The sequence below is a fragment of the Malurus melanocephalus genome, unplaced genomic scaffold, assembly GCF_030028575.1.
Source record: "Malurus melanocephalus ecotype Western Australia unplaced genomic scaffold, MMel_1.1 scaffold_73, whole genome shotgun sequence".
Taxonomy (NCBI): Eukaryota; Metazoa; Chordata; class Aves; order Passeriformes; family Maluridae; genus Malurus; species Malurus melanocephalus.
In genome coordinates, this window is record NW_026623305.1 from 1108833 (window position 1) to 1180921 (window position 72089).

Here is a 72089-nt window from a genome sequence, read left to right on the forward strand (position 1 = left end):
TTCACTGAGAAGCTTCTGAAAGTCACTTCTACTCTGCACAYACACAAACCTAATAAGCACCAAAAGAAACTCAAGGAAATAAAGAAAAAACACCCTAAAAAGCCTTTAAATTCTTACAGTTTTGAGCACAGTTCTTCTCAAAAAATCTCATATATTCAGGATCAGTTTATAACACTGTTATWTATGACAAACATCCTGCTTAAATAAGCTGGACAGGCTCTTAAGCAAATGGACTGACAAAGACACATCACAGTTATGACATTATTTGCTTAGCAAGGTTATGTGATTATTTTGCAATGATGGAAGTTTCATTAGGAAACACTTCCAYTGCACTGCCAGACAACAAGATGTGTAACATCCTGTGGGAAAGAAGCTCTGATCTGTGCACTTGGGATCACATCAAAAAGAAAGTTACATGTTCTATGAGCCAYTGGTCCTCTGGTGTCTTGCTTCTCTTATTCTGAAGCCACACAGCAAAGTTCTGCCTWTTGAGCAATGTTATTACCTGTGCAATAAAATGTCCTGAATTGTGTTTATTTAATGATGTTTAAACAAAAACCCAAACAAACAGTGAGTTCACTTTTTATTTCAAGTGAAATCATTCCACATATCTAGTCAGGAACAAAATTACTCAAGCAGGTAAAACCGTCCCAGTAGTCTATCAGGTCTTCATTTCCAGCTGAAGATACCAGAAAAGACCATATGTTTTTCCACATAATAAATTATTTTTTGGTTTAAAATAATCTTATTTCCCCTTCCTTACCCCTCCCCAAATTTATGCTACAAGCCCATTTACTCAGATTAAAACTGAAGAGGCTGTGGTTTCAAGACCCACTTCCTACTATGGCAATTTCAAGTTAAGGATTTCACACTTTCCCCTGTTCTTGGGTCATTTAAGTCCAAGTCAATTCTGCTCACAGGATGTCTCCAGAAAGTTCTGCTGGCTTCTTGTTTCACYAAAGCAGCACTGTCCCCGAAGTCAGCATAATGCAGTCAAAGAACATTTAGGAGCTAAAAGTGCTTCACAGAAAAGAGGAAAGCAAAGTTCAAAAAGGCACAAAGAACTCACTGGTAAGGTGAAGAGGTGAAAAGCTCAACAATAAGAAGCTCCCTCCTTGAAGCATCCAAGGGAAGAGGTATTAGGAAGAAGAAAACTTGCTCACTGTGACTAAAAGAGACTTCTGTTTTGACAGGGAGWGCATCCTATCTCCAAGGAAGCTTTGAAGATCTGCACTTCACAGAGCTTCATCTCTCACAATGAGACTCCTGGAAAAACAAACCCAGGCTCCCCAAAGCACTTACAGGTGTGCAGAGCCATTCCTAATTTAACGATACACTTGCTTTAAGCTTCTGTGTTTAGTTTATAGGCTTTGTTTATCAGAGATCGCTTTGATGAGCCTTCCGCAGGCACTGAACTGGTCTTCCTGAATTGCATCAGCCTCCTGAGTCAGGGATAAGTGTGACTTCCACTAATTGATTACAAAGAAGGGATCCGAGAATTGCAAACCTGGCTTGAACTGCTTTTCTTCTAATGAGAACACCGTGGCTGTGCAACAGTTAGAATGAAACTCGGGAGTGGACGGGACTAAACACAGAACAAAACTTTCAAACAAGTGAGTTTTCTGTCTGAGTAAGATAGTACTGTATGGAAAATCAGGCTATGAAAAGCCAGTGCCCATGAAGAAGACAGATGAGTCCTGCAACTTTATTCGAATTGAGAGAGTCCAGAGGGGAACAGGCCCGAGGGTTTTTCTCTCGGAGTTTCGGGGGCCACAGCCCCTCTTTACCCAAACTCCTGGCCGCACGTTGCCCTCTTCCTTTCCCCATGGGCTGAGGTACTGGGAAGGTACAGCCTTCCCGAACCGCCTACAACACATCCCATCCTAAAGCCGTCATTTCACCCCAAAGTCAGAAGCTCAGGCTTGTGCGGACCCACGCGTTTGTGTCGGGAGGGAGTCTGTCTGGGCTCTGGAACAAACCTGGGCTTGCACTTAGGAGAGACATTAGCACCCATTTCAAAGACGTTCACATCCACACCCTCACCCATGGAATTGTTCGTGAAGACATTAGCACACATCTTCCTTATCCTTATTAAACAGAACAGAGGAAGGATTGGACACTGAAATCTGGAGGGACAACAAGGGCTGGACAGTACCGCTGTTCTGCAAGAACTCAGTTTACGTAGCTTCCTCACCAGCATTTCTTTGTTACCCAACATGACAGAAGTAYTTCTTACTCGTTACTTAATCCTCCCAACACCTCAGTTACGAAGGTAAAAATCAGTTTCCTTTTGCACTCACAAAACTAAATCAATAAACCAAATSATTTATTCACATTTATAGAATTCTTTGAAAAAGGCAAAACCAAAGAGCTTGCTCATGCCTCATTGTTAGCTCTTATTTAAAAAAAAACACAGCAGGCAGAAAGCTCGATCTTTCACATCCGTGTGTCACGTTCAGGCCCTCCTCCTTATCTTTTACCTCAGATGACAACTCTTGAGRATTACCCACATGACTGGGAGACTGGTGACGAGCCAACAAATTACCAGGCCACTTCACACAGCCTAACAGGGAAGAAACCCAGGCAAATTGCCTCCTGGCAGATTTAGGAAAGAAAATTTCAGCTTACCTTTCCCTGATCCCTCTGAGGTGGCACCAGCGTGTGGCTGAGGGAGGGAGACAGACGCTCTCCAGCAGCAGGCKGCGTTCCCACAGTCACGGCACGCTGGGAGGCGGCTGGAAACAACCGAGAACACGCTAGTGATCAAGGCGGGCTTCGACAGCGAGCCACATCGCTGCCACAACTAGCCACACCGCTGGTCACAACGAGCCACACCGCTGTAACAACGGCCCACATCGCTGTCACAAGGGGCCACACCACGGTCACAACGAGCCACACCGCTGTAACAACGAGCCACAACGAGCCACACCGCTGTAACAACGAGCCACAGCGGGCCACATCGCTGTCACAAGGAGCCACAACGAGCCACAGCGCTGCCACGAGCCGCACCGATTGCAGGCGGCTGAGGAAAGCCGGACCTTGTGCCTCTCAGGACGGCAGTGACCGCTGAGGAGGAGGAGGAGGAGGACCAAAAGCCGCCCCAGCGCACAGGCCCGGGAGGAAGGGTGACCACACCCTCCTGTCTGAAACCACAGGTGTTTAGAGGCTGTTGGAAGACACCAGTTTTTCTGTCAAGTTAGTCATTTAAAGACAAATGATGACTTATTAGCCCTTCATGGGCTCCAATCCATGTTTTTAACTCAGACTACAACCGCAGGAACTGGAATTCACCTTACTTCCGTCAGCCTTTTAAAAACAAAAGCYAGCAACCTGGCCTTGACTTCAGAAGATACAGCCTGAGGAAGGAAAAGTGACGAGTCTGCCTTGCACCCAGCTCAGCTGACTGCAGAATCAGATGTGGCAGAAATTTGGGGTTTGTTTTGCTCTCAAACTTCTGCCTTAATCAAATTTCCAAACAGTTTAAAGAAAAATGAACTGCTGTTTTAAATTCACAAGCTGAAGGTGAAAAAGYAAACTATCGTTAAAATTATCATTAAAATTATAATTTCTTCTTTCATTTCATCTTCAAAAAGGTGGAAAAACAGAGCCCTATCACTGCAATGATAAAACCAAGCAGGACAGTAGCCATATCCATAATAACCTGAGGAGAAAACCCTTGGCATTTCAGCTGTATTGTATTTTATTGACAGAAAATAATTCACAACAAAACTGGCATTTTATTCAATTCATAATTGGTTATTACAACAAAAAAGAAATGCAAACAAACGAGGAGGAGAGACAGGAGCTCTCATTCCCAGTCCAAGAGGTGGCCCCTGGGAGAAGCCCCATGAGCAGAGCCATGTGCAGCAGGAGGGACCTTCTCCCTGCTGGCATTCCAGGAGGGTTCAGTCGTGACATCCAACAGCCAAACGGTGTCAGACTGATTTTTGAAATTAAAAGAATAAAAGTATAAAAGAAAGGCACACTGTGACAGCCATACACAATATCCTGCAATGCCACAAGCCTTTGGACAGACAGGAACAGAGCTGTAAATCAGAACTTTTTCCTCTTCAAAAATTACCGGTAAAAATATCAAAGACATTATCTGGTGTTTCTAATTTTTTTATCAATTCAGTAGCAGCATTGCTGCTCTAATAGTTTTTACTTGCAACACCTTTTCCACTGCAAACACTGTAGGCAAGTTCTATTTTTCCTCTAAATAACCAGAACTTCAATTTCTATACACAGAAGTAGGGTCCAAGCCTGGTTGAAAAAGCAGAACCATTTCATCAAACCATGACACAGCGTAGCCCCACTTCCTGCTGTTCTGATTCAATACGATCTATCTGCCTACAGACACGGATTTCTCTGAAATGTATTTGACATCGACAGAAGGCAGATTGGTTTTCTTTTCCTGCTGTCCATCTCCAAATACCACTGTCAAGTATCCTAATACAGTGGAAACAGGAGTTTTGGGGATCCTTGCAGCGGGATACCACCAAGCAGAGCCTTTCTGTGCAGYGTTAGCGGGGTTTCCCAGCAGTTTCTTTTCCATGCCCCTTTGGTAACATAAAGTTCCAATTTTCAAGCCAATTCAGATCAGGAATCCGCAATGGCACAGAACCATTTACCAAAACCCAGYAAGCTTCACAAGGCACCAACTATTTGAGTTTTCCTCCATCCTTCCAAGAGGCCTTGCACCCAGCCTTACTCTGTCTTACAGCAGACATGCAGAGTTCTTGGGCTGTTTTCTGGACACCCAAGCCTAGCCACTGCAGACACATGTTAATATTCCATTATCCTGCTATTGCTATTCCAAATGAAGAAGCAATGCTTCCAACTTGAAAATATTTCAGTACAGAAGTCAGCATAACACCTGCTTTCTCAGGTAGTCATTGACTGGCTTCCACCTTTTCTCCTCTTATGTATAAATGATCCTTCAACATACATCTGGAAATCACAGATTGCTCATTTCATCTTTTTTTCAGACTAGTATCACGTTAAAGGTACAAAGACAAAATAGAAATTTTTCTACAGACTGGAAGTCACTGAATTTTTTTCCTTTTTTTTTTAATGGGCATCTGCTAAGTTCACAAACAACTTATTTACAGTATCTTTGAAGTCACATCTCAGKGAAAATACTGATAGGCAGATAAATACAAGGTGAACTGGACAAGGGTGAACACTGTTACTTTACAATATTTAGAGTTCACTGTCACCAATGAACTAGCTTCAAAGTCTGCAGGCTGAAAAAAACCAGAAAAAAAAAAAACCCAAAATCATCTGCACACAAAGATGGCTTGGAGGCCACATAGGAGTTAAACTACACTAGCAAAGGTGAATGAAGCTGCAGAAGCAGCGCCCCAGCATCTCCCCAGATTGATTCAATTAGCAGCTGACACGCTGTACTTAAGTTCTACGGAGCACTAGAGCCAGCTAATCATTGCACACACACGGGGAGGCTGCTCTGGCTGCTGCTCTCATCTGCCGGCAGTTCACAACTGAAACAGGCACAGCTGATGGGACCCATTTATTCACATTCTGCTCATTACCCAGCCCGAGTGAAACAGAGGGCACCACAACAGTTTCAGCTGAAAGTCAGCTGGTAGCAAGATGGACACAGTGCTCGGCTCTTAAATGTGCTGAAAGAATGGCTGCAGCACAAAAATATGTTTTTAAGCATGGCCTGCGTTTCCTTTTTTGCTTTCTGAATTTGTACTTTTACTGGGAAAAAAACTAAAACAACACTATGGAAGACATAGTATTTCAAATACTAAGTAAAGAGGTTAGTACCAAATACTAGGACAAAAAGAGTTCCACAACATGCACATCAACTCACAATCAAACTGAGCTTGAGCACAGCAATTTTTGCCAAAAACCCAGTGTGTAAATGCTCCTTGTGCTCCTTGACAATACTTCAAATGGTTTTTCCAATCCCTCTCATTTTCAGCCAATAGCACTAATAAATGCATTCAGTACAGAGTTTTTGAACAATGAAGGTGTGCCAGTAATAGAGCCAGAAAGGAACTCAAATAATAACCAGGAACTTCCACTTGAAAAACATTAAAAGCAAAATAAATTCCTGAGCATCTGAGTTTTACCAGCTGATCTAAGACTGATCCCATGTGCTCATTTCCAAACTTAGAGAAATGACAATCTGTTCTGTGGCAGACAGTGCAAAAGAATTCATAAAGGGGTAAGATATTACAGTACTGTATTTTTGAAGCATTTATGCTTTAATTTAAAAGGGCTTAGTTCATAACCATCTATTTATTTATTAAAGTTTGTTATTCGTAAGAATAAAAATCTATGCAATAATAGAGTTTGAGGTTTGGTTACAAATGCATTTTGTTGCAAAAGTATTTTCAAAGCACTTGCTGAACAGGCGTCTTTAATTTTACTTAAAAAAATAATAATTAACATAACCCCTATGCACATTACCATCGTTAACGAGTTGCTTCTCTGCCCATATGTTACGCTAACATGAGTGGAAACCCACCAGATCAGCACTGTCCCCACTACCATCCCCTTCCCTGAGGACCACTGTCAATTCCTACAATTTTGCAGAATTCATGTTTTWTGAACAAAATTTGCTCTCAGAGGTSTAACTGTGAAATACTCCTGCCAAAATTAAATGTACTCACTGGTGCCTTTTAAACCTTAACAGTAGCTTCCAGCACCTCCAAACTTGTGATTTCACTAATTRCCAGACTCTGCAAATTACCTGGAACAGTGCAAAGCACAATGGCCTTTCTATGCAAGGAACTTTAACATCAACACAGGCTAATATTTAGCAACCAAATCAACACAGTGAATATTTAATTCACTAAGCTAAAGAAGACTAGGCAAAGGGGTTCAATGGTGAGTTGTTTTTTTTTTTCAGAATATATGCACGCTTTCATTGCAACTAAACCCCATTTAAAAAAACAAAGAACAAAAAAACAAAGAACAAAAAAAGGCTCAAGACAAAGTGGGTAACTTGGAAATTTTAATACTGGTCTGATGCACATGGCTTTCTCTTTAAAGCACATGCTGCCTTCTTAGGTATTAATGGTTCTTTGGAAAATCCACATGACTGCTCATCAAGCGTAACAGGTGAGCTACTCCACATCAACTTGCCCCTTCCCACATGAAAAAACAGCAAAGCCTCTTGTCTGCTACTGCTTAGCATCAGCCTCTTTGGGAGGAGACTGCTCTGGTTGCAAAGGCCAAGATTTCCTAAGGCAGCACTTGGACAGGCACAGTTCCCTCTCAGCCTCCCCACATACCGCTCCTGCAGTTGTTCCCAGTGATCTGGAATGATTCAAGCATTCTTAAGCTACAAGTCCTTTCTYAAGTGTGTATTCTGACTTGACAGGGTCGAAGTGGTTTTATTTGTGCAGTAAGACCAGCAGAGCTAAGGGACTGGTAGGCCTCCAGCAAAAGGAGAGGTGAAGAACAGCTGTGCAATGGCCCCTTCATCTATACTGCACACAGAAGAGGACACTGCACCAACCAGAGCCTAACCCCAGACATCATAAACATCTCAAGGGGAAGAAACCCCTTCTTTGAGGGTCTACAGCCTTCCTGCAGGGAGAGCTGCTGCTGTGCCTGCCTGCCTTTTCCTGATAACAAAAATTTTTTTGAATGTGCATTGGTCCATGGAGTTGCTTCGCAGAAGCAGGAGGGACCAACAGGGACCTGACATGGCTTCAAATTCAATTATCACTTCAACAACATTTTACTTGAAAATCCATGATCTCAGTATTTTTCCAGTCCCCAAAAGAATTAAGACTCAGCAAATGCTATGCACAAAAGAATTTCCATCTGCATAGAACCAGAGCAAAGCAGGCGAGAGTCACAGAAGAATTCTTCCTTGTCGTGCCTCTTGCACTGATTTCCAGACAATCATCTGAGCCGTTCTTTTTAAATGTTATGCTGAAGTCTTGCTGTGGCTTCCAAGTGGTTTTATGTGTTGTGAACCCTTCCCTCAAATTCAGTGGAAGGTTGGCTGTATCCTGAAGAGTCTCCAGAAAACTGAAACAAAGGCTTTAGAGAAATAGTGCAAGGAAGCAAACTCCCTGCTCCACTAATTACACTTGACTTCATTCTAAAGCTATGGTGGTCCGCAGCCATTCTCAGTAACAATGGAAAACATTACAGAAACCYGGTAGGTCAATTTGAGATATCTGAGACAGCGTACCAAGAAAGCAAAAAAAAGACCCAAAAACCACTACAGCAGATAAAACAGTATCTAGTTTATTACATATAGAAAGAGATTTCCAGAATTTACAAACACCCACATTTTCATTCCAGGGAAAGAGTCAATTTAAAAAGTTCACCCTTTTTTGTTTCTGTTTTGCTTTGTGGTTTCCTGTTGGTTGGATTTTTTGTTTTTCTTCTTTACAATATATACAATGGAAGACTTTGATTTCCTTTTTCTGATTTTTTGTCAGTTCCTGTGCAATTGATGAATTCAAGTTGACACTTGTAAATACCCATGTACAGTAATATTTGTCTTCATTGTAGTTAATACAGACTATTATTTTACAAGGAGTACAAAATTATTTTTCTTTTGGAAAGAAGTCAACTCAACATCAGGGTTATCTTACAACTGATAGTATCAGTAAATATGACTGTACAATCAAGGCCCAGGGACCAATGACTTGTATTATATTATTTTCTGAATTACAATCTTAAAACAAGAATAGTACCCTACTCTATTCTTAGAAGCCTTGTTTTAAGCAGGTTCCCCACTCTGTTTACAACAGAATATAGTATACCTCAGTTCCACATCAAAAAAGATGTGCTGTAGGAAAAGTTACATTTTAATTAAAAAAGTACATGTATAAATCAAAACCTATGTTAAATATTTAATACTCTTCAACCAACATTAAGTTTTGTATGTAATAATTTACAATGATGATTTGTCATACAGGTTTTCAGCAGCAAATGAAGTTGTGTAAATGTGCTAGTAAAATACCCATTCTCACCATGATGTAGTGGTGGGCACATCAGTTCATGTGGCCAGCTAAGTCCTTATGGTAGAGGATGAAGTAAGAGAGACTTGTTGTCCAGGTGTCACAGTGCTTCTGCTTGGCACAACACAGGATGTGCAGCTCAGTCAACAACTCCTGAGGTTTGTGTAAAGTAAACAAACTGAACTGGATGCATCGTACCCATTTACAGAGGAAGAGGAGGAAGAGGTGAGGTCCTAGTTGTGATAGCACGAAACATTTATAGTCTTGATACCCATGAGTTTAAAAAGAAGGATTTGTTGAGGTTGTGTAGGTCATCATTCTGAAATTGAAAGAAAAGGAAAATTAGCATCATAGGCAGTTTAAAAACTTTTTTTCAATTATTTCCTTCCCCCTATTTTTTTTTTCTTTTTCTAAAACAGTTAGTTTCCAAACTGAAAGTGTTAGCACCTTGAAAAATTATGGCATGCACAGTTGAACTGTACTCAAGCATGTGAATCCCAAAAGCATTTAAAACAGATGTTGGCAATAAAATTCAAAGCAGTCAGAAACACATTTAAAACTTGCAAGAGATTCACCTAAGCAGAAACAATTTAAGTGTCCATACTGATTAACTCTGACAAGCTCCTGCGACAAGAGAAAGGAAAGCTCCGAACAGCAGCCTGCTGTTGGCATTTTCAACAACTTSAACAAAGATTCACTGGATGTCAGGCACTATAAGAGGCTTCCTGGCCACCTGCAAACACCACRGCTTGCATGGGAAAGATGACCAAGGAATGGAACATTCAGGTGCAGCATTACCATTCCCTATTGATACACAAGTTCTAAAATAAATCATATGCAGAAAATTCTGGTAAAGTTTGTAARTTTTTCTACATTCTGCTTCTCTCTGAGAGAGGGCTGGGTGAACAACAAGGATGGGCAACCTTGATAATGCACAGCAWAGGTTTAGTGGGGAATGAATGGCAGAGGTTGCCTCTGACCCTGTCCTCCCAGCTGTCCTCATGTGCTGGCTGCAGCCACGCTGATCCAGCTCACAGTGCATCAGTCTGTGTCAGCAAGTCCTCAGGACTCTGCCTTTGTGCTGCTTTTCCCCAGGCAGGCTGTCAGTGCCAGGCCCCGATCAGGAGCGAGGCAGTGCCCAACAGGATGCACTCGGGGCTGGATGGCCCTGTGTCCTGCTGGCAGTGCTGTGGCAGCTGGGGCATGGGGGGCTGAGGTCACATGCTGGGGTACCAGGGCTGCCTGTCACTGATCCTGGGCCACATGGCCACATACACAGCCCTGGCGGCCCCCACTGCCCACCACCCCTGGGCCTCCCACACCACAGCCCCAGTCTCCTCTCTGCACACTGGTGRCATACGGCCAGACCCACTGGGGACTAAACCATGCACCACTGGAGTGAATGCCATTTGTCTTTTAACTGGGGTTTGAGGACTATCAGCATTTACATTTCAGTAGTTTTGACTAAAATCTGCTGAAGCAAGACTTACATTTTACATAAAAGTCTGTCTATTTCTATGTTYAATATTACCTGTGCTCCTGGACAGATAGGTAAACTGTGCATTTTCCTCAGTACAAATAAAGGCTTCCCATAGACATGTTWAAGTAAAACTGAAAAGACCTCCTGTCCTATATTCTTTAACTGCACAAGAAACAAAATTTACTTTGTGTGGTCCTTCAAATGAAAGGAAAGCTTATCCCTTCAAATGATGTGTGGTATGCTGTGAAAACTCCCTGGAGAATTATCTCACAGATCTCTTATTTATTTTCAACTTTCTTCTGCGCTCACATTGCGATCTACTGGAATGTTCCTACCCAAATATCTATACACAGCTTCACATAGCTGTACAGCTTTCAACTATATTTGACCTAAAATTAGCCAGTAATGCCATACTTCATTATTAATAAAGACAAGCAACAAAGGAGAAATGGCTTCATTTAAGGAGCAAAATGCGCTTGATCTGTGTGCTGCATAACCGAGGTGGGTGTTCCACACCCAGCTCCCATCCAGCAGAGCCAGAGGAACAGCTGGGTTCCCCCAGCAGGGCCCAAAGGTCCAGCCTGCCCTGCACTGACAGGACAAGTGGAAGGACAGCAAGAAACAGCTTTTCTACATCTTTTACTTGATTCTGCTAAGGAATTTTATGTACATAAATAATACATGCTTTGCAGTRTCAGGGCCAAGTTCTACGCCTCTTCACCAGTATTCAGGTCATCTAAACTCAAATACATCATGYATTGAACAGAACGGCCTGTCCCATCCAATTCCTCACCAATTCCATCAATACAGCCAAGAAGTCATCGCAACCACTACGAGAGGGCATTCATTCCTGGATTCCAGAGTTAAAAGAGCAGAGGAAGAAAGAGAGTAACAAGTCTATTGGGAAAACAAAACACTTCCTAGAGAATTCACTAAGAAAATAAAACTGAAGAAACCCACTATTACAGAAACCCAAACACTTGTACAATAAAGTCCTGCACATGTGTGCAACAAGTGAAAAGTCACAGAAGCCTGAAATATCCAAGCTGGAGACAGGATGAAGAGCCAGAATCATGTAGGRCATGACCTGGTACAGGCTGAATTTTATACAAACGTCAGCTGCAGGTGTGACAGGACACAGGGGCATGGAGCAGTTTCAAGCTTGTACTTGAAACACTCCAGGATCTTCAGCAGAGCAACATGGAAATCTGTCTGCCATGCTTTCCTGAAAATGTACTGGTAGCTTTTGTTTGCTTTTAATTTTGTGAAGGAAAAAAACAACTAAGATCTTTGGTAAGGACCATATGAAAGTATTGATTACAACTATTTACTTTTATACTCAATTCCTCTGATCAATCTCTTTCAAAAAAACATGAATTGAGTAACCAAGAATGACAACCCACGCTACTGCTACAGTACAGTAATGGTGRTTCTGTCTGAATGCACAAGGATGTGTAGGAAAAAGACAATCTGAGAGACAAGCTGCTCCTCCAAGGTCACTGGAAATACACTCAACCTATAAATCTTGGAACCATTGCCTCATGCACARTCAAAAGCTCCATCCTCAGTTTTAGCATACCAATGCTCTTTGCTGGACTTCAAAATATTATTTCCCAAATTTTTGACATAACAATCTGAATCTCCTCTCTCCTCAGTGAACTAATACAGTGTGCTTTAAGGTGAAAGAACGTTATTTGGACGTGAAGTAATCAGCTGGATACCTCCAGCCATAAGCATTTCCTTAACAACACACAAAACAGTGCAGAAGACAAGTGTTTTAATAGAGAGTGYGAGGACAGCAGCGAGCTGAGGTAAGGATTATTAAAACTACTGACATCACAGTTGGCAACCAGGGAAAAGGGAAAACCTGTGTTTAATCTATTTCCTATTCACCACAAGTTTCAGCTGGAGTCCCCAATAATGCAGTTTGTGGTTGACTTTATGGAAAAAGTTAGTGATGCAAGAAAAATGTACTGAAACAAACAAGCATCTTTAAAAGTTACTACAAGGTACCTCTGACAAGTAGTCTCTGCTCAACATCTGTTACAACACACATGCAGATAACACTGATGCACATTCCAGCTGGCAAAGCTTCCTTCTCAAATCCTTAGTCCAGGATGGATACAGCACAGCTAGCTGCAGTTCCTATTACAGYTGAAATCCCATTCTTAAATCCAGTAACTAAAAATAAGTTGATATTTCATTTTATTTCCATTATTGGGGAGCTGGAGAAAGAGTRCTTAAATTTTGAACTAAGAACAGAGTGTCTAGACAACTTAATCTATCTTTTCTGAAGTTAAACAGAATTTTCACACATAACATAGATGTGTTGCTAAACTACACTTAAAGTGTAATCCTTATTCCTTCCTTACACTCCATTCTCTTTGAAAGTAACCAAGGAGGAAAAAATATAACAAAGCAAACAAAAGTGAAAACTCAAGCAATGTTCCAGCAAAAGGCTTTCCAGTAGCCAATTTAAACTTCCATTTGCAATAAAAACCAATAATGCATCTTGTCCCTAAAATACCAATAGAAATGCTCTTCTAAAGGATAATTTAATTTCAAAACAGTCCAGTAACACAAAGCGGCTGTTGAAGTTCCATGATCATTTCAGCAAATAAATGCAACTACTTTGTCAYTGATTAACACAGCARGGCAGAACACAGCTYYTAAACATCAGAYCTGYTCAGCACACTGTGACACCTTTCCASTGTCAGCTGGCATATGTTTGGGAAACAACTCCACAGGTGACAGAGCCAGGTCAATGAAAAGATGATTCCTGACTGAAGAAAATGCASATTCTTTCCAAATCTACCAAATGGGAATATTTTGCAACTCTGCCATCAACCTTGCTAATCCAAACACATTCTCCAGAAGTGTACCTATCCCACCCAACACCTCATTTGAAACCATGAACAAGGACTAGTTGAAGACTCCCTGTCATAGTTACTAGTTAYAAATAAAAGGTTTTAGAAGTAAATGCATTTATTATTTACTTTAGGATCATATAGAGCACCTTATTCTGTGTAGATTAAACAGCGACTTCCCACAYAATTAACCGATCTAGCTCATAAAACATAAAAAGCTCAGGAACAAAAGCTCAAAACAAAGGGAGAACCATTATGAACATACTCGAGGACTCATGCAGGATTCCACCAAAGTCTCCGTGCTGCCTCGGCACTCTTTGCCTGGACAGGTATAACGGGGTGTCTTTAGAAATCCGACACAAAGTAAACACATTAGAAGTCTTRAAAAACTCATTTACAGCTCGTCGTGGTGACATCTGCTTGAGTCATCACCTAATTATACCGAACCAGTGAACACCTCTCCACACAGCGATTGAATCCATCCCCGTTTCCCTGCTCACCACGCAGATGAGCACAAGCAGTGTCTGTTTACATTTTTCCTGGCATTACTAACGTACATTCACACACGGGAAGTATCTCATTCGGATAAATTAAAAACATCGACCGAAATTTAAGCKAGCTCAAGTAACTCCCTTTGAAAGAGATGCAAATAGGCTGCAGTGCTGCCCCACTCCCAGCGACGCTGGAAGAGGAAAGGAATGCAGGCAGGAACAATGGCTGCTCCAGTGTGTTAACTGCAGCCCTAGTCTAACAAAAGCAATTCCAAAGAGAACCAAACAAAGTCATTACAACTTTGCTATTTAACTTGACAGGCTGTAATCTACATTTAATAGATAAGCTTTTCTTTCTTGTACCCCCAAACACCTATTTCAGCTTTCCAATGMACGTCTTAAATGGGGGATTACTGAAGATTCGGTTTCACAAAGTCCTTTCCTATTAGGCAGAGTAACTGAATTTGGTGTTTCCACCCGTTTTTTTCTTAATAGAGGTCATTCACTGCTGGAGGAAGGAACCTATGGACCATTTACAGATGATATAGTCATTCTGCTATTGGTTCAGACAAAGTTCACGTATAGCACTGAAAAAAAAAAAAAAAAAAGCCATCCTCACTACAGCAGAAAATGTTCCTCTTTTCCCCAGAAAGGGAAGGTGGGAAAAAACAACTATGAGACTTTAAAAATAAGATTATGAGCAGAACCAGGTTTTTACATTTAAAAACCCATTTCCTGGGATGTAAGTACAGTGGGAAAGCACAAACTAAACCACAYGCATTCTTTGGATGAGCTTCTGCCCAGCAAAGAATTTGTATGTTTGATTTCAGCTCCACAGCATGTCAACCTGATTTAAACTCATTCAAGAGAAAACTAAACYCATCACTGAGGTCAGCAAGAAAGGCTGCTGCCACAGAAACGAAGCCAAGGACTGCTGCCCCGAGCACCTGGCATGGGAGAGAGTGAAGCTGCTGGAGGTCACATTTGCCTGGTTCCACCAATAAACAGGACATCAGCCAGCTTTCTACACTGCTATAAAACATACTGCAAAAAAGGAAACCACAAAGTTTCTACGTAGAAAAAAAAYTGGAGGGATCTCCTACTCTATTACACAAAATCAGTACCAGTTAGGGGTTTGAGCAAGACTGATGSCCTAAATACTGAATTTCTTATTAAATCTTTCATCTTTTCAATTTTGGAAAAAAAAAAAATTACAGGGTTTTGGGTTTTTTTGAAAATTAAAAGAAACAAGATACAACTAAGTTTAGAAAGAAAGAGCTTAAATTCAATAGCATGTTTTGTAAAGAAATTCTACAACTTTTCTTGCAGTGGTGTTAGAAAGTCAGTGGCACAGCTAAGCAAGACATAAAAACTGTCCAGCAATTACAAGTTACAAAAATCCAAGATGCAGCCTGTAGGTTTTTGGTTGGTGGGTTTCTATGAAATGGAAAATATGGGCACAAGTATTTTTCATTAAAAGRTGTGACACAATAAATGCAATTTTCATATTTGTGTCTTCCGGTTTCGTAAGAACTGAAGGTCTGGATCTTTGGCCTTCCTTTACTGATAGTCTGACTGAGTAATCAGCTAAAGGCTGAGTCCAGCTTACAAGGAAGAGAAACTCCCTTTGTTTCAGGACTGATAATAATGATGTTACTATGAAGCCAGGGATCTCATGAGATCAATACTCCAAGTTCAGCCCAAATCTTCTCATAATGCTCCTCTAATACTCTTGGCAGCACTGTTTGTGGTTGATATCCTTCAGACAAATTCACTGCTGGCCCAAGATCTTCTTCCCTCCCCAGACTGYAATAATGAAAGGGATATCAAACCCAAAACATGCACCACCTAGTTAATAGCTTCAGTCCTCACATGGCACCACAGCTTCTGTCTTTTAGATTCAAATAAACTTTTAAATTCAACAACTGGGATCATTCAATATTTTGGAATTTGTAGTGTTCCGTTCACAGAGTCTAACTCTGAAGATTTTGCAGCATTCACACCTCTCCTGATAACCCAATAACCCACACCCAATTCAAGAAAGCACTGGTGAAGTGCACTTTGTGTGGCTGTAGCCTTCAAAAGAAAACACTGCTCAGTTTCCACCTTTATCAAACATGTAACCAAATATCAACAATATTAATAAGGGAACCCAGAAACAACTTCATTACACAATTTCTTCTTCAAAGGAGCTTCCTTAGAACTTTTATTTTTTACATTAAATTACTTTAATGGCAGTTTCAAATTCAACAGAACTCACCAAAGCTCTGACTATAGAGGAGCAGATGATCCGGGTCTTCAGATGCACTCACACTCCCTCATCTTGTCAGCAATTTAAACACACACGATTAATTTTGACCAAAATTGAGTGCACTGAAGCTGTGCTCATATTATATCAATTAAATTACATCAGCAGTGGAGCTCAGCAACACGTAACACCCACTGCAGCTACCACATAATCAGAATATATCTCAGCTGCTGAATATCCTTTTCCTTCTGTGAAWCTGTATTTCACATGCCTTTCTAATACTCTGGTCTGGTTCCCCATTCCAGAAGCCAAACTTACCACTTTCTCCTGTRCTTTTCTGACCCCACTTTATAATGCTCATTTTCTGCCAGATTTGCTTTTCTCTGACAACATGTTAAAAACCCTACATAAATAGTCTAAACTGCCTTGAAACTGTTTTCGTGATAGATGCTAAATTGCGAGTTACAGCTTAAGTCACACCATTCAACTTTGCTGGAGCCATTTTCCTCCCAATGGACAAATAAGGGGAAAACACAGAACAGACAGAAGAAAAATGGCAYTTAGGAAGGGATACAGAAGCCCTGTGGGGGGATAACCTGGCCAGCTGACCTTCACTTTGAAATTTTGCCAGTGCAAATTAAGTAGCTAGTCTGCAGCATGTCTGGGCAGCAGCGTGGGAAGGAAGTTCTGCAGTGATTTTGGATGAAACACTTCCTCAATTCAAAACAACAGTGYATTAAATATCATGAAAAGGCTAATAAGAAGGTACTGGAAAACACATTGTGAAAAACATGCCAAGAAAACAAAGCAGGGAATGAAGTATCATAAAGTTGACAAAATTGTACCATGAAGTTTGGAAAGCCAAGGCAGAAGAAAAGCATCCACTATTTTAACACAATCTTCTACACCATAATATAAAAATGACCATAGAGCACAAACAGCTGAAAAYAAATTAGAGGTTGTGCTTTAATAAAAGGAAAGGAGAAGGCCTTTGGTAAAAAGCAAAAAGCAACAGCCAAGTTTGTTACATCTCGAAGGTAGACCAGAAAACAATAGTTTAACCACAGATTTAGCTTTTCCCCGAGATACCACCATCCGTCTGATATTAAATGAATTACATTAACTGCTTTGACACATTGTCTTCTGCTTTGTAGACCAAAACAGGAAATCCCACAAAGCTACTGACATACAACAATCATTTGTTTCAGTAAGAATGCATTTTTATGTACATCYACATACATTTACAACTTATTTCTAGTAATTTGCACTCATTTGACCTGACCTTTTTACCTCCCCTCTCTGCCACAAATGGCAAAACTTAGAATAAGTCACATGGCATCTTCCTCTTCCCAGCACTTCAAACCTGATGTTCAGACTCATTTGACACCTCAGCTGACAACTGAAATTCAAAGCACCAAAAAGCTGCTAACGGYAAAGTGCTGTGGTTGGGGTACACAACTTACAGCCACAGATGGATAAGCACACAAACACATGCAGAAACACCTGAAATCTGATTCTGCTCTTGGTTTGATTTGCTCTGCAGTTCTACTCAAGCTAMTTTGTCTTGGTCTCATGGAAAAGGTAAAACCCCATTTATTTTCTATCTATTTTCTAAATTTTATTAGGAGGAGGAAGTTGTGAAGTCTCAAACATGCTYAGTCACTATAACATCTAAGGAATCATTTTTCTGCCTTAATCTYCTGGTGTCTCAGTGCCTTGCCCAGGAGCTGAGAACTGCTACCTGACAGCAGAGTTCAGACTGTGCCAGGGGCAGACAGCAGGGTGGTAATGTCTTGACAGTGCCCACATGAAGACAGACGCAGGGCARCATCTGGACAAGGTGCTATAAATAAAACATCGGGCCAGCCACACACTGCTGAGAATAAAAAGATCTGAAAAAATGCCTCATTCCTGGATCACTCCTACAAACTGAAGAACGCGTTCTGTGTGGGAAACGTACATTTCGTGCTACATGGTCTGAAACCACAAGAACCCATATGCACAAGGGTGGGAGGCAAAAGTACCAATGCTTACAAAATAARTAACATTTGAGTGTGACTACATACAGGTAAGCATTATTCCACATTAAAACAGATTTTAAAAATTAAATAAACTCTATATGCAATAGAATTTTTAGCTGGGGGAAAAAAAAAAACCAACAAATTTCCAACACCAAAAAATAAGCCTTTACTGGTAAAAAAAACCATTCTCCTCCCACTGAATTAGCAATCAACATACCTCGGACTGCAATGGGATTAACCTCAATAACAATGCTGAGCACTTTAATGAGCTCTGAGATAGTCCCTGGCTAAACTATTCATTGCACCATTTAAACACTGAAAAACTTGTTTGTATATAGATTAGATTTTCAAAACAACTGTCATCCAATTTATTTCCAGAAACCATAGTAACAAGAAAATAGTAAATACAGGGTGATGAAAGGGCACAATCTCTTTCAAAACAATGAAGTTATCTCAAGTTTGAAGTACATGAACAGAGGAAGCAGCACCTGGCAGGCACTTGGGAAGGGGGGAGCCCTATTTGGATACAGCTGTGAATTAAATCCAAATTATAAAGACCAATTAGACAAATCAAGTCTTTTACTGCTGTCTCTTTTGAGTTCCATTCAGCAAAATTCTAAAAGCTTGAAAGACTGCCAATATTATAAAGTTACTAACAGCCTAAATGGACTAACCTTCACTTGTTCAGTTGCCATGATTTCAAATGGGAAACTTATCAACAATCACATTAGCTATTTAATTTCAACATCGATCWAGTATTATGAAACTGGTTAATTACACAAGCAGAAGTCAAAATAGGTGAAAGTTTTTCTCATCTCAGAATTTTTGGTCAGATAATAATCCTTACATTCTCTTGAAAAAACATGCCACATGAAATTCTTTCCATATAAAGTTGCTCACAAMAGTATCAGGAAGAATCTCACTAGATGGTAGACACAGTATTATGGTCACACATAAATCTTTCACAAGTTGTCAAATCCAGCATTAAGCAAAACCCTTTAGAAGCTATTAGTTAAGTCAACTGAAAATTAAAAGCATTTAGCAATATAGATCAAAGGCTTAGCATAGCCACAAAAGGATCTCTACACAATATCACATATTATTAAGATGTCCTGGGTAATTAGTGGACTGAAAACATCCACTAGACATTAACCTTGACAAAATATTAAAAAATCCAGCCTTATTATGCTGTTGTCACTGCACTTCATAGTTTCATGAAATGGAAAGCTCTCAGTTCTCAAAACCTACCCCCCAACCTTCACCCTGGCCCCCCAGTTCTCTTAACCATGAGGAAAATCTGTAACTAAGCCTGCAGATAGTCTCAGTGATTACAAAAGTACCCGATGATACATTTAAACCTCSCCCCAAAATGAAGAAGAGAGCAGACTGTTCAGCACCCATGCTCAACCCCTGCACCCATCCCCTCATCAGCCTACCACTGATGATCAGATACTGCAGRGAAACTGCAGAGGGGAAAGGGCCATTTAATAGATGAGAAAAATCTATAAGAAACACGGCTTCATTAGTTCCACTGCTCACAGATCAGCTGTTTGTATAAGCAGTTTTGCTTGGAGCAGTGTTTTGTCAGTATTATTACTGCTATGTTATGCAAAGAATGTATTAAATTCTTAAATATTACATGAGATTTAATGGATTGTGTATTGCATGTGGGAGGTCAAACAAGGAGGGTAATGTTCCATTCAGCCTTATAGAAGTAAAGTTTTCCTGAAGATATGTTTCATCATTTTAAATCACTTAAGGAACAAAACTTTGCAGTGTGTTACCATACAAAAATACGTATTTTGCACTTTAGAATTCTACCAGAAGTATATTGCCTGTCATGTTCTGTAACGTGCATTTTCTACTTATCACATGTAAAAAGGTATGGGTGTAACAGCACTTCCTGTAAGTGTGTATATATACAACAAGAAGCTGAAGTAAGCTATAGTAGCATGGAAAAAGTAGTTCAATTGCATTACTGGAAAAAAATAGCTCTCCAAAACCAGGACAGTTCCCTGCCTCAAAAGCAAAAACAAACACCCTCCCCCAAACCTCCATATTGTCAGACAAAATTTATGATTCCCAGTTCAGATTCTGAGGACTGTTAGAAATAAGAACTAGCAAGGAAGGAGAAGGGAAAAACAAACTAGTTATTTTTTATAGATAAATATATCTTCTGTTGGTAATGACTGTTTTTCTATTACATCTTCTTCAGTCTCAATAACTATGTATTCATCTCTCTCTAGTTACCAACTATGTATTAAGTTTAATGCAATCTTTCATTTTAATTAAGAATCATGACAATTAGAAGTCAGGAGTTTCTGTAGCATCCGTAGCATTCTTCTTYAACAGACACTATGATGAAACAGAAAACGTTCCTGTGTTTGTTTCTGTAAGTCAAAGTTCTGGTATTGCATCAAGATAAAACAGCCTTTCAAACTTTCMTTTTTGCCTGTGATTCTCTCCTAGCTTGAAGTCCTGGTTGCTAAGAGAGAAGCAGGACCGGGGTCTGTGGAAGCTCACACAGTGAGAGCCACAGCTTTTAGAAAGAATACCTGAAGGTGTACCAAGTTCTCCTGTAAATGCAACCTGGCATTTCTCAGTTACTCAAAGTATTGACATAACAAAGTGTGGCTTTCAGGCAAACACAGCCCCTGAAATGGAGCAATTGCTTTCTTCCAAAYTTCAAGGTCACTTCAAAATCTGCAAAACATCAGTGCTGTATTAAGTAGTGGTTGGAAGGGATGAAAAAGGRATGGTGCTCTAATGTCACTGAAGATGGTTAAATTCTTTCAGCTAAAGCTTTCCAGTGAATTTCAACTGGAGGGGAGTACTAACAAGCATGGGAAATTTCAGCCTTAAGCACTGAAAGTTGTCAAAAATATGAGCAAATTAGATGTTCTGCTATTTTACCGTGCAAAATATAGACAATACAGACATTCATATGACTTTTTAAGTGAAAAATCTTCTTGTAATACACATTTTCAAAAGAATAAGCAACTTAGCTAAAATACCCTGAACTTCCTTACAGGGCAAACGTAACAACTATTTTGAAGTTAACTTATCTTAGACCATCAGMTTTTTGCTAGTACAAKTTTTGCATTGTAATTGCAAATGCTYATCATTGTAAACACAGATTTTTAATAAAAAGACCCAAGAACCTCCCATCTTTCTCTACTTTTTTTGTCAGGTTTTTTTTCCACATGGGCTTAGGAATATATGCTTCCATCCTCTTATTTTAACCAAATTCTTCTGCATTCTTCTTTCAGTCAGAGCCATCTTACAACAACAAAAAGTATTAATATATTCAGATGTGCAAGATTCCAAAGTGGATTTTAAACTGGCCACTATAGTTACACAATGTATTTGAAATTCAGAAAATAATAACTCAACTCATTCAACAAAGCCATGCTTCATTGAAAATTAATGGAAATGTAAGAAAGGAAAACACGGGTCTGGAAATATCCCACAGCTGCAATTTAGATGCAGTGATTAAACCACGGAAGAGCRTAGATGTCTACTGATATTTTGCTTTACAACATTTAAAGAAGACTTTCTCTTCCGATTAAGGGTTTACAATGCAGATTCAGTTACAGGAAAACARTGCTGTAATCTTCATTTACAACAAATCCTAAATTTAGTAAGCAGAAGTCATTAGTAGTAACAAACAGATTTGAGCATAAAGAGAGGGAATATCTGAGCAATGGGAAAGGCAGTGCAGAACGCTGAGGCCTCCCGCTCCCACTCTTGGATACCAGCTGCTCCTCTGGACTTCCACAACTGTCTCAGTGCAAGCATTTCTATAAGCCACTRTCGCTTTTCTTTCTTTTATTTAGGAAACCAATGTGCAACTATAAACTGTCCTTATAAAATTATGATCTATATTCTGTAATACCTAAACAAGTGCCCATTACTTAGAAGCCACAGATGAGCATAATATTAGATTGCAACAGAAAACAGCTGCATTTTCCTTTTCCAGYTGTTTACATTGCCAAAGCATCCAGTCTAAGATATCCTCCATACATCTCATGTTGTGCCGTAATGAAGGACAAAACAAGAGTAGTTTTAAAACACTGCATTCCCTGTAATATTTTGCAAACTTAACTGCAGCCCAAGTACACAGAGTACTCCAAAGGGTGCAGCAACCACAGAGCTTCCATTGTCATATGGCAGGGGGAAAAAGGGACATTTCACTTTACTGCAGATCATCCCTTCCACCAACCTTGGTATTGCAGTCATTTAGATCTATGTTTTTATGTGACCTATTCCTTTTTTTTTTKCCTTCATTTACCACAAAACTGTTTTATCTCCCCCTGCCTCCACACACACACACAGGTACACATGCACACAGACTGATATATATAAGTATGCATGTATGTCCACCACACATTCAAGCACTCTTACTTTGTTGATATGGGATAGCATAAAGCAAAAAAATTATTTCAGCATTTCCTTCAGATGTCTACAGTACATACCATGGTCCGGCTCCAGGTAAAAATTATGTGCACAGGTTTACCAATTGTAAGAAAACAATGCACTCAAAATACGACCCAGATGCTTTCCAACCTCCCATCACTCTGTCCTGAAGCAGCTGGCAGGTTCAGCTTTTGAGAGGTCAAGCAGGAGCAGTGGAGTCACTTAGCAGTTACAGGACAGCCTTTGGGTGAGCAACAGTTTTTCAGTACTATGAGCTGAAAGTATTTTAAAATATTACCTTCTGCCTTCAGCTGCAACAAAGTAGTGTCCAAGCAACACTCTAACCTGCTTACAGCAGCCAAAAGAAACTAGGCTAGGCAAGAAGCTGAGAAGGGGAATAYGGCTTACAGAGAGGCTCAGGTGTCTTCTGAGAGTATACCTGGACTATTCTTCAGTGATTTTAATGTTTATCAGGAAAAAGCTTACAAGAGGCCCTGCTATACACAATACTGAAATCAAACTATGTAAACCACTCTCTGTACTTGGTGGTGGTTGTTTCTAAAAAGATTTAAAAGTGTTAGTATCCGTATATGCGCACATAAGGGCATATATGCCAACATAAAATACAAAAAATTAATCCTGTGTCTACACATCTAAAAAAACCCCAACACTTCAATCCCCACCATCTTATAGGCTGTAAAAACAACACGAAAATAGCAGTCATTTATAAATCAGTATACCACCTTTGGAAGAAGCAGATACTCAGGTTCAAGACACAGACAAGCAGCAAACCCCGGGCTACAATACCAAGTTAAAGGGGGTGAAAGTGTACATGTGCCTGGCACACATTCCAGCAGCTGGGAAACAGCCAGACTCTGCAACCACCACACAGCAGCTGCAGCACAGCCAATTCAGAAACCTTGCTGCACCTCCTGCATGATTTACTATGCACTAACAAGAATTCTATTTCTACACTACACTCGAACAACGATTGTATGAAGGGAGTGCAGCTAAGCCACACAGCTCTTTCATAGGAAGAATTATATCAATGCTAGAAACCCATAGCACTGGGGTTTCTAACATGGTGTAATGATGGTATGTGGGAGGGTTCTTTTAAAACTGAAAAGACCATGTTCATTCTGTCTCATGTACAGTGAGATATTAACAGTAACCACATGTAATAAAGAACAAGCAAGAGTATCATACATGTCACTAATATGATCATTATGCTGCATTTTTTTCAGTTACCACAAATATGCAAACATTTGCATGAAGTGCAATAAGAGCTCTGAGTAACACTAAGAAAAAATGTGAGTTCACATCACTGCAGAACGAAGAATCGAATAAGAACCACACCAGGTAAGCACCTAACACCCAAATACCTTAACTCTCTTGAGGAGCCCTTCTTCCCAGCATTCTCCTTCATCCATTAACTGTTCCACGATACACCTACACGCATGTGCCAAAATCCTTGTGTTAGTGTGCTTATAACCCGAATGCAACACTTCAGAGAGACAGCTATAATTACTTCAGATTTCAAAGCATATCTAACAGCCTGATGGCTCTTTCTGCATGTCCCTGCACATCAGCTGGCAACCATCATTCTAGATGTATCTATTTTTGTAATTTGAAAATGACTACAACTAACTTTGAGAGAATCAACTGAACTGCAAATTAATAAAAAATATTTATCTGGGGGAAAAAAAGACATAAGCTTCTGACTTACATTATATTTTGTTTCCACACCATTCACAGGATGTTTTAAAGGAATGCAACTTCACCTTTCTTTATCACCCAAAGGTCCTAGCAAGGCACTGAGAACAACTATCAATATAAAACATCACAGCCATACAGACKTATTTTCAATTTTCTCAAAAAAGTCCAAGTCAAGCAACTATGTCATTACMCTGTTTTCTTCTATAATTAGAAGCTACAATATATCAGCAGAAAGATGACCCCAAGTCAGGCTGCGACCACAGYGCAGGGATGGGTGTGCTCTGCAGCACAGCTCTGTGGGTCCCTCTCAGCAGAGYTCCCAGGAGAGCCAACACCTCCAGGTTTCACTGCCTGGCTGCGTGAAACTAAAGTTAGAGCCAAGCTGAGTTCCATCGGGGGTAGGCTAGGGTGTCAAGACAAGTGTGTGGCCAAGTGAGAAGATGCAGAGGGAGCCTCATACTATTCTTACTGAAGTAAAGAAATAAAGGAAGTAAATTTCAGAGTTACGCCAACGAATCTTACTCTGCAAAGCAGATTCTGAGATGGCAAAAAGACAGATGCATGCTTTTAAGTAACATGAAATGCAGGCGTATTCCMTGAGCAGTCAGCTACCCTTCTATAACCAGCCTCAAAGCCAATTATAGCAGACAGTTTGAGCTAAATATAAAACCCCACAAATCTCACAGTTTGAGATAACATCCAGGAAGGTGTTAAAGTTAACTTTGAAAATATTCAACAAGCCTTCAGCCTTCTCATAATGAACATGGCAACCACGTCCATCAAAGCACCCTGTGATCTGTGGGAATACAGAGGCTGAAGAGATTATGTGGATACTTCACATATTTCTCCAATAGTAACAGATGGAACTTTTCTGCCCACAGAATTTCAGGGATGAGAACTTGACTGTRCAAAATATCAATGCCCAGATTTTAGTTTGTAGCTTCAGTAATCTCCACATGTGATCAGGCTACAGTCACTCCCAACTTCAGCAACTGGATTAGTGAGGCTGTCATGGAAATACCACGCTTAACGTTCTGCAACAGGGAGAAGACAGGGATCCAACSTCCACGCAGACTTGTGGCCTTCAGAACTTCATCTTTTTATTAAAATGATTCCTCCATTCTCACCTCAAATGCACAGGTAGGCTGCTATCCCTGCTGTAGCCAGAACCCAAGACCTGGTTTATTTGATAGCTTAGGACATGGCTTCTCCCTTCTTAGGGAGGGTGCGCCTCCACTTAATACAACCAAACTGCATCTTTCCAGTTCACAGTAACACACTGCAGCCATCTCCTCTTTCTAGCTGATTTGGACTTGAATGTTTTCCACTGCTTCTTCTCCATCTCTAGCTGCCCAGGAAGCATTCCCTGCATGCCACGATAGTCAGCTACCTCATTATCAGAGAAGAGCATTTCAGACAGCCTTTGTCAACCTCTCAAAGCTAAAAAGCCAAGAAAAGCTTCAAATACAGCTGCCAATAGAAATACATATATATTAGAAAGTTGGATTGAATTTCAGTTTCTGTTCTACAAGTATAGTTGTGGAAAAGAAAACTTCCATGGAAACAGAGAAACTGAACAAAGTTGCTACAGTTTTCTAGGCTGTGAGCCGCAGCTCTCTTCCTTCAGTAGCCATCAGGCTGTAACATCCCCACTCATCCATCTGCAGAACAGCAGTATGGAAGCTTTAAGGAGCAAGGCCACTTGAATGGATATTGAGAGCACCAAATTCACCACTGCTAGTATGCAGCTCACAGCTTTACTCATCCACAGAGGGAACATCAGCTCTTGCATGTCTTCTTACACTGCATTTGTTAAACACTCTCTCAGCAGACTCAGATGCACTTGATGGAAAGATGTTGACACTTATCCTGAGCACCTGTATGCAAAACAGTGCATCAGGTGGGCCCTGCACACGTCCCTGTGCTAGAGGTGGCTCCACATGTCCCTCACAGTTTGGCCATCAGCACCAGGACCCCCTCCCTGCACAGACCAAGTTGCAGCAATACATTTCAACAAGTGCAGGATTACCGATGGAACAGCAAAGCAATCCAGGGAGCTTTACACTGTGGCTTTCCATAAAAAAACCAAACAGGTTTGAGGAAGACTTCATTATCTACCACTTCCTCCACTCTTTACAGCTGATGATTTGTAGGAAGCATCACTCTGCTCCTCGCCCATCATTAGAACACTGAGATGGTTAGAGGGTGGGAAGATCAATTTCTCCAGTTACTCAAGCAGGCACATCCTAGAATGGGATAGAAATAAAGRAGGTTTTCTCCATACGTTTGTTTTYCCCTGTTGCATGATGTGACTGGAACCAGCCCAACCAAAATCCTAATACKTCTAAACTCAGGTCTGCACTGTCAGAGCTCATTATGTGACCAGCCACTCTTTCTGTATTCTTCTGGTGGTTTTTTTTTCCACTCACCAAGAATGCCTTTTAGATCACCTCACCTAAATTGTTAATGCAAATTAGAAGATTATTTTGATGACTAAATACTGTGTTAACATTTAATATTTTCAGTGTATTGAGTAGAAACACTAGAYACTCTCAAAAATGAACAAAAAAAGGCACAGAACTGGTTCAAACAGTAAATACTAAAGACTGTTTGCAGAACAGTAAATATTGACACTTTTGGTGTATTTCATAACTTCATAAAAAAGTTTTCTTTTGACCAAAGAAGAAAAGCTGGGTAAGTTTTTGGTTGKTTGGTTCTGAACTTATTGAGGAAGCTTTACCTTACACACTTCTGTTCAGTATTTATAAAAAAAATAAAAATAAGTCCCCTTCCTCCCATAAACAGAGGTTCCTTTTATGTATTCTAAGAAGTGTATTGCTGAGATTTACAATCTTCCTTTCAAGGAAGGACTTACATGACTTAGGATTAATTTTCACTTGGAGCTATCAAATTCTACTGCAGTTGTGGAAAGAGAAAGTGGGGACAGGGAAGGAGGAAGGAAGAAAACAGGGCAGGGCTTCAAACGGCCCATACTCAGTCTTCTTCCAGGTAATCTATGCCCAGCAAAAGTCAGATTTATATATCCACATGAATAATAACTTCTGCTAGCATAGCTTTCATAGTGATGGATTCTACAGCAGCTTGACATTAGGCTGTGATGAAGCTCAAYAACGTCCAGATTTAGACATAACCTAGCTCTTTCCATTAATTAAGTTTTCCTGGCGGGATAAAAGACATTGTAGAACATTCCATTAAAAATGAGATCTTTTTGTCTGTTGTAAGACACTGAYGGTAAAACAAAATGTCACCACGTTTGAAAGGAATGCCCACACTATTTTTCAGCTTTGCAGTCTCTCCAGYGCTAAGATTATGCAAAAACCTTCAGATTATCTTTATTAATCTCTTTTAGATTATATCCACCCAAATGAAATCTAAAAATATGAATAGTAAACCTAGGCTCACTATCTGCCAGTTACTAGTGGTTACCACCAGACAAGGCACTCCTATATTGAAGTTAACTTTGTTAAGGAAGATTTTAAAACATCACTTGAAAATATTCTCTCTAGCAAAAAAATTACTCACATCCTTCAGATTCAATGACTTCTAGCTGTGGGTTTTACTCTCAYTCCTGAGCATTGGTAACTGTGAGATGAAGCAGGAGCTGAATAACTCCCAGTTCCCAGAGCACACTGGGACATAACCAAATACCAGGGAGTGTGTCCCACTGATGAAGTAATAAAAAATGTGTTTGGAGTCTTGTTGCATAAACACCAGTGTAGCTGCTTACCACTACAACTGAAAGCTAAATCTAAATAAAATCTTATCACTAGTATCTGAGCACTATCCCAAACCTCTCCTCGGAGTCTGAGAGGAAAATTATGAGTGTGACCCAGATGAATCACATTCCCAGATGGACTTTTTCCTGGCTAGAAAGAAGGAAACTTTTTCCAGCTTATTAAGAAGTAACAGCCATCCCGGCTTGGAGGACTGATGAATTTAACAATTAGATCCAAGAGTCTCCCTTGGAGGTGCAGCTTATTGAACATACGAAAAAAGAAAAGACAGGCTTCATGCTTTCCATCTAACCCTGCCATGCAGGGTGAATGACAAAAAGATCCCACTAAGCCTGAGAGCTCAGGAGTGTAAGAAATACTCAGCTGGGTCAGACTGATGGTTCATCTACTCCAGAATTCATCTCCAACAAGGCAGAAAAGGTGCTATTTAGAGAGAACCAATAGCCCATGTCCTGTGCTCTACTCCCCTCACACTCTCCCCACTGACCATGAACTCTCCTAAACCTCTTTTGAACCTGCCTAYGTGGCCTGTTTTCAAAACATCCTCTGGCAGCCAGTTGCATAAATTCACTACCTGCTATGTAAACAAACACTTTCTTCTTTCATCTGTCTTAAACTGATTCCCAACCAGTTTCACCAAGTGCCCTGTAACTCTGGTACTACAGGGTTTCTGTCAACAASAGCTTGGCGTTCACCTTCCCACCATCTCATGATTTTGTAAACCTTGAACCTGCTGCCCCTCTCAGGCGCCCACCTTCTAAATCAAACCTTTTAAATGATGCAACTCCACATGAGGCAGTGATACCACCCCCCTGGACTGAGGGGTGCCCTCCTGGGTACCTTCCCTAAACCAAAGGCACCAACTCTACCTTCTTCAGATGTGGGCCCAAAAACCAGACCCCATGCCCAAAATGTGGTGAGCACACCAGTGTTTTAAATACCAACAAAAGGTATTGTATTCAGTACTTCTTCCTGATGATGCAAGAAGCACACACTGCCCATGTTTTTCTGGCTCTTTTTAGCTGCTGCTGCTCCACATTGCAGACAATAATCCTGGAAAACCATCAGTAACAACCACAAAGCCTCTTTTCCAAGTTGCAACTGTCAGTTCWCAGTTCAGCATCACACAAGCATGGTTTAGAGTATTTTTTTCCTAACTGGAAAACAATTCTATGGCCTTCTGGAATTCCTCTGTACTTACACAGCACCTAGCTACCCAAAAGTAACAGTACTAGCATTTTTCAGAACTGAAATTACTTGGGGACTGGTGCAAGATAACRAATCGAGCTGTTGGTTTGAGTGATRTCTAGAAGCCACAGGGAAGGCAAGTGAGATCAATCAAGACCACCAGAGCTAGTTTTATCATTGTGGGAAAATTACSAGATACGGGAGATTTATCAAACAGGACAGAAATTTGGTGCAAAATAACAAAACTGAAAAAAATCCCCAAACCCACGCATCACACCTCCATGGCTGATGATGGCAAACAAAACCTGCAATGGATTGTCCATAGAAATGTAGAGTCTCCACGGATGTAGCTACTTGAACACTACTATAAAGGAAATTAGATAYTGTAACACCAACTCAGTGGTACTCTAGAATGACAGACACACATCAGGCTTTCTAATGTCATTTTTCATCTGTCAGTTATCAATCCTCACTTTTACCTTACAAYGAAAAATGACTGTCAAGGAGAATCTTCGAAACTACTTTTTAAAGAGTTAATGTAAAATCCAAGTAACACTGGGGGACAAAAAATCTAATTGAAAATCATACTGAAGATTGAAGCAAGATTCTTCTGCTAAAGAAGTCTGCATTTRGGCAAGCTGAATCACCACAACACCAACAGAAATTATATGAAAACCCAAATTAGAGGGCTACAACAGCTTATCACACAAGAAAATTAACCAGCAAYTGTAAACAAAAGCCTTAAGAATGTTTCTGATTAATGTAAGATTTTATGTAAGAAATTTAGTATTAATGTAAGAAATTTAATGTAAGAAATTAAGTATTTTGGCTCAGCWGCATCCTGAGCACTGTTAAACCACCACAGAAATCACCATTTATCATGTGTGGAATTGCCAAGGGCCATCCCCTAAAAATGTACAGAAACTTTATGTAGTAAAGGCAGCAGATCTAAAGTTAAAAAAAAAAAAWVCTAGGAATTTCCATTTCTGGATATGATTGAAGTTTACTCTGTGAAAGAAAAGACAAAAAAATCAAACTCACAGTATATTTATTCAAACTCAAAAGTTAATTTAAACTAACTATCAAGGCTCCATTCCTCTTTTTTGTCAGTCAAAGGAATTGGAGAACTCTGTTCTCTTGAGCATCAAATCATTCTAGACAAAAAAAAACCCCCAAATTTTAAATATTAGTTTTATCAGATTCTGTTGTCTAGTCAGTAACTTCACAAGGGAAGCTAATTTTTGTAGCTATACCTAGTAGACCTGGGACTCTGTTTCAGTTTTGTGGGCACAGACCACTTCCTAACAAATACAAATATCAAATTAATTTTGTATTTTTCATCTGCAAAGATGATTGCTTATACATTGCAAATAACAATTAGCATATCATACTTACTGAAAAAATGCTGTAACTCACTGCCTCAAAAGGAACCCCATTAACTTCCAGATTCCAGAGAGCAAATTAATCCAATAGATCTGAAATCTACTTGCTCTGTCTTCCCCTAATACGTGTGCTGGGATTTTCTGAATGTTTGCTGAGAGTACCTGTTTTCAGAAACCCCTATGCTCTAAGAATTGGTTCTATTTGGGATCTGGTGATGGATAGGCACTGACTTTCTTTTCCTGAAATTCTGATTGCTAAGATACGAGTAGCAGCCCAGAGCAAGTACATCCTGGTACCAGTGAGGTGTTTTTTTCTGCACCTGAAAGCACTGTGCTTCTATGAAGGGTGCTGAAGCCTTGTCTTCTTCTGCCATTTGTCCTCTGCAGCAGCTTCCAGCACCTTAACTATTTTTCCCAGGATGAAAACATTAGAAGCAGAAAACCTACAAAAGAAGAAACCCTACTTTTGCTTCTCAAATGAAAAAATACCTTGTAAGCCTCTGTGCAGTCTCTTAAGAAGAAGTGGGTTTTGTTTTGTTTTCTTCCAAAAAGTAGTAACAAAACATACCCAGTAAATGGCATGGCAAAGTCACCCTAAACACAGAGAGGCTTTTGCCCCTGATTCACAATGACCACAGAAGCCCCTCCTGCATTACAAGACTACCCAGCCCAGAGCTGGGAGCACATAGACAGCTACACAAACTCTTCCCAGCCAGGCACGTTCTTCTTTGCTGAATAAACTACTGGAATATTCTCTACCCATCTGTCACCAAATACCTGGATGTCAAAAAACACTCCCGGAGAAAGAAAACAAAATACAAAAATGTTCCACTCTTAAATGCAAGGAAAAGCACTGAGTGATTTTGCTATCAGGAATCTCTTTCCAATGCTTTCTGGTCTGAGAGCTAAAGTGGGAGCTGCATTTTGAAACCTGTATATACAAGATTCTCTTAGTGAGTTGCCAGTATACATCCATCGGCTATGCTTGCATAGGCTAACTCAGGTATCTGGTTCTGTATCCTGMACATCCTAAGTTTAACTTAGTAAAGCACAAAAACACTACTATCACATTCACCTTGGYATCTATATCCAGTCCTCCCCTAAATAGCAATCTGTCCCACATAAATCAGGGTCAATAAATAATGTAATTTATTATCTGTTTGAAATAGGGCAAGGCTATGGGTCAAACATTAAATCWCTCCTCTTTCCAATTCCCTCTCTATTCATTAGATAGAGTATTTTGATTTCTCTAAGCTGCATTTGCCTTTAAAAAAAGGACTTTTTAAACTCCCTCTAAACCCCAGGAAACTTAACAGAAGGAAACTGAGGTACTGATCAATGAAATTAAGATACTGCCTTGAAGCTGCACTTACAACTTTGATACTTCTTGTTTCACACCTCTAACCTCTAACCTAATGTGGGAAAGAAACATTCACAGTCATACAAAAGGCTCTAAAAGGTTGCCCCAGCAGTATTTGAGCTGAACGCCATCTTCCTGACCATCCTCAGAGGTCACTTTTCAGCAGTCAGACTAATTTCAAATCACAGACCAAACATCAGAATAGAGTATTTATTTACCTTCAGCTGAGTAGTAGTGCTTACCTGCTTTCACTTATATAAGTGCTCTATTCTTTCTGACCAATTATTACTGAGGTTCCCTGGATTGGGACTTTCATCTAATAAGATACCGAGTTATTAAGGAAGATGAAGCACATGATGATGACAGGTTAGCACACCTACAATGATTATCTGTTATCTTACATCTTCTTTGAATTGGTCATGCTTGACTACAAGGTAATGGACACAGTAGAGAKGAGTAAACTTAAAACAGTTTCATTCAAGAATTTTCAGCAAAACAAAACTCCACCACTCTGTCCACTCCTAATCCTTTAGGAGTATCTCCTAGGTAAATGATAATGGTTTGACTGGTAGATTAATTCMTTTCTGAAATTCTATGCTAATTCTGCTCAACTTCTTCCCCGAGGCAAAGATATGCAGCAAACTTCCCCTGGAAAACTACCCTGTCTCTTCTGCATGGYAGAGCACAGCTGTGGAATAAAAGGGTGTGCTCTCTTTGAAGTCTCATTATTAGCACTTGTATCTGTTAAATATAGCTCTCCCTCCTGCACAGCTCGAGTGATCACACTGTGTGTTTCGAAGCCTCTTGCTTGTCTGTACCAGTTGTCTGGCTGGTGCTCTCTCTCATGTGCCCCAAAGGAGGAACCTCCCAAGCTATCTGGTTTCATCATCCCTGAAATCACAGAAGATTTCAATTTAGATTACTGTAGTCAAAAAATTAAAGAATTAGAAGCTGTTTCTCTCCTCTAAAGTGCTCCAGTTCCAAGCTATTTTACAGGGAGTGACCATGATGGCCTCACCTCTGCTGCACTGAGCAGTGGCTGCACGTCCAGCTCACCCCAAGTACACAGAACCTTTCACACAAGCTGCCTAAGAACTATGGGCAGGGAAGAAAACAGATCATCTGTCATCTGTTTTGGAGCAAAGTACCACTCGATGTTAGAAAAGATCAAGTTATTAAATAAAACAAGATGTGCCTTTAAAGATCACCTAAAAACCAATCAGCAAGTGAAAATGGCAAGACAGATTACGGGGCAATGAAAGCAAGTACACAGGACTCAGTGTTGAAACCAGAGGAAAGGAAGCTGGTGTACATATCAAATTCATAGTCACAATCTTAATGATCCAGGCTTGAAAATCATTCTGCTGCACCTCTGGACAAGTTTTGGCAGAAACAGCCACCAGGATGAAGGAAGGGGAGAAAGCTTAACAACTCAAGTTTTGTGAACAAGGTGAAGATYAGTGATTTGGGGTTTATGAAGACTTTGAATCTCAGCATGTTACACATGCAGCCTGGGCCCCTAGGGTTGTGATAACCAGTGATAATGATTACTGGCATTGTTGCACTGAGACAGCATACACGAGCCCCAGTCACAGCTCAAGGCCTCACTTTCCTGGCTGCTGCACACACGGGAAAATGATGGTCTCTGCCCCAGCAAAGCTRCAGGGAAAGAAGAGATCAGTAGATATATCAGGGCACAGGGAAATAATACCAGTGCTTCTCAACATCTTGTGAGACTCATGTACAACTCACCAAAGGCCACAGACAGGCTATTTCCCATTAATTAATGAACATATGGTTGCAATTGCACAACTATTCAACATCCTTCCTACACCCACATCTGAGAACTTCCATCCAAAGAATGCTTACCTTTAGCAGACTAGTGCAGGACACACAACAATAAAAGAGAGACTGTTTGGAGTTGTGCTTGGGGGTTTTCATTCCTGTTCTTCATCTAAAGCTTTAGGAATAYATCTTCACTATTATGATGCATTGGATTATTATTTGGATGGTCAGAAGATGAGCCACAGGTTATAATGGTGTGGCTTCTATCAATTCCTTCATGGCCAGAGGCCTCAAGTTACAAGTTCTTTACTTCCAAACTCAGCCCACTGAGCCCACAGCAAAGGTCACCCATCAGGTATTCCACACATGAATATTTAGGTTTCTTCTTTTTAAGTAAAAATTTCATTAACTAATTTTGGTCTTTGGGTTCGGCTTTTAACTTGGCATTTCATAAAAAGACCCAGAAAGTTTTTCTTTGAAGTTCATTATTTCCCCCAGCCTCTATCTTTCTAGTCCTAAAATATGAGGAAAAAAACTTTATTTCTCCTTCTTTGAAAGAAWGCCTTCAGCTTTAATCATTTCATCCTTGTTGCAAATTAAGCCCACATCTGTTCCTAATCCTCAAATAAACAGTAAAATTGTAAAAATTTCAAATCAAAATGCTTGCAGATCTGAGGAACAAGACCTAGAATCTACTTTGTGGCACAAASTGCATCCCTTCTAGCATTTAACAGCTCACTCAGTAAATTACTCATCYATGCCCTGCACATCTAAGACATATGCTGGGTAAAATAAACTACCAACTCACCTGCAGTTGGYACTGACAGGCTTACAGGGTAAGCCTCAATCAGTCTGTTTTTCCCCCTGCCTAACTGCTACAGAGAGTTCACAGCGACACATTTCCCAAGGAGCAAGAGCTGTATGGTTTCATAAACACAGAGAGAGTAGACAGAAAGCCTTTCAGGAAAGCTATTCAAGAGTAAACAAACCAAAACAACAACAAATCCCTCACCTCTACATAATTCAGCACAATCACTCCCATTTCTATGAAGTACTGGAACTCCAGTTTTAAAAAAMCCAGAAAACTCTCCATAGATGAAGGACAGGAAAATTGCAGTAATTAACACTCCTAAGTAGAAATTCAGGTTTCTAACCAGAATTCTAACCAGTTCAGTGCCAGCTTGGTATCCCTGACTTACCAGGTATGAGACAACACCATGTAAGGAGATGCAGCCTTCTGGAACAGGGGCTGAAAGCCAAACAAGAAGCMCAGTAGCTTCTAAAAAACGCATTARACTAACCATAGAGGATGAGATTTGGCTGCTTAACATCAAATAGGTTTATACAAAAACAAAACAAAAGAACCTTTGTGCACAAGGCTCACTTCCAGCCATTAGACTTAGAAAGTTTTTATGATCCTAATGCAGGAAAAAAACAAGCCMCTCTGCTTCACACCATCATTACTGTCCTGGCCAATGAAATTAGTGCTCTGGAAAATGAATGAAAATGTTGCAATGAGATGATGATCACTGTTTCATGTCTACTTGAAGGCTGTACAAACTTGTCTAGCTGTTGCCTTAAGTGTTCCCACTGACTTTACACTGCCCAACCACACACAGCATCTCCTCCTTTGCTCAGGCACCAGGATCTGTAGCAATATGAAATGAATCTGAACACTGATTTCTGCCCTACCTAAGCCAGGTTACTTTCGGCCTGGATTAGATCCTGGGGGTTAGTTTCCTGGCTCAGCTGCAGAAATGCGTGCACTCAGGCAAAGTGAGTACAAAATGACAGTCTAAAAAGTAGCAGTGAAAGAGGGTGTCCAAACATGCCCAAAGCTTCCCTCGTGCAGCTACTCGTGTACAAGTCCCATTCACGCTCTGAACTGACAGAGCACAAACTCTCCCTTGTCCAGAGGTGTTCAGAGTCACGACTGTAACCACACCTGCCCCAATAACCCCTTCTTACTCCTAGGAGGAGAAGGCCCAAATCAGACAGCAACTTCAGCTCAGCAACCTGATTGCACACAGGAATGAACTGTCATTCACTGCAACCAAAGCCATAAGGGACTCACAGCAAGAGGGGGGGGAAATGTGCTTTAGTCAAATGGAACTTGAGCTGATGACTGAACCTTGAATAGCTGTGCATACCTGTGGTCCACATGAGCAAACAAAGTCACTGAACTTACCCTGGTTAAAATTATACCCAGTGGTAAAAAAAAAAACCAAAACCAAACCCCAAAACAATCCTGATCTGCTATGAAATGTCTCTGTGTCTTCCCCARGGTCTAAACGAATCTTTCACTCTATGCCATTGCTTTCATATGCCCAGATGAACCACTACTATGCATGGTATTGAAACACTTGTATTAAAATACTAACTTTGTTAGTTCACACTTTGTGTTTCTCTGTGCAAGTTTGTATGTAGGCCAGCCTTTAATAYTTTTTTCATGCTTAATCAAAGCCTTGTGTGTGAGGACACTGTCACACAATAACTTGGTACTATTTAGCCAAATCAGAACATCCTATGTTCAGCAAACAGAAGTATATGAAACAGATTTTACAGATTTATGACATACACGTCAGAAATATTTCACAAGTGATTTTCATTTCATATTTTTGATTATCCTTTTTCTCTGGAAAACAATGCTCTTGACCAAATTGGCTTCAATAGCCCAAAGTACACAATGCACTCTAATGCATACATACATTTCCGCAGGAAAGAAAGAATTAGAATGACTAAGAGTTGAACAGCATTCACTATCAGCTTTTACATACTGATAAAGAACCCTTGGAAAAGAGCATTTCCGAACACACAGCAGCACTACAGCACTGCAARCCCTACCCTGCCCCCTCTACTCTGAGGCAACTTCACTCCAGTGAAGTCAATGGATGTTCTGTTACCAGTTGTTAAATGATAAAATACCTCCCCAACAGGCACTGTTCTCTTCCATGATTTTTTTTAAACGCCCAAGACACACCTTAGTATTTGAAAAGAGGGGAAAGAATTAAAGTTCTCTCACTTCCTCACTTAGAAAATACTCACTGCTTGGATTAGCCACTAAATTAACTTCAGCTGTAGAGAAAATGACTCATTAAACAGAACAATCAAGAATTTCACTGAAGAGAAAGGGAGGAGGTAAGGAGGAACTTTAACCTTCCTCCTCTCCTGCCAAATAAATGACACAGTAGTTTGAAAAAATAAGCAGAATGCAGTAACACTTCTTAGTAAATCTGGCTTAAAACAGAAAGCTACAGAAAACTGAAGCAAAAGAAAAAACCAAAGCCAAGCTACAGATGACTGTAGTAGCTCTTGGAGCATTTTAATGCTCCAACTGTACCCAAATATATCTGGAAACATTGCACAGAGTAGCAGAAAGGCAGAGCTGTCTTTAAGAAGTTACTTCCTAAAGTAGATTATAATGTCAGAAGTTCAACCAATAGTTAAAAGAAAGTTTTGTTTTTACAATCACGCATCTGCCAGACAAGACATCCAGTTTTGTAATACACCACTGGAGACAAAAATGCAAGAGATTTTTTAGTAAAAGAACAAAAATTTTCTTCCACAGACTAATATGAATTGCTGTGAGACCAGAAGGAAATGTTTTAGGGAAACTGATGTTTCCTTCTATCACAGTCAGTTACTCACTGACTATCGGAGTCAGTTACTTATTCATTCSTCCTATAATCACTCAATTTGACTAAGAATTGGGGGCTTGAAGGTGGGAATTGGGGGCTTGAAGCCTTTCTCATATGACATCTCCAGTAACTGTACCAGAAGGTCTGGAAGACGGCTGTCTGAAGCCATTACACGTATTTTTCATTTTCACCTGAAAATATTTTCCACAAATACATGATCTTATCTAAATGAGAAATGTTAATTTGTYAGTGTGGATTTGGGGTTTGGCAGAAAAGTTTGTTTGAGAAGACAACTAACACAGACAGCTAAACTAGCATGAACACTTAAGCAGCAAGTGCAGGTTTGCCAGTGAAGGATGTCTTTTCTCAGGCACAGACTACTCTTTTTTCACCTGAACCAAAACAAGCCACAGTTGAGAAGTGGGTTTTTTTTCTAACAACATAAATACACTTATACTGCACTCCCACTTCAAAGTAGCACCTCCAGGGTGAGTGAAGAAGCAAATCTTCAACAAACCCTCAGATTCTAACCCAGCACACCTGCGAAGGCTCCCTGGGCTGGGGGACTGGTGCTGCAGCTGCTCAGGATCWCACCTCACTGAAGGCATAGTTTCACTATAGTTCAGGCAATCTCAGACACAGCTTTAGCAGCTGCCAAAGGAGAACCCAGGCAGAAGCAGCTGTAGTGTAGGCCAAGACAACTGTGGCAATTTCAAGGGCAGTGTAAGKCACTAATCACATAAGGTGTTCTACTTGAAGATCTGCTGCCTGAATGAATATAGCAGATGAGGTTTCACAGTTGGTTTTAASCAAACTAGGAACTAGCTGCTGTCTGGATTCCCTCCTAAAAACATTTCTGAATGCTCCCCAGGTGATGCCAAAAACAACTCTCCAGAAGAATGGACATGGTCAAAGAGACAGAAAAAACAGGGTGGCCTTCTATAACTTTAAGCTGATGGTAAACTTGTGCCCCACATTCTGTTTCTGAAGTGCAGTGATTGCCCATATTTATGGCAGCTCTCCCTGGCCTTAATTCTGTCATGTACCTACATGCACTGAGCCTAAAGAATCAGAACAGAGAAAGTCGCCACAACGGTAGAAGTTCCAAGTATAACCAAAGAATATGCAGATAAAGCCATGGAAACAGATTCCAGGCAGTGATTTGTATCACTCTTGACTTCATTACACCAAAACAAAACCTTTCAAAAATTTACAGTGAAGAATAGAAAATTCATAGGAAGAAGCTACTACAAGAGTGCATCAGTTAAAAACACAAACAGGTTGCAAACCCTACAAATAACAGGAGTCCTGTAATGCAAAAACTAYCATTACGCATTCTGTAGTTCTCTTTTTCCTCTGCATAACGCAATCCTGCTAATAGACGTTTGCTTTTACCTGTTCCTTCAACCCAAATACAAATGCTAAAATGTGACCCAAATCCATGATTAACATCACAGGAGTTAGATGATAAAGGAATAAAAGCTGATGAGCTACTCTAAGAAACACAGAAGTAAACAAGCTTGAATCAAGACAGATCAAACATCTCACCAATCTTCAGAAGAATTTTGGACAAGATGAAATAACCAAGGTAGAAGATAAATTAGAGATTGAATTACAGATCATCTTGTATCCCTTTAGAGCTAACTCATTACTATAGCTAATTAAAATTAATGGGGATTCCTTATTAATTCAAACAGAACACTGTAGTAACAGCTTCCAGAAAAAGAAAGGGAAAGTGTAAAGGGGCACATTCTAACCTGAGGCATGCTGCCCTAGTCCCACCAATCTCAAGTAGGTACGGTAATTTCTATCAGTTGGAGATTCTTCCCACTCCCCATCAAGGTGAAAAATAATTCATAGTCCATTCATGCAGAAGGATCATTCAAACTTTCCTCCAAAATATGGCTACACAAAACTTAGGAACACGTTACGTTAGAGATACTTTTCTCTCTAACAATTCTTGGCACATCAACASTTTCCACTGCTGCAATCCCACAATGTTATCAGCACAAGGCTTCATTYATACCTATGTTTAAAATTTTATAACAGCCTATCAAGCTAAGAGATTATGAATCATTCAAGCCATTAAAGCCCAATTACATCAGCTGAAATCTGAGCTTTCCAGCATGATTCCAATTTCTCTTTTTGCTCACTCAGCCCCTGTACCCCTTCCTACACAACTTTCCCTTCTCTAACCTTGTGAAACTTCTCTTACAAGAAGATCCAGGAGCTGGCCAATTTATACAGCCTGCCTATCGCTCTTATCCTTCAATACATTTAACCACCACTTTTCTGTACTTGTGGYTTTGCCCTCTCCTCTCCCCCACCCAACTTCCTATCATTTCATGTATTGTCTGCTCCTTCTCCTCTGGATCAGTTGACATCCTGTATCCAGGTCTTTTCTGTGCCTACATTTCTGCATGATTATATCAGCTCAAATACATTTAATTACCATGTACATACTGACACTTAGCTTCACGGTGGATTAATTCAAATTAAAGTGATTAAAATAATCAAATTTAGATTAGCAAATGAGGAAACTTTTTTTWATGTTCTTAATGGTCATTCTCAAACACCAATAACCACTAAGTCATGATGATCTGCAATATAACCTTTTAATTTAGCATTTAATATAGTCCCTAGTTAGACAATACTATTAAAATATATTTATGCAGATTCTTGACGTGAAATTAATGACCAACACAGGTCACTATTAAGTAGCTGGTTAAATTTTGTATCACGACTTTGCAAGCTCTGTTTGAATGAAAAGTAGGATGAAAACTAACAAAATCCCTGAACACATAAGGAAGTTACTTAACAAAATAAATGTTGCATTTAAAGACTTTTTTTTTAAGCCCCATCTCTATCAAGYGTAATTGAGTGAACTTGGCTACTATGAAATTCAAAATTTCTGATTTTGGTTTTTTATTTACTACAAATCTTCAGAAAGGAAAACTGTTTTTTTCTATCTTTTCCATTGATCTGATTCAGTTTTGAATAAACATTAGGCTACTCACACTAAAATGAAAATAAATTTCTCTGGGTACCAAKTGAAGCAGCTGCTGTTCTCAAAAATGAGGTTTTGGTACTTTGAACCCCACTCATGTTCACTAGAGCAATGGGTTTATTTCCTCTGAACATTTGGTTATGCTGATTGAAAGTTCTGTCTTAATTTAGGYAGTATTAATATATTACAGCATATTTAGTCCAGAGACTGTATTTTTGAGAAAGCAAGACAAAAATTATTTCAACATGAACCACCTCACTTTCTCAACCTCAGCTTGCCTTCTCCAGAGATGTACTACCACCACCTCAGGGTCAAAACAGAATTTAAAAGTAATGTAAATATTTGCTCTCTTCCTGGGAAAGCACTACATAGGGACRAGGGAAAAAGAGGGGATGTGCATATGGGGAATTGCATCAGTATAATTAGAGAGTTTTAGCAAGATGGTAAAGGTCTGTGTAGGGAATCCTTTTGCTCTAAAGGGTATTTCCTAATTAAAAATATGCACCCCATTTTCCAGAGCCTTCCTACTGAAGAAACATCTCACCACTGCTGCCCAATTAGATCAAATTGGGTGGCTGGCTCTTTTTRTTGTGTGCATGATAATACAAAGACTCTCCAAGTTCCTTCCTGCTCAACAAAGGCTTGTGTGAAACAGGCTTTGAAGACACAATAACATTCCTCTTGCGAGTTTCAAGCCCGGAGGCTAAAAGCACCAAGTAACTATTCATTCTTCCATCTTGGGACACATTCCTAACCTAGTTCAAAGGCCTGAAAAAACATGCCCTAGCTACATGCCTGCACACCTTCAGAAGGGCTTTTCCCTTCTATCAGAGCTTGCTAGAGAAAGAGGTTTCAGACAGAAAAGAATGAAATACATTTGAGAGTTTTGTTTCACTTTTGAGAACTCTTAAATTGTTTAAAGGATTTAAAGTTTATCTTGCATATGAATTGATCAGCTATGTTAATCCATTGAAGGTTCCTTGCTCTAGCAATTTTCAAGGTATTTCAGCAAAGTGCCCAAGCATCACTTACTTGGGCACCAGCAGTCCCCTGCAGCACATGCAGAAGGCTTCTGAGACCCAAGTTCATCTCTGAAATCTAAATGACTCCCCTGTCACTTGTTTCCTGCTTTCTAGGGGTTAAAATTCTCTCTTCTAACACAGCAATCTTCTCTCCAGAATGAGGGCCAGAATGCTGAAGATTAATTTAAAAGAGGCTCTTTTACTCTCTCAGTCAAGACACACAACTCTGGGCACAGCATTTACATGATTACTGGTGATGTACAGACATGCAGTATCTTGTGAGGAGGATGATGGGAGGGTTTGTTTTGGTTTGGTTTTAATTTTACAGCTCAGTGAAGTAAGGGCAGAAGGAACCCATACAATCAGACTGGCTTAGTCTCCTCCACTCCAGCTTCAAGTTCTTTATTCCTTCAGGGAACTGCCACTGAAGGAAAGCTCCTGTGCACAGACTAGTTAAGTATTTTACYGACTGGAAAATCCAGCTTAGGGAGTTCCTACCCCATAGTTATGTCTTAACAAATATGTGCACACCACTGAAAGCCAGACCGCTGAAACTACAYAGGAACCAAGGCTGCTAGGTAATTCACATTTTTTTCTATTCACATAGATTCTGTATTTCAAAGAAAGAATGAGCAATCCTTAGGTGCCCTAGTGGGTTAAAAACATCCAACCTACACAGGCTGGAGGGGGTGGGCTGAGGCAGAAGAAGAAACACAGTCAATTAAAGCTGTAGATATTCCCAGACTCTACCTTCCACCTTTATAKAACACATATCATCGAAGAGTTCAAATGTGCAAGTACACTTCAACAGCTCTACTAGCTGTAAAGTGTACAACGCCCTCCTGAAGCRTATCTTTTTTGAAAATTTAACAGGTAATTTCTTCCACATTCACAGCTTCCAAAAAAAATAGAATTTTACAACAGCTGACAAAATGTACACACGTAGATCTTCTGCGATACACCATGGAACAGTACATTTCACCTTCCAGCTCAGGTGGATGACACCAGATCTTATAACTAGACTCCCAAATTATTACAAGCACTTGAACACACAAATTTTCACTGTCTCATTTACCTGATCAAAAATTACTCTGATGAAAATACACTTCACAATTACCCAAGGTTAAATCTCTAATAATAGTCTTCAGAGAACAYGACCTAGATATGTCAAATATGATCAGAGAGACATATATCAAGACATCTTTTAGTTAGTTAAGAGTGCCAGGCTTATTTAAATCTCCTTTATCTGTTCGCACCTTGGCTTTTGTTAAATTTCCCATGATTTCTGTAAGCAGAGAGTAAAGCTGTTAAACTTGTGAWTTTTTTTTTTAAAGTTACCAACATCTCTCTGTAACCATCTCTATTTCATAGTAGTAGTCAAAATAATAATCATCACAATCRCCACTCATCGAAGACCCAGAATCACATAAAAATAGAATCATGCTATTCACTTGTATGAATAGGCACTCTTAACACATCAGAAGACATACAGATGACCAAAASCCAGCTTTTAGCATTCTGACAAKTTGGGAATTCRGACATATTTGTTAGTATTAAMATATTTATGTTCCARCTTACCACAAAATGTAACATGCCAYAGTAGCATTGTCATTTGAAWTTTTCTTTTACATATTTTCTTTAAATTAGAAAAGAGAATGTACATTTACTAATCTATAAGACAAATTATTAAACTAATGAACCACATTTTAAATCACCTTTGTAACTGTCCAAGTAGCAAAGAAAAAAATGCTGCAGTTAAAAAAAAACCTGTGTGAATGTAGTAGTCCTTTTATTGTATGCATTTTATAAAATCAAAGTGTTTTAATGTTAAAATTCACTCATTCTAATTTATCTTGTACTTAATTCTGATTTCCGCCTGTGGTTTACTGCTGTGGTTGTGACAGGGATATTACAAGACAAAGAATTCAGGAAAGAAGAGTTGGAGGTAAATTCTGCTTGCCTTACTAAGCAAATCATCCTGTTAAGGTCAGAATATCCAAATACTAGAAAAAAAAAATCCAATAACAAGTAAGGACCCCATGTGCTTCCTAAGCAGACTGTCCATCCCCGCAATAAAGATYAAAAGAAAAATACAGAAGTAAAAACTCCTTCAGAAAACTGCAGCACCTCCAGAATAAATTCTTYGTATAGCCCAAGCTCTCCACATTTCTCAAACTTTCAAATATACTGTYCCAGTTCCCCTGAGATCACAAACACCTTCCAATTCTCTCTATCTACATCATCATGCCATARTTTCTGTGCCCCCCGGGTAATTTCTGTCTCACTTCCATGTATTTTCCCATACCAGTTTTTACAAGTGCTTCCCAGCTGTATCTCAAGTTCCCCATTTTTTTGTGTCAGTAACCCCCAGTCTCTCTTCTGGTCATAGCACAGGTCCCATGAACAGCTTTCTCCTCCTTTTTTATCTCTCATCTCTTAATACTGAATTTCCTAACTCTGTCAATCAAACAAAATAATTAGTTTTCATTGAAACTTGGCCCAGAGGTTAAACCTGAAATCAAATTAGTTTTGGAAAATAATATCTACTTCTCTTCCATGTCACCAAAATTATTTTTAAMGCTTATGTGACTTTATTCACATAATAATCAGTACTGAACAGATCCACTTTCAGAGCTTCAATAAAGAAAAAAACATCCCACTTTCTTCATAAACAATTATACATTTAGTTTTTCAGAAGAACATTCAAGTACATTTACTTTCAGTACTTGCACTCATATTTATAAAGTAACAAGAATAGTACAGTCCTAATGAATATAAAAATTTTAGCTACTACAAAGTAATCCTGAAACAATGCACATACTAAACATATTGGTTAAGTAACATTCCCACTGCACAGCTGCTAGTTCCATTTTATTTAAGAGCTGTAATTCTCTATTTACAAGTGTTATCTAAGGAAATTTATGATCTCCCTACAGTCGCTATTAAAATTCAGTGTTATCCTCACCCTGCAATGTCCTGTTTCATTTTCAAATGGAAACCACATTCAAAAACCAGTTTAAACATTAACTAAATGTGAAAACCACGTGCTAAAGAAGTCCAAGGAGTACCTCATAATCACATGAATTTGTTTATAAATCATTCCTTTTCAATTTTTAAGCTAGGAAAACAAAAGAGAAGCACCCAAACCTATTAATTATAAGCTTGTGGTCTTGTTAAACAGGAGAACTGCAAATAGGCAAGTATGTGGAGACACAGGCTCAATTTTGGCAAATAATTAGGTATGGGGAAATACTGGTGTGTGCATRCAGCAAGAAATGCACTGTTTTGTCTACAGTAATACCCACAAAGCATGGAACATTTTCATAACATGCTGGTATTTACCTTGGTGCTGACCCAAAACTACAGATACTTCTGTTCTTTAGTTCTAGAAACAACCTGCCMCTAGAAAATGAATTTAATTGTTTTGGCACCCTTGCGGGTCCCTTTTCAACTTACGATATCCTAGGATTTTATGATTTGCTGTGTTTCTGTTGTTCCACCTTATGTTTCTAACTTGAGTAAAAGAACACAACCATTGAAAACTAAAAAAGAAATAAATTCAAAAAGCAAGCAGTGCCCCAACAAAAAAAAAAACAAAAACAGGTATACAGTACAAGTACAACATGAGTAATTGTCTTGTTTACCATTTTGTGTATTTTCATGAGAACCACACAAAAGTTTAGGTCTACCTCAGAAAAGTTTTGCTTTAACTAGATACAGGCAAAAGGTCTAACAACCCTATAGATGCCGTTGTGCTGCATYCCCATTGTACTACTGTTCTCCATTTTCTTACATCACCAAAAAACCCCAAACCACCCATGCAGTGGGTGAAAAAGTCACCATCAAAGCTCGAGTGAGCCAAGCTACCACTTGCTTACACTACACATATTCCATTCGGTATTATAAGCACTTACATTCAAGAGTTCTCAGAGTCATCAACAAAATGGAAATGAAGCTTTGAAGCTTTGAAGATCAAAGCAAGATACCTGGATTCATTCTATTACCCTACTTCAGCATTTCCTGTTTCTCCAGAGCCAGCATCTWATGGTTTCCTTTTCAGAATATTTTTTGACTATATACTCAGAACACAAACTATCAGCAGTTCATCTTCAAAACCCCTGCTCATTTGAGGAGCCTTCTCACAGGAACTCCAAAAGCAAGATTCACAGCATATCCACAACATCTGCTCACCCGTTGTCTTGGGTTTGTATGCAGGGTTTTGGTAGTGTGGGCTAAAGGGATGGTTCCTCTGAGAAGCTGTTAAAAGCTTCCCTGAAGTGTGACAGAGCCAGTGMCAGCCAGCTCCAAGATGAACCTGCTGCTGGCTAAGGCCAAGCCCATCACTGACAGTGGCAGCAGCACCTCGGGCATGATGTATTTAGGAACAGGGACAAAACCTGCACAACTGCAGCCRAAGAGAGGAGTGAGGACATCTGAGACCACCATGGATATAGGAAACCACTCTGTAGAGGAAGGAGCAGAAGAGACAACATACAATGAATTGGCCAAAATCCCCATTCATCCCCTGTGCTGGGGACGAGGCAGAGAAATAGGGAGTAAAGCTAAGCCCAGGAAGAATGGAGGGATGGAGGAAAAGTGGTTTAAGATCAGATTTTATTTCTTATTACCCTACTCTGATTTGATTTGCAATTAATTAAACTAATTTGCCCAAGCTTGTTTTGACCATGACAGTAACTGATGAGTGATCTCTTCCTGCTCTTATCTCGATTCATTAACCTTCTGTTATATTTTTTACTCCACTGTCTAACTGAGGAGGAGAGTGACAGAGTGGCTCTGGTGGGCATCAGGCATCTAGCCAGAGCTAGCCCAGCACAACTGTGCATGCAAAACTAACCAGGAGGAAAACATCTTAGAGCTACAMTGCTCTCTCCCCTCAATTTTTCCATGTCATGGGCTGGTGTTTCCCAGCACAACTTGGCAACTGCAGCAACRTGGCCTTCCAGCTACAGCATAAAGGTCCACTCATCAGAGGATCCAAGCAYCAAAGAGTCACCAGCTAGATTAGACACACACAACAATACTGAGCTCTCTATAGCAGAAGCAAGAGTTTGAGCAGGACAGCACACAGAATTGCATAGAAACTACTGCACTTGTAACAGGAAAAAAGGGGAGTGTAGGGCAGGGCCAACTGTTTGGAAACAGCCAAGGATATATTTCAGTCAGTATCTTTAATGTTAGGAGAAATAATTACACTTAAAAGAGCTTAAAAATACTTCAGAATCTAATGCCTGAACAACTTGGAGGCAGCTGGCAGGGAAGGACAGGGGAGGAGGGAAAAGKACAGGAGTTAGCTAGTTCGCAGCAGAGCAGCAACAACCATTTTACCCATTTGGAGTCATTGTGTCAAAAACTGCAACAACACAAAATTCCAGAATTGATAAAACAAGTGTTATCCAGTTTTGGCCTTTGAGATGAGGTGGAAAACTGCTCTATGAAGAAAAAAAACAAACATGTGCACTCCCTTGGCCACTTCTGAGATTAAAAGGGTAAATAATAACCCATGAAAGAGATGGACAGTAAAGAGTCGTTAGTGCAGCCTTCCCCAGCCCTTGTTCTGATACTGCAGCTGCACCTTTCCCTTCCCACCTCCAGATGTCTTCTCCTCTCCAATGTACCTGCAAACACACACAAGTAACTTTTCCTTCATCTTTCACTTGCTCAGACACCAAAAGGAGAAACCACAACTGCAACCTCCCCATTCTCAGCTGCAGCCTGAACAGCCTCAGCTGCCAGAAGGACAACAGAGGAAGCTGGTCAAGGAGGCACAGCCTGTTCTGTTGCTCACTGGGAAATCCTACTGCATGTGCAGTTTTCAGGTGAACTGTTTGGCTGTAGGTGCTCAACAACCTTTTCAGGCATGTGCAAGCAGTCCTGTAAATCACTCAGCTCCAGGCAGGTTTTCTTAGGAATGGTAATGTTCTAAGGTACAGCATCCATGGGCCAATTCTCCTACMAAATCCAAGTTTTAGCTCCAAAGCAAAAAAGGTACAAGCACGTGTCAAAAAACAGCTGTAAAAATAGTTTAGTATGAACGAAACATTGCTAGTTGAACTCAATTTTGTAAGGAAGATCTCAGGTGATGGCAAGAAATCTAGCCTGGAAAATAAGAGTCCCAAGAGTTGAGAAAGCTACAYGCAACCAACAGAACTCTATATGGGAAGGGAGATGGAACAGCCATGGTTCAAACTCCCCATAAAATCACAGCTGGATTCTTCCCTTGCCTCCCAGAAGAAGCTGTGCTTCCTCAAGTCAATCCTAATTTTGGGAAATAAGAACCAACTTCAAACAGCAATTGCTCTATTACACACTACTTTCCACAATGCTGCCCTTAAAAACATCTGCACAGTACTTTTCAGCCAGTTCTTATGTCAGGTCTTTCACATCCTAATCTTTCACTGAAGAGAACAATCACACCACAGAGATCATTGCCACAACTTTTATGTTAAAGATGACACATGCTTCAATTAAACAAGCTGTCCACAGCAAAAGGAAAGCAGGGCATTTGCAAAAAAAACCTGTGTAAGCGACACTGCTCCCCACCAGACCTGCRTTCTCATACCCTTCCAACATTCGTGTTTACCCATACACTGACCAAGGATCTTCTCTCACACTAACTCCCCAATCTCAGCACCACAAAGGTGGTGAGAACAGTGATGCTTACAGCAAAATGACTTAACTGCACAACATGTTGCATCCTCTGGCAAAAATCCCTTCCTGAAGAATTCACAACACCAGCGCTGTCCTAAGCAGATATGGATTCCCAGGTTAATAAGAACTATCTGCAAAAATGGGGCCCTTGCAAGCACATGCCAGAACTGAGAAAAGGTGTGGCTGTGTAAATTTGTGTACATTTGGTCACAAATAACGTATGGTGATAGCAGTCCTGTCATAGCCACAAAAATTACCATTTCCTACCAGTTACCACTTGAACCAGACCAGCAATATTTGCACTGATCTTAAGTCACACCTCGACCTTTCAAATTAACCTGGTATTCACAGGTTACAGGAGACTAACAATACTGGTTTGCTCTAATGGTCAACAGCAGCAAGTACCAAGGAGCAAATGTGAAGAGACTGTTCTGCTTTTGTTCAGATTATAAGGATGCAAAACGTTTAAAAATAAAAAACCATATGATCCCAGGCATACACAAACACCAGYCCTCAGTGTTCCAACAGGCAACACAAATACTAAGGTTATTAGATTTATGATGCAAACAGAGATTCACTCCCTAGTGAAGTAATGCTTAAACTACTGTGCTGCTGCTCAGGTGTGTAGGAAACAGCTAAAATCGAGTGACAAAATTTACTAGATATCTGCCAGTACTTGCCTGCACCAAAGCAAAACAACTCTTTACCTTTCATGAAAGACTTACGCAGGGGCGTTGTACTTTGTGAGCTCTAAACAAGATACCTTGTTATGTGCTGAACGAAGTTCCCACTCAACAGAAACATCACACTGCTTCCAACAAGGCTCCTACTCATCTTACATGTCTGTAATCAACATGCAACAGCCTGGCAGAAATTCTTCCCGAATTAAAAATTAAAAGCTTCAGGAAGAAACATTAAAAGCTTCAGGAAGAACACATCAGTCAATGCCAAAACCACACTTCATAGGGCTCATTTCTTGTGCTGTTTGTAACACTGTGGTGAGTATAGGACAGCCACACAGTACCAACTGGAATGTAAGTGATAGATACAATGCTAAAAGCCTTTGAAGTCTGTTTTCAAACTCAAAACACCTTGCAACAAAACTGAATTAACACTGGCCACAGCCCCATGAGGTAAATGCCGTTAGCCGCGCACGTGTTGGCACGGTTCACTGCTCTACCCTTGGCCACAAATGTGATTATTACTGACCAAACCCGGGTTACACTGGGAGTTTCCTGTTTCCAGCCCAAYACTAGAGGTAACTCGCTTTCACACCCCTCTCCCACACACTTGTGAAGCACTGCTAATTCTGAAAAGTAAAGAAACGTGGCAACACGGTAAGCACAGCATAGTATCTCCGGCTGATCAGGAGCGTCCAAACCTGCTCTGGAAGCACGCCCCAGCCCAGGCAGGTGCGGCCCAGCGGCTGGACACCCACAGGGATACTGCGATCCTGGACGCTTCTGCCACTAAAACATGCTGCAGTGAGGCCACAAGGCTCAACGAAACCAACCCAAAGCGTGGCTGCCTCAGGGGACGAAGCCGCCCACCCCCAGCCAGCGGGAAGGCAMCGCCACGAGCAGCCTGGACCCCCGCCCCAGCCCCCTCCCCACGGCCGCTCCACTCCCCGAGAGGAGCCGCGCCCCGTCCCGCCCCGTCCCGGCTCACCTTCCCCGGCGGGTGCCCGGCTCCTACATCTCCTCCCGCTTCTGGAAGCTGATGCTGGCGTACGCGCTCAGGTCCTCGCCACAGTGGCCGCTCCCGCGCTGCTGGCCCGGGGGCTTCGGCGGCAGCGGCTGCTTCGCCTCAGCGGAGGCGTGCGGGTGGTGGTGGCGGCGGTGGCCGCAGTCCCTCACCAAGTCCAGGTCGATGTAGTTGAGTCCGTTCTCCAGGGTGGACGCAGCCCCCGGCTCCCGGCGGGCGGCCGCCTCCCCCGCTCCGGGCCGCAGCCACACGTTCTCGAAGGAGGCCGAGCTGTGCCGCTTCACCTCCTCGGCGCCCCCCGCGCCGCCGCACGGGAAGGGCGCCCCGAGCCCGCCCGGCGCCCCGCGGGCCGCGCTCGGCGTGGAGGAGAACGTCTCGGAGCTGTGCCGCCGCCGGCCGCCCTGCGGGTCGGCGCGGATCACCTTGGCGCTCTGGTTGCGGCCGGGGCTGAGGCTGACGCGAGTAAAGGCGCTGCCCGCACCCAGACCCCCCAACAGGGAGGAGGAGCGCGGCGGCGCCGCCGACAGCTCGGCCGGCGGCCGTGGCAGCTCCGGGGACGCCGCGGTGGCGGCCGCCGGCGGGGGCTTTTCGGGAACGGCGCGGCCCCCCCGCACTTCAGCGTAGCTGAGCAGGCGGGCGGGCGAGCCGGGGGACGGGCTGTCCGAGCAAGAGCCCCCGCCGGCCGCGGCGCCCCCCCGCTGCATCGCCACGTAGTCCCGGCCGGGCCGGGCCGCCCGCGCGGTGGCGAAGCCGGGCAGGCAGGGGGCCCGCGGCGGGCCCGGCTCCATGTTCATGTATTCCTCGGCGGCCTCGCTTCCCGGCGGCGGCAGGGCCATGCTCAGGGCAGCCGAGGGGAAGGGCGGCTTCTCGCCGGCGATGAACTCGATGTTCACGTAYTCGCCGGGGCTCTTGGGCTCCGGGGGCAGCAGCACCGGGGGCTGCTCCCGGGCCCGCGGCAGGGTGCTGGCCTTGGGGCCGCCCAGCGAGAGCCGCGTGGGACGCGCCAGGCGGCCCTTGGTCTGCACGGCCGTGTCCACCTTGCGCGGGGGCTGCGCTTGAGGCGGGGGGCCGCCCTCGGGGCCGCCGCCGCCGCCCAGGCTGTCGCTGCTGGTGGAGGACGACGAGTCCTCGGCCGCGTAAAGGAGGCGGCTGGAACCGAGCGCGATGCGGGGCTGAGGGCTGCCCTCCTCGGCTGTCCCCGCCGGCCTGCCGCCCCGCCGGTGCACGTGCTTGAAGGAGCGTGGCAGCGAGAAGTAGGAGTAGATGGGTTTGTGGTGCGCTGCGGTGGCCGCCTCCTCGACCCCCGGCTGCCCCGCAGCCCCGAAGTAGCAGTCGGGCGGGGTGCTGGTGGTGGAGCCGCTGGCTGGGGACATGTTGATGTAGTCGCTGCCGCCGCAGGGGAGCTTCCCTTCGTTGCTCTCCACTGAGAGTTTTGGGTGGTGGCCGGCACCATTTGTCCAGATCTTGCCGTAGCCCGCAGAGCTGCTGTCGGGAGAATAGCTGCCACTGGGGGACATCATCATGTAGCCATTAGAGTCCACTGTGGCTGGAGGGTGGCGGCCACCCCTGCCAGGGTTGATGATCTGCTGTGGGGCCGACACACTCTTAGGACTCATAGGCATATAGTCACCCCCCTTGGGGGGGCCCCCACCACTGGGCACAGGGGCTACACCAGGTGACATGGGCATATAGCCATCATCCGTATGCGGGGCGGAGTTGGTCCGATGATGGCCACTGTCCATGTGGTGCATCTCCAGGCACTCCTCTGGGTAGGARTGAGTGGGCACAAAGGCTGAGTGGCGGTAGGAAGGCAGCCTGCTGCTGCCACAGGGGTAAGAAGGCAGCATCTCCGTGTACTCCTCGATGGAGGCCACCGAAGACTGTGAGGGTGTCTTCTGGTGGGAGATGGTGGGTGAAGTGCCTGCAGAGTGAGTCCGCTTCCTGAATGCCTTCTCCAAGTCRGCAACCTCCTCACTACCACCTCGAGGACAGCAGGGTGTACTAGGATAACGGGGCTGCTGCTGAGGGTGGCAGGTGCGTGGGATGAAGTGGCCATTGGGTGCTGCCAGGCTGCAGCAAGAGGAGGTGGCCTTCCCCCCCATGCAGATGTAGTTGAGGTCTTCATCGCCCCGGGCAGGGGGGGTGTGTCCCAATGAATCAGGAGTTACACTGCGAAAAGAGCTGCGAAAGTCACACGGGCTAGAACCATACTCATCAGAAGAAATAAATCCACCATCACTGGGGGAGCCAGAAACTGAAGCACTAGACCTTCGTGGAAACAGACAGTCGGAGGTGGAGCCGTGGCCACTAGTGCTGCTGGAWGACAGGCTGACTGGACTGGTGGCTGAAGGAGAGCACCGCGAGGAAGGCATTGGGATGGACCGGCTGTGGTTGAGTGGGGGATGGAGCCTGGAGTTGCCACGGTGTCTATGTGAATGAGTCCGGTTAGCACTGGGACTAACTGGGCTACCATCCACAGARGCAGGTCTTGACATTGTGCCTTCCCCATCACTTGATGCTCGAACCCGGAAAGAGCTGGGCTTGCCACCTGTACCTCCACCACCGGCAGGAGAAGTGGCCGTGACACTCTCAGTCCTGGACCGTCGACTGAGCCCCACTTGGCTCGGTGGAGGGTTGTTGACGTGGTGCCTGCTGCGAAGGGGCACAGAAATTGGGTTTGAACAGTTTGAGGAGGATTGGCTCTTGCTGCGGGGCCGGAATTCCTCACTCATGGCTCGCATGGCCTCCAGGATAGTTTCATGCATGTTCTGTGCCACCACTGAGTCATCCACTTGCATCCAGAACTCACCAGGTCCAGTGACAGCTGAGCGTCCCACCTCAATGAAGAAGAAGTTCTCAGAGTGACCACAGCGGCGGATATTGAGCAGCTGCAGCACCACAGCAGCAGCATCTGAATTCAGTTTTACAAAGCTGATGGTCTTGTTAGTCAGGCACAGGCGGTAGATGCCAATCAGGTTCTTTGTCTGGCCTAGGCCCTTAGGCTTCAAAATTACTTGCCAAACTTCCTTAAAAGCTGGACCAGGAGCTACCTCACCATAGCTGTCCTCACCTGCTTCCCCCAGTCCTGTGCTGCTGCCTCCAAAAGTGACATCGCTGTGGTGGTGGTGGTGATGGTGATGGAGATGGTGGTGGCCCTTGGCCCTGTTGTGCAACTGCAGCAACGCTTGGTACCAGCTCTCCTGTTCAGGCTCGCTGTCAGCTGCAATGGCAAAGTGCTCGTCCTTGGTGTAGAGGGCCACCAGGTGCTTGTTCTTGGAGTCAGCCCGTTTGTTGATGTTGAAGCAGCTTTCTAGTGGGATGGAGCGCTTGGGGGCCCCTGACTTGTGTCTCCATTTCTTCTCATTCTCGTAATACTCCAGCCGGGCGGGTCCAGACTCACTGGCTGCCCTCAGCACGAAAAATCGTTTATGCATGCTCTTGGGTTTGCGCAAGTAACCCACCTTTCTGACATCTGAGAAAAATCCCTCGTTATTATCCGTGGGGCTGGCCATGGCGAGAGGCGGTGGAGCTGTTAATRCAGCTCACAGTCTGCAAGACCCCAAAACAGCCAAGCCAGCTGGGAAAGGCAACCACCGAAAATAAAATTAATGCAACAATTTAAATTTTAAAAAGATTAAAAAAAAGGCAAAAAAAGCTCAGGATCCTCTTTTGAGAACGGGACGGGGGAGGGACAGAAGCAGGGTGAGAGCAGCTGTTCAGTGGCAGAGGCAGCTTCCAGCACCAAATCAGAGTTTGTGTTGCTGTTTATGCCCAAATCGCGCTTAGATAGGTAAGCTCGTCCTTTAAAAGTCCAGTACCGATCAGTCCAGACGAAAGTCTCGTCCCAAAAGCAGTCGCCGGGAATGAGAAATGCATCTTCCCTTGCAGGGGTCGGGCTCCGGCGTGGCCGGGAGCGGGGCGGGGGTCCACTTTCCTCCGCTTCCAGCTCCCCTTCCCCGGCTCAAGTTTGCCTCCGCGAGCAGCGATCTCTGTTGCAGACTGAATATCCTCTCGGGGGTGGAGATTGTTTTGCAAAGTCCGGGGTTTGCACCCAAAAATACACGCTGCTTTCCCTTCTCTCGCCCTCCCCCCAAAAAAAGATAAAACAAATTTTAAAAGAATGCCGCCCACAACACAACCCCCCTTCCCCAAATATCAGCGCCGAGGCTGCTGCTCCGGCTCATGCGTGCGGGGGAGGCTGGCGACCCCATTCAGTCCCATCTCGTTAGGCAGAGAAAGTGCCATTTCCACACGCGGCGCAGCCCGGCAGCGGCGGGAGGGGAGGCAAGCCCGAGTGCCGAAGGAACATCCTCTCTTCCTCCTCCTCTTCATTCCAGGCGGCAGCGCCTCAGCGGCCGGCGGCGCGGCCCCCTCCCGTGCCCCAGCCCGCCGGGGGAGCTGGCACCGCCGCGGCGGCTCCTTCTCCGCCGGCTTCTCCTCGGAGTTTCCCGGCGCCCCGCACCAAAACAGGCGGCGGGGGCCGCGCTCGCCAGTCCAGCCCCCTCCGCCTGCCGCCGCGGCTCAGGCTCACTCCAAGGAGAACAACACGTGACGGCGCCAGTGCGTGGACCATCCCCGGAGCCGCCGCCGGGCTCCCGGCCAGCGCCGCCGCTCCGCCCTCCGCCCTGCCCTCATTCAGCGCGGCCGCGGGGCCGCCGCCGCCGCGCCCCCATTGGTGCCGCCGCCCGTCCGTCAAGATGGCGGAGGCGCCCGGCCGGGCTGGGGCGCGGCGCGTAGTAAAGAGGCGTAGACGCCATTCAGCGCCGTGTTATTTATACCCGCCGCCGGCGGCCTCTGCAGTGTGGCGGCTCCCGGGCCCGGCCGGGCGGGGAGCTGCTCCCGCCYACCCGCAGCCCCAGCCGCCGGCCTCGCTGGGAGCGGAGCGGGGGGCGCTGCGGCTGCGGGACCGCAACCCCCCAGCCGGGGCTCGTTCCGCTCCTCGGGCTCAGACGCGGCCCCGGCGCTGCCAGCACGGCCGGTCCCCAACAGGGGCCTGGCGGGAGGGGGAGCTTGGCCCGGCCCTGCCTCCATGGCGGGCGAGGCAGGGCCCAGCAGTGCTCCCCCTGGCCGTGCGGCGGGTGCCGCGTTTCCCCGAGTCGTTTGTGCCGAATTAAACAGCGTGCGGCGGAAGCGGCCGTGCCGGGGCTGCACGATCCGGGGCTGCACGATCCGTGCCCGCACCTCCGCCCTGGGCCCCGGGAACAAGTGCGGGAGCGCTGCGGACTCATCCGCTGCTCAATGCTGCCCTCTGCGGGACAGCGCCCGCCCGGGCCGGACGTGTTGCGGGCTGTGGCTTCGGGGGGCGGGTGGAGGTTTGGGGGTGCTTTTGGTTTTTCCTGGTACCGATTACGATGGGTGACCCTGGACAGGCGTGGAGGGGAGCGAGGCTTTAATGCCCTGGCACTGCCCTACCCAAGCAGGCTGATCCCTGCTGGTCAGAGGTGAAAGCACCACAGCAGTGCTCACACTTACAGTTAAGGTTAAAATAAAGTAGCAAATTATACTCTCGTTTGGGTTTGTGTGGGTCCAAACGCGCAGCTAAATAAGTCGGAGGCTTTTCTAGTGYTCCTGCACTACCAAGTTTGCGGCTGGGCAGATCATGATCATACAGTTATCTGAGAGGAGCTGTTGGCCAAAAGGTGAAAAATTCTCCTGAAACAGTTGAAACAGATGGAGAATCCAGAAAGGGCAACAGGCACAAACCACCTTTGCATATTATCCTGTAGAGAASTCCATAAAACACAATTTAAGGGTGCTCGCCAAACRCAASATGACAATTTCTAATACAAGGGCAGAGTCTAGTCACTAAGSAGTGAGGAGAAAAAAGACAATCCATGCTGTAGCAGTAACAATATCATCTCATTCTTTCCTCCACTTCACATCATAGCTCATCATGACAAAATCAAGTATTTGTATTGAAAATAAATCTATTATACAAACCTTGAGATAAAGATGATTACAAACCAAGTGCATTTCTATCCTGCAACAAGTAGGGCAGGAAATTGCTCCCCCAGCCCACACCATGGAGCTGTGGAACAGAATTGCAGCCCCAAGACATATTAAGATCAGCTGTCATTAATGACAAGGTRTGTCATTAATGAGAAGAGGGCAGCATCACCATACATCCATGGCTAAAAGGTACTGTGGCAGGAGAAGACTCCTAAATCTCTCCCGGTCCCTTCACAAGCATGGGAATGCRTGTTCATGCACAGAATAGATGCACTACTTTTTCAATTAAAAAATCTGCACATAATTAGGGTTATTAATATTAAATAACAAATTTTATTTGCTCTGCCCAATCTTTCTCTTGGCAGGTATGCACTTGTAAGTGGAATGATCTYTTGATGGAGAATAACCACCATCTGATTTGCATTGTGTTGCACCAGGGAACATGGATTTGAGRGTAAAAGCAGCAGACAGTCCTATAATCACAGAATTTCTTGAATTAGAAGATACTCATAGGGATAATCAAGGCCGAATCCCTGCTCCTCACAGGATTACCCAAAAGAAAACCATATGACTAAAGGCATTSTCCAAACACTCCTTGAACTCTGACAGACTTGGTGTCCTGACCACTTCCCTAAGGAGCCTGTTCAGTGACTGATCAYTCTCTCAGTGAAAAGCCTTTTCCTAATGYCCAATCAACTTCCCTTAACAGTTTCATCCAGTTCATACCATGTCCTAGCCACAGCTTATGGGCAGACAGTATATTTAAATGTGTTCCCTTCATCTTGGGAACATTTTCTTTAATAATATCTGATTTTGCAGATAAAATAAAATCTTGTTTTTCTTGTCTGGTTATCGAGGGGATTCAGTAAATGTCCCAGAAGTGTTTTCAAACTTTATATATAGATTCATGTCCTTTGCTCAGCAGAAATAACAGGCAATAACTAACACTTCCAGCATATTTTGAAAACTATTTTTTAAAGTTAGTTTGCATCATGCCAGACCACATCTTGGAATTGTTTTCTTGCTCTTTGAGTTCCAAAGCTCTGAAGCACAGTGCTTCTCTGTGGGGTACATAAGTGGGCACATCAGCACACCAAAGAAAAGAATATACCTTTACTTTCTCTATTTAAATACTCGCCCTGCCATGACCATGAGTGACTGAGAATTCAGACTTTGCAACTAATTGCAAAGGGGTTCAAACCAAGACCTTTAGTTCCCTATATAAATACCTACAGCTACCACACTACATCACTGTCTCTTTGTACAAGAAATTCAACTTCAATAAACAACAACAAAATTGAGGCTGCTTTTCTAGCACCYATGTCCAAATCCTAAATTTCATACAACCCGATTTCTGCAGTACCCTTTGACCATCCCCCTATTCCAGTCTGAATATATATATATATATTCTGAATAAATATATTATATATTTCTCCATTTCCAGTTTGTGGAGGCCACATGATTATTTGATAAGAGAAGGGAAAGGAATATAATAGAACAGATAASGATCAAAGTTCCTAACTTTTATCTGTCATAGTAAGTGGTGGAAAGACAAATTTAGCACAGGATAATCTCATAAGGCATAAAATGCTTGAGACAATTAGTTCTCACAGTGTCTCTACTGAACCTGGCAGAGCAGACCAGTAAGKTCTGGGAGATAATCAAAACTTGTGTCTTGGTAATGCTCTGTTGCTGAAATGCCATCCCAGGAAGGCAACTACARGGATTCAGAAGGAACTGAAGAGGTRGTGCTGCTCTAAGTTACAATGAAGATTAGTTTCTCTTGAAGCCATCTTTACCTGTTCACATATAGATTCTCAGCTAGCTGGAAAAATGAGTGAAAGAAGAAAATGTAAAATGCACCGTTAATGCAGTAAAGAAAAAAAACTACTCATTTGTCTATCATAGGCTGTTGATTTTATCTCTCTCACAAGGATGCAAACCAAAAGAAACATTCCCAAAAGGTGAAGTTACATCACCATAAGTTTTTAAGAAAAGCAGAGTGACCCTTGTTCACCAGCTTCATCCATTCACCTTCCAGACACAACTGACCTACAAGTTGCTCCCTCTAATCTCCACTCCCAGTTGCTCCAAAAAGGCTTGATCTCATTTTCCACACCCAATTCTTCAGATAAAACAACTGTATTTCTAGGCAGAATATCATTAGGGGGGAAAAAAAAAACCCCAAAAAAACCAGGTCAGGAAATCAAGACTTTCTGAACATTATTTTCTTTCATTTCCTACTGACTTGGAATCAAGTTGTCGTGGAGCAGGAAGAATGAGTTGCTCCACCAGGGAAGGGGAGCCAGGTGCCAAGGGGCAGTGACCTCCCCTGTTGCAGCCACTGCTAGTGCACCCAAATAAGGTGAGAAGGGAAAACTGGTGATTTTTGATGTAAGATTTCTCTTACATTTAAATAGAATTCCCTGTGTTTCAGTTTGGGGCCATTGCCTTTTTTCCTGACACTGGGCACTGCAGAGGAGAGCCCAGCTCTGTGTCCATCACAGGTGTGCTCTGGTCCTCRTTCCAAGGTTGATTTGATTGTATATTTCATTTGTTTTAAGCTCAWTTGTAGTATTTCCTTTTCTACAATCAACAGTAAAGATGAAATTTGCATAACTCTTCCCTTAAAAACAGTGCAGCTGTCTCTAAACTGGTTAAATCATTACTTAGATAAATAAGATATTTAATTTCTCTATGAAAGGAATGGTAATAATATCATGATTCTACATTTTGTATCCCTGACTTCAACTGTCATCTCTTCGAGGCAAATCAAGAACACATATGGAATGACCAAGAACACATATGGAATAATTAGAATCTTCAAATGTATTGTATTAAATTGTTACATTAACAGCTGTATCCCACTATATCACAATAATGAGAACTAGAAACGCATCTTTTCTATACTTCACTTATTAGGAATGCTTCTATTCTTCAATTTGTGTGTAAAACACTCATAACAGCATTTAGAACACATTAATTATATGAAATATTTAGGTTATGTTCTAGTGACTAAAATTAATTCAGACTGATTATATTTTTTTGTACATTACTACCTCCCTATATAGCTTCATGTGTCTCTGTTTAAAGAAGCCAGAAAAGATAAAATATCATTCCTATGGTTTCCATTGGGAATATGGATATCCCAACTGAAGACTCACTAAACTAACAGGAAGCTTAGTAAGACTTTTCGATAATTCCCAGACTACACTGATCAACCTTCAGCTCTACATCTATTATCTTTATATTTCTATGTTGTAATATGTTCAAAAACTGTTGCAATGCTTCACAGATTTTTTTTTCTAATGCTTTAATTCTGTCTCCTTCACCACAGACAATATTGCCTGGAGTATGAATTTCAAAAGGCAAGTTACAGAACCTTTTATCTAATTTATAATGAGTTTTGTCTGTGCATGGCTTAAAGCAATGGTCTCAAGCAGTTTCTGACTGTGCAAGGGAGCTTCATAGCTCCACAGGGGTTTGGTTTGGGTTTCTTACCAGAGTGGCATGGTCAACAGAGGTATGAAAATTAAAGCCAAATAGAAGGTTTTACCCATGGTTACTTGGTGACAGCAGAAAGTCTTGGTCTTGCTCAGTCCACTTTATCTTTGAGGTCTCAGTGTTTAACCCTGAATGATAAATAAAGCAGAAGGTAATGTGCTTGCTACTGCCCACAGTGCCATTTAACAGCTAGAGAGGAAAAGGAGGAAACATGCTGATCCCAGAGGGGTGATCTTTCTGAGGCAAGAATCAGCTACATTTTCACTTGCTTTGCTGGAGAGGAGGGAAGGAAGCCAGGCTGTGCTGAGCCTCCTGCTGCAGCTGCGTGCCATCGAGGTGGCTTAACCGGACTCTGGGCTCTGGTGGCAGAAGCACAAGGAAAGCGCATGGCCTGGAGTCAGAGCCCCTGTACGTGTCTCTGTCACTGCTGTGACCAGCTGCSTTTGCTGGCCTTGCACTCAGTCTGGCCTCAGGGCTGGTCACTTCTAAGCAGGATGCGCTGCAGGTTTTTGAACGTGACTGATTCCTCAGTTGTGTTCGTCAGGAATGGGAGACAAAAAACGAGATAACAGAGCAAAAGAATAAGCAATGGTTTCTAGAGAATGGTTTTAGTCTGGTTTTCTTCAAAGMGTTTAGCAGTGGAGCTTATCTAAAGACTTACTTATGTCTAGTGATAGTGGGCAAAATTTATTGATTTTTATCAACCCGAGAAGACATGGACTCATCTCACAGACTCCAGCTGTGATTCAGAATTCCTTGAGTGAGCTTTCCCTTGTGTGATATGATCAAGCTTAATCATGGCTCTGATTGTAAATGGAACATGCTTTCTCGGTCTCTGCTCTTTCAAAGAATTACTGAAGGTTCAAAGAGTTGCAGAAAAGCCTCCTTACACTATATGATGCTGGGCAATAAAATAGTAAGCTTAAATGCATGCAGGAAAAAGCAATTCTGACTTTACATATTCAGTGACACACTCCAGGCTAGTTGCAGTTACTTGTGAAGATGGTCTTGGAATTGTAAGAGCTCCTTGAAAACATCAGCTCAAGACTTTTGCAGTCAAAAAGCAAATATAAAATGAGAAAATACCATGTAAAGAAGAGAAAACAAAATAGAGAATATTTTTTTTTTCCATGCACTATCTACTGTGCATGTTATCCTTGCCTTCTGTGGAAAAATTCTATTTCCTGGTCTTGAAAACAGTATCAAAGAATTGGAAAAAGATAAGAGTAAATGATCAAAGATAGTGCAAACTGAGCTAGCAGATTGAGATTTTTCAGACTGGATAAAGAGTGTCTGAAAAGAGATTTGACAGATACCTAGAAATATCCTTACTGGCATGGAGAAGGTGAAAAGGATTGATTGTTCCAATACAAAAGATAGAGAACATGGAGTAAAACTAGAAGGTTCAACATAAATACAATATTCTTTAATGTCAATSAACCTGTGAAATCATTTCCACAGGATGCTGTGACTTGAAAAATCAGTGGATCATTACTTGGGAAATTACTATGGTCAATGCCATAGAAAGACACCACAGCCAGCTCCAGGACTGCAGAAGATASAGGAGCTGGGAGTATGCTCAGGAGAGTGCCACAGTGGATGGATCAAACTCCTGTACGTGTCTCTGTCACCAAAGAGCACCTAGATGGACCTTGGTGTGATGCAGCACACATGCTTATGCTTTTAAGATTAACTTCACTTGGTCCTATAAGAGTTTTTTGATAGCCCTTTACACTTTCCATGTTTGAATCCATAGCCTGAGCTATTCTATTTAGGAAACAGAGATGGTTCTACACAGTGATGGTAATTCTACATTATTTAAACAGAAACATTTAGGCACCTGCCAAATAGCCTGTTCAGTTACTGCAATAGGAAATATAATGGTTTGTTTTGGTTTGTTTGGTTTTTGGTTTTGTTTTTTTTTTTAAGACTATTGGACAGGGAATGATTCAATGACTTGCTTAGAATCCCACATTTTTCCTAACCAATACTATCTCAACAGTTTCTAGTACAGGACCCAGAGAATATCCATATGCTAGTGTGTGATGCAAGCAGCACTGGGTAGTAATTTCACTATTTATACTTTGGTTTTCATAACATCTTTCATGCAAAATGCCTTTGCATATTAGAATAAATTTCCCAGRAAAGGTAATTGGGACACCTTACATAGCAAAGGACTTTTCTGGGATGGTCTAAACTGGACTCACTAAGGAGTCACCCTAACTGGAAGTAGCCATTACCAAGTCTTCYTCTGTTAATGCTTCCTTTTGGCAGATTTCTGCTGAACATTTTTAACCACTACTCCCATGAGGAAGCCTTACATCAGGGATGAAGGACTATGGTAAAATACTCAGGCACAAGTTATCATCCAAAGCCTGTTTTCTCCTTGATTTCTAGACGCAGCTGCAGCTGATTAAAGTGCAGGTCATCAGATGCAGATTTTCAGCAAAACCCCTTTAAATTTTAAATATCAAAACATGGCACAAGCACACTTATGCATGTTAATTACTATGCTTTATGTTTTAGTTCTCTTCTGYTGCCAGAAGGTTTTATCTGCATTTGGGGACGATTTGCAGGGTGGATGGCAGGGAGGAGTGTATAAAATACTAAAAATATTTACTTTTATATATGCCCACTGATGAGTAAGTATGCCTGCAAGTTCATACATTTTGTCATGCAAAGGAAGGCACTAAAAATTTAAAACCCATTTTCACATTATTCAATTTTCTTCATACTTTCAGGACTCAACATTTGCTTGACTGATGTCAGACAAAAAGCAAATTTARCAAATCTTAGACAAAATCCAATCAATTGTTTTGAGCTGTCTGGCTGAAAGAGCGACCCAAACTACATTTCTTTTTTTAACACTATTCAAATTTTTCCTTTTCTAACCCATTCTGAATAGTCTAGTCAAAATCCATTAATTTCTCTCAACTTCTACCTCTACTTACTGCAGGTTTGCTATTTAAAATGAAAGGCACCCTCTGCATTTRAAATGTTACCACAGTAATTACCACTCAAACAATACATGCCAAATTAGAACAGTCATTTTTAGGGACATCGCTGAAGAAACTGTTTTGAGCCTAATGGAAGTTAATAACTGCTACTTACCTGGAACATAATTACTATTATTGCTTAATTAAGGTCACATTTAATTAGTAGGTCATGAGCAAGAATATTCTTTAAAATGCTTGATCATGGCTCCTGCAAATATTTTATAGACTCAGTTGAAGGTGCAAACCAGCAGAAGAAGGGAGGTCCTGCATGGACTAYGGATGCCTCCCACCAGTCCTGTGCAAACACTTCAGATGTGTAGGGACCCCAAATGACAGCAGTCACTCAGAACTGGCCACTGGCCCCATAACATCAAGTGTCTTGGTCACTCCAAAGAGCAGGTAAGAAAACACTGATGTCTCAGATTAGAAAAACTAATCTGATTCAGAGGACAGAACAACTGATTGTGTACTAAACAATGGGGTTTAGAGTTTTGAAGATCAGGAAGGCCAAACAATGTRGATTGTATTTCCATAAACACATGCATCAATGGGGCTGAAAGCAATGGGGATCTGTTCAATGGAGGATTTAGTAATGGTAACAGCAACTTCAAAAACAAAACAAATGAGGAAGAAAACACCAAATGAAGAAATCTTAAGCTTTTCTGTCTTCTTAAAACATTATTTGTCTGTTTTTAATATGTCACATGGCTTAGCAAGACACTGGTCCCAGAAAGTCASTGGTTTTGCCCTGTAAGCTAAAATTTAGTTATGGGGTTTATCAGGTTGGTTGTTTTTTTCCCAGTTATTGTGAAATTGTACATGGATTAAATCACTGGAATACTTAGAGAGTTTGGTTTATTATGTGTCTAACACATGCCAGGCTCAAAAAAAGACTGTGATAAAATAATGGGGTTTGGTTTTCATCTTCTTTCCTCCATCTGATGTGGTTTGAATTAGAAATTACTTTAAGATTATCATTAAAAAGTCCAATTTTTGTCTTTTAGGAGCAAAGCAAACAACTTGAATGTAAGCAACTAAAAGCTGTTTACCAAACCAGTATGTGTGTTTATCCCTAAATAAATCTGTCACAGGGCTGTTACATAATTTGTTTCTAGTGAGTACTTTGAAAAAWTGCTATTTAACAGATACTAAAACATCCTCCCAAAAATTGTCTTTTGAGATTTTTGTGAACTTAATAGAGAAATACAACCTTTCTGAAAATGAGAAATAAGAAGACAGGAAACAGYATGGCATCCCAGTACAATGTTGATCTGGCCTAAAAACAGTTATTCACATATTTTTTTTAATTTTTGCTGATTTTAATATCAGAGTTCAAACTCTGTTTCATTAGTAAGCTGAGGAGATCCCAGTTACTGTTAATTTCAGAGCCAARGTAAACTGTTCCTGTTTGCAGTGAAAATATTCCAGCAGAAAGAAAAGAGTATATATAGAAAGAAAAGGAAATACTAATTTATGCACATATGTTTATATAGAAAGCTGTGTTCATTGAATTAAGGAAAAACTCATTGAGTAGAATAAGACAAAAGCCATTAACTGACAACAAACATTACAGATCTAACATTCACCCAGGAGTTGAATTTTTAAAGTTTTGATAGCTCCTTTAGAGCTATCATAGACCATGTCATGTCCAATTGGCAGAACCTCTGAAGTTACAAAATAGGGATAAAGGGGCTCTGCTCTTTCTGTATGGGAATTCTCAGGCTCTTCTGCTTCTCAGCCAGGACCTGTACTCACCCCAAGATCTGCATCTTTACAGACCATACAGCTATAAATAAAAAAAAATCTGACTAGCTGTTAGCACTGTCAGCTGTAGCCCCTTTTCTCAAAAAATGAGCCAAATTGTGGAAACTCCATGACATCTGGTCTCCTTCATGTGTATGCTAATATTAGAAAAAACTATTTTCTGTTCCAATACTGCACACAGCATGACACAGGTAATAGAARCAGAGAAGAATTTCCACCTCTTTCAGATTGCTCCTATAAATTGAAATTTTTAAAAAAGATCCGCCTATTTCATTTTCTTAAAAGAACATTTTTTGTCAATTTTGGACACCAAAAGCCAGACTTTTAAAGAAATGCAAGTACCTAATTCTCTTCAATTTCAAAGAGAACAAAGAAAGTTTGTTTCCAGAAATATTGCTCATGAAAATGCTAATAAGTAATTTGTAATGCTAATATTAATTAATGAAATACATTTATTTTGCTATGTACTCACATCCCTGCACACCCAAGTATTAATGATATTCATACATTTGAGTTAAATACAACATTATTACTCGAGCTACTGCTATCAAGTGATATTCTAGTGGTGACAATTATTTTTATCTACTTGGCATGCACAGAGCTACAGCAGCTTCAGCCATTTCCCAGTCTCTGCTGACAAACAGGAGAAGGTCTCCACACCTATTATTCACTGCTGGCTTTTCTAGCCACTTTAATACATTAATTCTTGAGGATGTTTTAGTTGATTTACATAAATACATCCTCCCCTCCTATTATGTTATTACATGCATTAGGTTATTTTTTACAAAGCATTTCTGGGATTATTTGCAGCCAACAGATTCTGAGAAYGCCGTCCTTACCATGCAATCCAGAAAAACAGAGTTGCCAACCACCCTATTTCCATGGTCTCCCTATACAGATTGACATGCTGGCATTTACACTCAAAGTACAGCAGGTAGCTGTTTTTACCCAAGACATGAGCCCAGCTGTGGTGAGGAGAAGCTCACAGTGGCTAATACCTGCATTTGTTTTTTCTGATAACAGACAAAAAAAAAAAGCATTTATCAATTGAGGGATTTAGCCAGTAAAGCCCAATTGTAAAATCTAGGAAAATCAGGATGGTTACTAACAGGAAGACAAAAAGCACTAAAATAGATTGCTTGTASTTGCTTGATTTTCAGGGCTTCCCTTCCTGTAACCACAGTGTGATTAGGAGATGTGGTGCTCAGACCAGTGCATAGACTGGCAGGGCCTCACCCTTGACTTCACATCCTGTATTTGAAGAAAGAGCTAAAGGTCCAAATCGCAAGGGCTGAGTTGCAGAACACAGTGTTGAGGTTTCCTCATTCTGTAAAGGTTTTAACATAGGATTCCTACAGCTTCATATCTTTGCTCTTCTCTTTGAGGGCTTAGTTCAAGCACCAGATTTCAAGTAGTAAATTTGGAGCAGTTTCACTTATTTTCACACCCAAGATCTACCCAGCATTGCACCAGTCAAATTAATCCAGTTTGGATCACTTTTATATTTATTGTTTCATGTTACAAATACAAAACTAGTGCAAATACCATGTAATAAAAAAATTCAGCTTTATTTGGTATGTTTTGCACACTCTCATTTCCTTGTTGTTACAGTCAGCATCCAGAGGCTACTTCCAGACACCCCTTCTGTGACCATTTRCAGTTCCTCTGCCATTCAGAGAGAAATCTTTAAGGATCACACAACTTTCCAATCTGACTGTTTTCACCAAAAAGAAGTTGTGAGCATGCTACTAAGAATATTCCACTTCCTGCAGATTGTTACAATTGCCTTACTTATCCCCTTTTCATCGGATTAAACTATAAATACAAGTATAGTTACTAGCAYGATTTTTCTGCTATTTCTAAAAATAGCACCCAGGAGAGAGGAAAAGATGAATTTGGAATTTCACACARGGACAGGATACCTCTTGGGCTTTTTAAGCCTTTAAAAATTATTTAGCAGTGATGACAGATGCAAGACTGACATCTCAATCCAATGAAAACCTCAATTTATCCGTTCTATCAGCAAGGCTCTAGTTATTGCATGATTCTATAGCTATGCAGTTTGTTACTGAATTAAATCCTTCATATAGGATAGTGATTAATAATCCCTGCTTTTGTTGTTTAAAACAGATGTTTCAGGCCACAGAATGACAAAGATCAACTTAAATRCATGAACAGAGTATAAATGTCTTCCTGAGTCTGCAGAACAACCTGAAAAAAATTGATGGAGAGGTCTGCTTTCCCCTAATCACCTGAAAGCGTTGTCACGTCTGGAATGGAAAGATAAGTTACAACACTGCTCTTAGTAATTATTTCTAGATGGAGAGTTCCAGCAGAAGGATCCAGCTTTTGTTCTTAACCTCCAGTCCAAAGCTGGYGATGCAGAAGAAAAAGCAATAAAAAATAGTATCTCAGAGGAATTCATTCTCATTATGAAACAGTTTCATATTTAACTAACTTYAAATGTCTTATCATTAATTAAGCTACTGTAGAATACTCCGTTTCTTCTGGTACATTAGAGTTCTGTAGCAAATTTGGTATGAAACCTGGATCCAATTTGCAAAAGGACATCAGTGTCCTAAACACACATGCACTAATGTCCTGCACATATATGCTACAGCAGAGCACAGCATCACCAACCAGTCACAGTCTTGGTCTGGGTTTGGCAARAATTCCCCTCACTGCCTTTCTTTAAGTGTCAAAGGGAACTCTAAAACCAAGGCATGAAAAGATTAATCATGCCCTCCTTCTCAGCTGAGCCTGCTGACTGATACTGGCATCAGTCACTTCAGAAAGAGAATAAACCATCCATTACTTTTTKGTGTCTTTTTCATGAGGATTAAAGCTGATAGATTGGAATGTCTCCCCCTTCTATCCAGCTGGAGATTCAAGTGCTTCTTGTCCCAGTAGAATAGTGACACAACATGGATGCCTTTCCCATGTTTTATAAATCCTGTATTTTCTATCCATGAACTTTGCATATCAAGCCTCAAAGAGAAAGCACAGACTATATAAAATAAGTTTACAGTTTGAAGACTTAAGACTTGCAAGTGAAATATATCTGTTTAGAGGAGCAAAGTCTTCACCAAAAAGTAGAGGCTTCTCAGGGAAYTGGAAGTTGTCTCTGTGGAAGAGGCATTAAAGAGCCATTTTCTTTTAATCTATGATGACAAACTTCCTCAACAACTGCATTCCTCAGAAATGAAGTGACCAAACTCGTGGGTGAAACTTCTGTGAGAAGACAAAACCACCTAACCCTACTGGCTTGAAACTCCTCATACAGATGAAACAAGGACCACAAATTCAGGTATATGTAAGTGTTAAAGTAATTCAACTGTGCTTTCCCACAATATTTAGTAAGGATAAAGAACTGAATACAAAAGTAAGAGTGAAATAAGAGCTAAGAAATCCATGAAATAGTCTAAAAACAAGTCTGGCCTGTACATATGCCTCCCCTTGCCTTGTGAACAKGAGAGATCAGACCATTGAGTTCTGCAGTTTAAGTGTCTGAGAACTGGGATATTATGCTAATAGCTGTGATGACAATATTTTATCTGGATTTCCAGGTGATTAAGGATGCCATCAAGGTCATCCACCATTCACTGTTAGGAACACACAATTCCCACTGAGGGYACCTCACTGGAAGGTCAGATAGTATTCAACTAGGAAACAAGCCCTCYGTCTTGCATACCTGCCTTATTCAGGATGTGAGTTGCACAGTGAGGACTGCAAAGGGCATGAGCCCACTGGCCAGCTCCTGGCTAAATCCTTTCCCACAGCTGCATGAAAGGTAAGTAGTTTCAGGGGAATCAGCAATGAGTCTACTGGTGCAATATTCAGTAAATGTCATCTCTAGTGCACAGTGTGAGAGATCTGTTGCCATTGACCTTAATACTACCGATTACTGYGTGGTTTGTTGAGTAAGCACTGTGTAAGTGAGCAAGTCAGAAGCACAGCCTCTGAATAAAGATAACATTACATCAATATAGTGTTATTTTAAGCTTATATTAGCAACCCAAAAGTATTTKTTAAACCAGGAGGAACTGCGCCATGGGAAACCCTGTTTCACTCCAGTTCTAATGCAAAAATACCCTGCAGAATAATCTCATCAGCTATGACTGCAGAATCATATAAAAGCAACATGGAACAGTTAGGGTTTTATACACATTTTTAACCTTGTCATTCCCACATCTTATTTTTTTTTTTAGATATTTTAATCCTTCAAAAATTTCTGACCATGTTTAATTTTAGTTCACTGACACCTATACCTTTGCTGAACTACTGTCTCTTAAGAATGCATCTGCTGCAAAGCCAAAAATTTTGCACCAGTACAGAAGCAGGTAACTTTCATAGCAGTGCTGAATTAAATAGTTTTAAATATTTTGCAAGAAGAAAAAAGATGTGGCAGATTACCATTCCCAGTTTTAATTTGCATACACCAAACTAATGATCCAACATGATCTAAATGGGAAGTGCCACTTTCTGTTCATYGAAAATGCAAATGGTTAAGGACCTTGAAAAGTGGCGCTTCTTGCAGAGGTCATCTCGCTGGGCTGTTATCAAAGCTTGCATAATGAAGAGGATGACACAGCCATTAACTTGCATATGGGCTTGTATGTGTCAAAGCAGACCAGCTTAATCTAAAGGTGAATTCAATAATGTTATGCTGAATTGCAGTACAAAAAAAGCCTGCAAAAGCCTCTGATTAAGGGTCAGCACATCTGGCTTCTGATTTGATGTCAGCTGCTAACCCTTCTTTGACCTCATCCCCTGCAGACTTTCTAACTGCCTATTACTAACAATATTTTACAATGTCATCTTGCTGACTCTCACTGTGCACTGAGAAATACCATGTATCTTCACCTATACTAAGTTAATTTCCAAACCTCCTCAGTACACCTGGAAAACTAACATTTAATTTCCTAAAGCTGCAGTAAATGGTTATCTCACATTGGGAGACAGTGAATGAAAATTGTAGAAAAGCTTATTTTTCCTTCCAAAAGAACCATTCYGTCCATTAGCCAGTGTGATCTCTCAAATTTGCATGCTTTTCATAACAGCATTGGTGACAAAAAATTTATTCATCCTTAGTGTAGCTGTGTGAAACAAACAGCAGAAAAAACTTGCTTACACTATATAGGAAATCATTCACACCACATGAGATTTCCTACTTTGCTGACTTTTATTGTTCTTCCATTTATTCATTTTTCTGTATTTGGCAGGTTAGTGCCCCATTTCTGTTGTTGATAGGCTGAGGCTTGTTTATGCTTTTGAGTAGGTCAGTCCMATTCTGCCAAAAAATAAGGACAAAGCCTGTTGAGAGGCTGCATCCTTCTGCATAAAAAAGAAAAAACCTCTCTCAACTTGGCTTTCCATTTGCATCAGAAAACAATCTGTTCATTAGAAACAGTTCATGATCTTAAATGTTTTTCTAAGCTCCATACCAACTGATTCTCAGTACAAAACAAACAAAAATTACAATTTACAAAAGTGAAAGGTAGATAATTACAGCAGAACATCCAGTTATTAGATCATTTCCAAGTACACAAAAGGAAGGAAATGAAGGGTTTGTGAACACCCATATGCAATAGCACACATTTCTCAGTGAGAATAAATGGAAAGTTTTTCAGTACAATGAATGCCACAGGGCGCCACAAGGATTTACTTCATAGGAGTAAAAAAGATACATGAATTTGGTACCTAAATATTTTAGGAACACCAATCAGGTAGAACACACCTTGCAATTATTTGCAACTCAATTTTTTTAGAAGAATGGGCTATAGGCTGACAYACAGGAAAAAAGAATTCCACTATTTCAAATACGCCAGCACTCATACATATTTTTTAATCTATTCAGATTTGTAAAAGCCTTAAAAATAAGCTATCCAATACTTGAGTTATTACATGCATCAAGATACGTAACATGAAAGAGATTTCTTTTAGAATTTTACCAGTGATCAGCATTTCTCWCTTATTTTACCCTTTCCACCACATTTAGGGAAAATCAGGCTTAATTATGGAAGCTAGCAGCTGTTGTTGCTCCATAATGCATATAAATAAAATGCCAAAAGACTGCAGGGCCTCCTTTTGGGGTTACTATTTTAATGAAGCARTATCACAGTTCTAGCTCGTTCCACCTTTTCCATGGTGCATATCAGCAGTAAATCTCATTGACTGCACACTGCATTGCTGAATTAAAGATAGAACCTACTGGGGCAGAGCTGAAACCAATGCGAATTTAGTTATACCACACATAGCATGAACTATGAGTCTTGAGTAGGGACTGGGCTTGTTGCCCACATCATGGCCTTATCAAAGTATCAAGCAAATAATAAACATTAAAAATKAAGTTCAATAGCTTTGTTATCAATATAACTAAACACAGCTTTCATAAATATATTAGGTCTGTRCCTGCAAAGCTTTATAGTCACTTCTTCCTTTATTTCTCTCAGCCAAAAAGCAAACTTTCATTATCACTTAGAGTTCACCTGGCTCTCCAAACAGCAATTACACCACCTGCACTGCCATTCCACAYTAGAGCAAATTTAGTCCCACGTCATAGTCATCTCTGCTAGACTGTAGCTGCCACCCAGTCTATCTGCCTCATTAGCAAAACAGACCCCAGTGGTAAGCAAGAGAACTCCTCATATATGACAAAGAGATAGTGAAGACATTTGATGGATGCCACACTGCCACTGACTCCTAYGTCCATCTCAGCAATGCAAGCCTCCTATGAGCATGCACAGAATACACATTCCCCCCCCACTCCCCGAGCAGCCTGCGGTTGGCACATACAGCATCTCATTCTGTTTGTGTGAAAGTTTCATATTTTTCCCCATTATGAGTCCCCACAGCCCAGATTGATAGTAGACCCAGCTGTCCTTTATAATTACATTTTAATGACTTAGGATGGTTGTTTGCATTTTGGCAACTTGTTTAATAGTGATGACATTTAAATTGTCACAACTAGGCTTCAAAGTTATCAATTTATTAGATGATCAGGAAACTTCACACCTATGGTGGTGAGGTTTTTTGGCTGCAAAAYCAGTAATCCATCAGCACACTGATTTCTATAATGAGGGTTATTTCATAGGGATATGCTTTAGTGAATTCAGCCCTGAAAGGGATTTACTTGCATGAATTAAAAAGGTTCTGTTTACTTATTTATTACTTTAGATTGACAGATACTCTAAAAACACACATATTGTATTTTGTCTTCTGCTGCTTTTTCATTWCAGTACATTGACTTTTTGTGCACATATCCATTTATTTCTTCTCCYTCTGCAAATGAACCTGGGATCTGCAGAATCACATATGATTCCTTCAGAGAAACACTTCTCTGATACAGCAACAGAAGCAGTCAAATATTGCATAGTTTATGTTCTTGGTAGATTTTTTTGCTAAGTATTTCAACACCCATCCCCCARTGGCGCATCAAAACAGTCGTGCACYTCCTTATAAATGTAGAAGTCATGAATAGCAGAAAAATTAACCCTGATTGCCTGGTCTGAAGATCAGGTTTAATCATAGTACTGCCAGCTGCCTGGCACATTCTCTGCACACTGCTTATCTACCCCTCATGTTCCCTGCTTCACATTTCCAACCCAATGGTTTCAAGACTCACTAAAGTCTCCCACCCAGCCCTATCTGATCTGCTGTTTAGAAAAGAACCAGCACATGGTAGGGTCAGGTAAAGCTCGTGACTTTCCTCACAAACCCAGTACTACAGTCCCAGCTGTGCAGAGGGCACAGCCACAAATGAGCAGTCCTGGACAGGCCCATTAGAGAACAAATTGGTATTCTGCCATGTCTCCAGAACTGGAGCTCAGCTCCAGRACTGGCAAGCACACCTTGGCCATTCCCATCAGAGGCACAGAGCAGCTCTCCTCACCAGGCAGGCTGAGCATGGATGGCAGCTGCAGGAGGTGGTGGGGCTGTAGCTCAAGAGCAACCCACACTTCTGGCAGAGGAGACTGAAATGGATCAATTGATTCACAAGTTACTGGAGGGCACAGCATGCAGGTAGAAATACACATTGATTTTTAGGAAATCAACTAAAACATGCTCATACTCCTGATTGGTGATTGATATCAACATGGATATGCCAGCCATCACAAAGGAAAGTAGCTCTGGCAGAGACAGGAGCAGGACTACTGCTCACTGCCAA

At 41.7% G+C, this 72089-nt stretch overlaps 2 protein-coding genes across 2 annotated transcripts in view; one reads left to right on the forward strand and one right to left on the reverse strand.

The window, feature by feature from the left end:
* Positions 1–8201: 8201 nt before the first annotated feature.
* Positions 8202–54294, reverse strand: IRS1 (insulin receptor substrate 1). Its single transcript, XM_057366879.1, has 2 exons — positions 49674–54294; positions 8202–9279 (listed from the first exon to the last, which is right to left on the reverse strand). Exon 1 carries the CDS (start codon positions 53219–53221, stop codon positions 49697–49699), a length of 3525 nt encoding a protein of 1174 aa, XP_057222862.1. The 5' UTR covers positions 53222–54294; the 3' UTR covers positions 8202–9279; positions 49674–49696.
* A 13355-nt stretch (positions 54295–67649) lies between these two features.
* RHBDD1 (rhomboid domain containing 1) overlaps positions 67650–72089 on the forward strand; it is a 38469-nt gene continuing 34029 nt past the window's right edge. The window contains exon 1 of the mRNA XM_057366882.1: positions 67650–67712. The gene's annotated coding sequence lies outside the window, so the exon portion shown is untranslated. The remainder of the gene's footprint in view (positions 67713–72089) is intronic.